At 40.7% G+C, this 72,089-nt stretch overlaps 2 protein-coding genes across 2 annotated transcripts; both read right to left on the bottom strand.

Annotated features, from left to right (window-relative positions):
- Nucleotides 1-37,446: 37,446 nt before the first annotated feature.
- On the bottom strand, nucleotides 37,447-41,511 carry LOC147432826 (pentatricopeptide repeat-containing protein At4g01030, mitochondrial-like). The gene is made up of 2 exons (XM_086492627.1): nucleotides 41,167-41,511; nucleotides 37,447-41,036 (listed from the first exon to the last, which is right to left on the bottom strand). Exon 2 carries the CDS (start codon nucleotides 41,032-41,034, stop codon nucleotides 39,400-39,402), a length of 1,635 nt encoding a protein of 544 aa, XP_086348753.1. The 5' UTR covers nucleotides 41,035-41,036; nucleotides 41,167-41,511; the 3' UTR covers nucleotides 37,447-39,399.
- Nucleotides 41,512-45,254: 3,743 nt separating this feature from the next.
- On the bottom strand, nucleotides 45,255-71,596 carry LOC147432825 (pentatricopeptide repeat-containing protein At4g16470-like). Its single transcript, XM_086491994.1, has 4 exons — nucleotides 71,452-71,596; nucleotides 46,004-46,140; nucleotides 45,912-45,946; nucleotides 45,255-45,810 (listed from the first exon to the last, which is right to left on the bottom strand). Exons 1-4 carry the CDS (start codon nucleotides 71,594-71,596, stop codon nucleotides 45,255-45,257), a joined length of 873 nt encoding a protein of 290 aa, XP_086348120.1.
- Between the last annotated feature and the right edge of the window lie 493 nt (nucleotides 71,597-72,089).

The following is a 72,089-nucleotide window of genomic DNA, read 5'->3' as shown; positions in this document are numbered from 1 at the left end:
TATGACGTTTGAGAAGTCTACGGCTTGGCAGGCAGAGTCCGGTGTCAGTTGTCGGCAATGTTGAGCTGGGTTATTTTGGCATTATTCGAGATGTCGGTATGGACAATAAAAATTCACGATGATATTGTTAGTCAAGGACTGCTGAAGGAAGTTGTACTGCTTGGCATTGCTTGGTCGACATGTATGTTTAATGGGATGCCCTTTAAGGGCCACCAAAAGTCGTGATCAATGGTCACCCAGTTGATATGTATGCTAAATGGGGTGCCCTTTAAGGGCCACCCAGCCAAGTCAAATGAGAGCTATGGCCACCCAACATAGCATATGACCGGCCGCCCACTTGATAAATTAAAAGGGGGCCACCCTATGTTTTTAAAGGGGTGCGAACAAAAGAAAAATACGCATGGCGATGGCAGGCAATGGGTAGAGAGCTGCGCAGGAGAAGAGGGACTCGCGCTCGCCAGCACGATGCTTGGATGAGCTCGACAAAGAGACAAGTTTTGCTCATGCCGGCGGCCTGATGCTCTTTGGCACTAATCCCACCTCATTTGGCATTGTCCACAAAATGCCATGCCATGTCACCTCCTTTGGTTCACTCCTTAGCAATGACGGCACTGTCGTTGCTAAAGGCTTAAAAAAGTGGAGCTATTTTAAGGGAAAAAAAAAGGGCATTAAGGAAGAGAACGACGAGGGCAATAAGGCAAGAACGTAGGCAAAGGCAAGGAGAGCTGGAAAGAAGGCAAGTATTCGGGGCTCTCGTCCGAACTCAAGCTCTCGTTCTGACTATTCTTCGGTAAGCAAAGCAAGCAAAGAAGGAGAGGGAACGGGTATGCAAGAATGGGGAGGAGCAAAGCATGGAGAAGAGGGGAAGGAGTTCAAGGAAAATCTCTCTCTCTCAGCTCGTCATCGGCCTAGCAAAGCATGATGGGAAGATAACCTCTCTTTACCATAATTGGGAATTACAAGGGCATCAAGCAAGGAATTTTACCAAATATGTACATCCTAATCAGCTTCAAATGGCTCTAATGGCGGGCATAAGAGGAAAAATTACAGTCGTGGTCTAATTTGAGAGGATTCAACTCTCCTAACACCATTAGTACCATTAACGGTAAACATATGTAATCAAATTCCACTTCGGCTAATCATTAGCAGCTTAGAACATTTCGGTTGTCAATTTTTAAGCATTTAAGGTGTTTTCAGAGTTTTTTGCTTTGTGTCTTGCATCTAGTCTCTCACACCTCCCACAGCCAGAGGCCCAGTGCCTGCCCGGCTCACGTTTCTAACACATATCCCCCCGACAATGTGTTCGTATTTTAGTGGATGATGGTGCAACTCATAACTTCTTGAACTATAAGCTAGTCAAGAAATTAAAGCTTACACAGACTCCCTGCTCTCACAAGTATGTGGTGAAGCAGATGTTTGGGAATGATAAAGAAGTATGGGGACACGGTAGTTCAAGGGGTTGAGCTTATTGTTCAAGATCATACGATGACCCTTGACTTCCAAGTTATGAATATGGACCGTGCTGATGTAGTTTTAGGACGGGAGTGGCTGCATGGTTTAGGAAACACATCGCACACCACAATAGTTATGAACACAACTCCTTATCCTTTATGGTCAATGGTAAACATGTGCTTTTGCTTGGTGAGAAAAATGTACCATCTGCACCTCTTATATGTACAACCAAGCTTTCTATTTTACAGAAACTAGATTTAATAGATGAATTCTTTTTGTGTTACTGCTTGTCTCTAGTCTTGTGAATTCTCAAGAGCAAAGTGCAGTGAATTCTAGTAATGTTATGCAAAGTGCAATGAACTATAATGATAAACAAAGTGTTAACAAATCTATCGAGAAAAGTGCTCTCAATTTTTATTCTATAGACCAACATGCAACTGTTGTAAAACAAACATTATAAGAATTACAAGATTCTCCATCCGAGCATAACTCTAGTTTACTTTCTCCTTTTGGACGACAAAAGCTGACTTACTTACTCACGGAGTATAGTGATGTGTTCTCAAGTGATTTACAACCCGGTTTACCCCCTACACGTGATGTGCAGCATGGCATAGATGTCTTGCCAGGTACTAAACCGTGAGTAAACCACCTTATCCTATGAGTGCTAAAGAAGCCAAGGAGGTTGAGATTCAATTGGCTAACTACCTTGCCTGTGGTTTTATTAGACCTAGCACTTCAGCTTGGGCATCACCAGTTCTATTGGTAAAAATAAAGATGGTACTATGCGCATGTGCATAGATTATCACGGATTAAACGCCATAACCATCAAGAACAAGTATCCTCTACCAAGAGTAGATGAGTTGTTTGATCAACTCCATGGGGCACGATACTATACAAAGATAGATCTTTGTTCAAGATACCACCAGGTGCGTATCCTTTTACAAGATATCTCCAAAACTGCCCTTAGAACACGGTTCGGGCACTTTGAATTTTTGGTTATGCCTTTTGGTCTAACCATTGCTCCAGCTACATTTATGACACTCATGGATAGTGTCTTACATCCCTATCTTGGAAAATTTGTTGTGGTTTTTCTTGATGACATTCTTATTTATAGTAAGACTGAAGATGAACACATAGAACACGAACGATTAGTGTTCAAACAGCTATGTCTCTTATTCTAGCATTAAGATGGACACTGACAAGGTCGCTGCCATTCTTCGAAGGCCACATCCCAACACGGTTAAGGAGCTTCAAATATTTTTAAGCATGGCTGGATTTTATCAACAGTATATCCGTGACTATGCCAAAATCACTCTTCCTATGACGGATCAACTTAAAGAAAAAGGTAAGGCCTTTTCTTACAAAGAATCCCAAAAATAAGGTTTTGAACAGCTCATGGTAGCTATCGCCATTGCTCCCATCCTAGCAATCGTTGACCCACTTAAGCCGTTTGTGGTAGAGACTGATGCTAGTGATAAAGCAATTGATGCGGTACTTCTCCAGGAGGGAAGACCTATAGCCTTTGAAAGTAAAAAGGTAGATAGAGCTCAACAGAATTATTATGTCTATGAGAGAGAGCTCTATGCCATGATTCACGCTTTACAAAAGTGGCGACACTATTTATATGGTGCCGAGTTTGAAGTAGTTTTTGACCATGAGAGTATCAAATGGTTTACTACTCAAACAGACTTGAAGGGCCGTAAAGCTAGATAGGCAGAAGTCCTTCACGATTATGATTGTAAGCTACAATATCACAAGGGGCGATATAATGTAGTAGCAGATGCACTAAGTCAGATGTCTCAGATTAATTCACTTGCTTTCACGAAACTAAAGAGTGGATTTTTGGAGTCATTACGTGTCATGTGTGCACAAGATCAATCATATGCTAAAGTGTGGAGTGCAATTTTAAAAAGGGATCCCTCACACTCACATGTCTCTGAACAGCCAATTCAACATGTCTCTGCACGCGCAGATAAAAACTCCAACACATAGAGCTCCACCCCTACTCAGGAAGAGCTTAAGTGATGGAAGAATGTTTCCATTGATGATGGCTACTTACTACACAAGGGTAGAGTATGTGTGCCAAAGGACTTAGACACTAGAGGCGCCAAATCTTATTTGAGTGTCATGATAGTCCAAGTGCTGGTCATCCAAGTATTCATAAGACCTATGCCTTAGTTCAATGGTAATTTTATTGGTCGAGCTTACATCATTATGTTCAAGAGTACGTACTAAATTGCCAACAGTGCCAAGTTAATAAGGCAGAGCGCCTCAAGGTAGGTGGCCTTTTACATCCTTTAGAGATTCCACAAGGTAAGTGGGAGAGTATCTCTATGGATTTTGTAGTAGGACTACCTACTACAAATCGTGGCCATGATGCCATATGGGTAATTGTAGACCATCTCACGAAGATGGGTCTATTCATTTCCACTAAGACTATGATTAAGACACTAGAATAGCATGGCTACTTGTAGAGCATATATATAAACTCTACGGTTCTTCCAGCTAGTATCATTAGTGACAAAGATCAAAAAGTTCGATAATCACTTCTAGAGAGTTGTGTTTCAAAAGTTGGAAACTAAACTTAATCTAACTACAACTGATCATCCAGAAATAGATGGTCAAACTAAAAGACTTAATCAAGTGCTAGAGGATATGCTACAAGCGTACGTTAGAAAGAAGCAAACCAATTGGGAAGACTACTTACCTATATTGGAATTTGTTTATAATAGTTCAAAGCATGTGACTACAAGGTTTAGTCCATTTATGATTTTCTATGGATTTCAACCTAGATCACCCATTACGGTGGGATTGGCTAAGGAGAAGATACAACAAGTGAAGGATTTTCTCCAAGACCATTTACATGCTTCGAGTTTCTCGACAGAATGTTAAGCAAGCTCAAGATCGATATAAGAAGTACGCAGATGAGCATCATCGTCTTGCTACTTTCAAAGAAGGAGACAAGGTTTTCCTCAAAGTTCCTGAGCATTTAGAAAGTCTGAAGACAAGGAAGTTGATAAACTTTTACCACACTATTGTGGATCGTTTACCATTCTCAAATGTATAGGTCAAGTGGCATAAATGTTATCTCTTCTAGAGCACTCACGAGTTCATCCTGTTTCTCATGTTAGCCGTTTATAAAAACAGCTAGGACATATGATAATGTCATTGCCCATAGGTGTGTTAGTTGACCTTATTGAACTACCAAGCATCACTCATGAGCCCAAAAAGATTTTGGATTCTCATGAGCTTCGCACCAGACATCATGTCAGAGAACAGGTGTTGGTAAAATGGCTAGATAGACCTGAAGAAGGTTCTACATGGGAGAATGTCTCCACACTTAAGAAATGCTTTCCTACGTTCGTTTTCAAGAACAAAAACGATTCTCCAAAGGGGGGGTAATGTAAGGACATGGGTCCTATGGGCAAGTCCACCAGCACGGCCGGACAGTGTGTATGCTAAGGGTGGCTATAAGATAGCACGATTGGGTTAAGACTAGCACACGCATTACCTATGCCCTTTCACATGACCTAAGATATAAGTTTTTAGCCAAAAAAAGAGTTTTTTTGCGTCGTTTTGAGTACTTGGAAGTCTATATTTTGCGTTTGAATGACAAATTTATGAAAAACAGAAATTGCTAGTAGCAATAGCAAGGTAGCCTACAAACATCAATAGCTTAACTTACAAAAACAATAATATCTCTTTTTTTCATCCAATCAAGAAGTGATTGTACTCTTTTATGATGATACAAAATTATGTTTTTGAATTTGATTATCATGTTGAATTCGTTACACGAGTATGTTCTTTTGGCTATTTTATAGACATTGCAGAAACCAATGTGATATCTACTCTACAAAGTGAAATGGGATATGTGCAAGGTGTCATGATATTGAGATTGTGATTGTGTTGCGATTCGGATGATGATCATTGCTGCCATCCAAAGATTGAGATTGAGATTTTTATCGTGATTGAGAGTGTGATTGAGCTTGTTATCGTGATTGAGAGTGTGATTGTGATTGAGATTAAGATTGATTGAGATTGTGCACAAGAGCTTGAGATTGCGATTGTGATTAAGAATGAGATTGAGATAGCTTGGGGGTGGTCGAGAGGTTATGAAATGATCTATACTCTTCTTATAATCATTATCTTACAGATTTTCCATTTCATCTATTCACTCTACGTGCTCTGTATTTTTCTTGTTCATCAATCTAATTTGCTCTCTTGGGTCACATCACAGGTATCTACTGGTTGTTTGGTAGAGGAAGAGGTCAAGCACAGCTTTATAGCCCAAGAGAGAAGGTGGTGAAGAATCCAGTGCAACAAGCTCCTTTGGATGGTAGTGAAGTCCCTAGGGTGAACATCATTGGTGTGGATAAGCAGGATGACAAAGTTTTGACCAACAAAAGGAAAAGAGTTGAATGAAAAATGAAAATCGAGTAGGAAACTAGAGCCCATAAAGGTAAGGAAAAAGTGTACAAGGGTAGAGAGCAGTCAAAAACTAGCAAGAAGAGAAGGTGTCGCAAGATCAAGCAAGCAGACTTCCTGCAAAGGTGGAGCTATCCCAAATACAATATGGTAAGTGATGTGCGAGAGCGAAAAGGCTAACATAACTTTTGGTCAGTTGTTGTCTTTGAAACCTAAACTTTGGAGATAGTTGTGTACAAGTGTGAGAATGAGGCTATCAAAAGCTAAGGGCAATGCGCATGTAGTGCAAAACATGGCACTCAGGGTGCGTAGCCCACTAGATGATCTTCCTTTGGTGGATGCTGTCATCAAAAAGAGAATGCAGGTTTAAGCCTATATAGATGGTGGAGCACATGTCTATGTCATGATGAAGACTCCAATGAGGTAAACAAGTGTTAAAGAGATAGCCAAGTCAAAGGTGCACATGAGGATGGCTACAATGCTAAGGCTAGGTGTTTGGGCGTGGCTCAAGTTGTAAGGGTAAAAATGATGGGCATTGAGTGCCTAATTGACTTTTTTGTGATGAAAGCAACTAATAACACATACCCTATCATCTTGGGTAGGCCATGGCTATTGGCAATAGGTGTCAAGTAGGATTGGGAGAGCAAGGTGTTCACCTAGCCTGACAAAGAGAGAGGGAGATAGGTGGTGCTAGACCTAAAGAACAAAGACAGTCGTTTCCATCCTATGGTGGCAAGAGAGGAGGATGATACAACAAGCTATGATTATGAGACCAAAATAGCCTACAATGAAGGCTATGCAGATATAAAGAAGGAGGAAGAGAGGAGGATGATACAACAAGCTATGATTATGTGACCGAAACATCCTACGATGAAGGCTATACAGATATAGAGGAGGAGGAAAGTGAGGATGATATGTTAAAGCTTGATGCTGATTCTTTTGGCATCTTTGTGAAGGTGCAACCGTCGCAGGTTCATGGCATAGGTACAGAAAACGTGGTCAATATGCTAAGTGAGGATTTGACCAAGTATGAGAAAGAAAGCTATGTCCAGATGTGTGCCTCCTTTTCAAGTCTGTTTGCAATGGATTATAAGAATTTTCAAGGAGCCAAGGGTGTTGAGCATAAGATAATCCTTAAGGAAGGATAAAAGCCTAAAGCACACAAGATAAGGAGATTGGGTGAAATTCAAAAGGAAGCCCTTTGGCAAGAGGTCAACCAACTGTTGGATGCAGGTTTTATATACCCGTGAAGGAGTCTAAGTGGGTTTCCTTGATGGCTATCACTCCTAAAAATAATGGTAAATAGCGGGTATGTGTCGGCTATAAGCCATTGAATGCAACGACCAAGATAAATCACTACCCATTGCCGTTTCAGAATGAGATCCTAAACCAAGTAGATGGTCCCGAGAGGTACTCAATCATAGATGGGTTTTCAAGGTACTGTAAGATAGGGATTGCTTCTGAAAACCAATTGAAGATGACATTTATCTCTCCAGGGGGATGGTTTTCTTATTGTAGGAGGATGCCATTTGGGTTGGTGAATTCCTATGCCACCTTTTAGGATTGTATGAATAGGGTGTTTGGTCCATACTTGGGTAGGTAAATTGAACCCCAATAAGTGTAAGTTAGCACAACCTCAAGCATCATTATTGGGCCAGGTGGTGTCACAAAATGGAATTGATGCGGATCCAAAAAAGGTTAAGTCTCTATTCTTTATGGAGCCTCCTTTACAGCTCCCAAGGTTTGGCATCATTCGTGCATAGGTTGAAGTATCTATCAAGGTTTTTTTGGATACTATTGTAGTATATATACCCTCTTCAAAATAAGACACAATAGGTGCATGCTTTGAATGGGATGAAGAATCTCAAGAATCTGTTAGTAGGGTGAAGGAAATCTTGTGCCAGTTGCGGATGGTGTGTCCACCCAATCAAGAAGAATATTTTTATGTTTCCATGATGGTAGGTACGGTGGCTCTTGGGGCAATGTTTCTGCAAAAAGTGGGAAGAAGCTATAAACCTATCTATTTTGAAAGCACGGTAATAAGTCTTCAAGAGGTGACCTACACCAAAGCAAAGCAGTGGGTCATGACCTTAGTTTTTGCTTGCAAGAAATTCAAGGTGTATCTCATCGTGCAAAAGTTTTATGTATTGACTACTAATAGCTTGTTGTCAAAAGTGGTGATGCACTTGAAGACAAGGGAAGCGACTCATGAAATGGAAAATAGAGTTACAGGAATTTGAGTTTGAGTTCAAGGTAGAGCATACGAGTTGGTCTCACTTGGTGGATATTTTGGTCAGCAAGGTTGTTGATTTGCCAATCTCTCCCAGAGTGGTACGGGATGAAGCTAAAGAGGAGCAAGATTTAGAGAGGGATTTAACCATGTGGTTTGATGGAGCATATAGGAGGGTGATACAAAAAGGAAGTGAAGGTGTAGTGATACGGCATCCACACAAAAAAAGTGATTTTTTAAAGGGCCTATGACTTGGAAGATGTTCATACCAATAGTGAGGCAAAATAGATCACTTTGCACTTGGGATTGAAACAGTGTGTCAAGTTTGGTATCTCCAAATTAGTGGTGAAAGGAGATGCTTTGATGGGCATCAAGAATTTTCCACGCCAATGGTAGGTGAAATGGAACTTGTTGAAGCATTGTTTCTATGCCATTAAGAAGTTGTTGAAGTTTTTTGAAGAGGTTCAGTTCAAGCATGTTAAAAGGGAGTAGAACCAAGAAACAGATCAGCTTGTAAGCAGCAAAGTTTAAGTGAAGGTTACAGGTATATATGTGGCCCCAGCCACCTATTCTATTCATGAGACTTTAAAGGATATTGAGGACTTTTTAAGCACAGGTCAGTGTCCAAAAAGGTTGTCCAAGCTGCATAAACAAAGGATAGTGTAGAAGTCTTGTGAATCTACATTAATAAGGAAGGATCTTTTGACATATGGATGGGATGAAGTGTTACGGAGGGTGCTTTACAAAGAAGAAATTGGTATGGTGCTACAACAAAATGTCATGAGGAGAGTGGACATCAGGGTATAGACCAGGTTCTTCTTTGAGTTCTAAGAGTAGGCTTTTGGTGGCCTTCAATGTGCACTATTGGTGCAAAACTTGCCATGAATGCAAACCATAGGAGAGAGGAGGTTGATAGCCAAGTCACAGGGGGATTTCATTGCCTAGAATTCTTTTGGAAAATGGGGATTGGATGCCATTGGTTCACTCCAAAAAGAGACAAGTGGGAAGAAGTACATCGTGGTGGCAATTGATTACCTTACAAAGCGGGTCAAAGCCAAAGCTTTGAACGAGATAATGCTCATGTTGTAGCTTAGTTTGTTTTTTATAACATTTGTTGTTGTTTTGGAGTACTCGTGTCAGATAGAGGACAGGGATTTAGAAGAAAACTTATAAAGGCTTTGGTGGACAAAATGGCCATCCATCACCGGTTCTCTTCACCTTATCATCCTCAATGTAAAAGTGTGGTAGAGAGTAAAAATGGTCAAATCATAAAGATGGTGACAAATTATGTTTACAAGTAGGAAACAAAGTGGGAGGTGAATCTCAAGAAGTGCTTATGGGCATACAAGAAGTCCTACAATGTGGCAACCAATTTCACTCCATTCGAGTTGGTCTATGGTAAGCAGGTAGTGTTGCCAGTACATAGTAGTTAGGTGCTTCAAAAGGGATGTTGTTATTCAATGCCACACAAAAGGGGATGCTACAGAATCATATTGTTAGTCTCCAAGATTTGTAGATGATTTGGGAGATAGCATCAAACTATTATGTGGAGCACCGGGAGAAACAAACTGCTTAGTTTAATCAAAGATTGCCTACTGAAAAAAGGCTAGAAGAAGGACATTTGGTGATGAGTACGAGAGATACTTGGATTTTACTTTCCAAAAGAAGTTCAAGAACAAGTGGACGGGTCCGTATAGGATAGAGAAATCTTCTCCAAATGGGACCTATCAAACTGATGAGAGCAAATGGCAAGCTGCTTAGAAACAGGGTGAAGGGGGTGTGGCTTAAGTTGTACTTTGAAAAGAATTTGGTACCTGATGTAAACCAAATTGTAGCTAGGGGGATTGGGCAACCCACCTGAGAAGGCTCAAAGGAAATGGAAATATAGTTTTGTACATGCTATACATAGGGTTAATGTGCTTAAGTGTTCGCAAAGTATTGCAAGTTTCAAGTTCAATAAAACTTCTTTTGTTTGAACATGAATGTTCAACAAGGAGGTGGGAAATGATGGTGCAAGCAAAGTTGGTTTGAGATAAAAGTGGTGCCAAGTAGTGCAAAATATGTCAACAAGTACAAGTCAAAGTGTTAAAGCTAGTATGTAAGGCCTAGGCAGGCAAGGTGCAACTAAAATGCATGTTTAATGTGATCTTTTGATCCTAGAAGGCTTCCAAAAGTTCCAATTGGGGTGGCAAATCCAAGTGTTCAAAATTCTATGTTAGTGTCCAAGGATGTAGTGTTCAAGGTGCTCTAGAAGTATATCCAAACGCTTCCTCAAACGAAGACACACACTGTGAAAGTTATTAAAATTGAAAGTTGGAAGGCTTTGCATATCTCGACGGACAGGGAATGTAGGGGTAGATGGCAAGAGTTAATTCCAATGAATAAGACTAAAGAGATCAAATTGTGGAGCATGCCGGTCTTCTCGGATTGTCAATCAGATCTCCAGAGGGAAAGATATTGCCAGTTGAATGTTTGTTGGGGCCAAGTTATGGGCCAACTTGCCTAAATTAGAAAGTGTGCCAACTGGGTAATTATGGACCTCAACCAAGTTTTGGAATGAAATATACATTTTATGGAGCTAGCCAAAGATTACAGATCATCAATCAGGTGCTTGGACAAGAAGATATGACGGGTTGAAATTCGGTTCAGCTAGCGGTGATGCAATGCCAGTTAATCTTTTTGTTTTTTAGCGGCCTTGGAAGGTGCACCTCGGAAGGTTGATTTGAGCCGTGCTTTGCACACTAAAGTTGAGGGACAAGGTTTTTGGGCACGAGTATACATCTTAGTAGACCGGGCAAGATTATACGTCTCAGTAGCCGGGACCTTGAGAATCATGTAGTAAGGGATCCAAGGCAATGATAAAAAGGGTTTTTGTTGAATTTTTTTGGGAGTTAAGGACCCTCCATGGGGTGGGTTGACTCTATGCTGCCTTGTGGCAAGAGAATGGAGACACATGTGCAATTAGAGGCTCAAATCTCATTGTAAAAGAGCTAGGGCAAACCCCTCCTATAAGCACACAAGGCGGGAGAGAGGGGAGCTCTCTCACCTTGTGACCAAGGTGTCCCTCCTTGGGCACTGCGTGCGCACATATGTGGCATGACTCGGCATTTGGAAGCATTTTAGGCGTGATTGTTTGGCTAAATTCCATTCTTGTGGGCTCAAAAGGAACCAAATTTTTATATATAAGTGAGGAGAAGGTCCCCTTGGGTTCTCACGGCGTCGTGACAACCAAGAGGGTTCATTAGGTGCTTCACATGAAAATGGATGAAGGGTATTGTTGAGCTATCATCAAGCTATCAGATATTCTAAAAGTGAAAGGCTAAGGGCATGTAAAGGAGGCAAAAAAAGGCTGAAGAGGGCTCAGCAAGCTGCATGACATTTTGAAAAAACCCACTTTTTGTTTTTTGATGTAACCCCCCTATAAGAGGGAGAATTGTGAAAGTTTAAGGGGCTTTTTGGATAATGAGTTTTGGAGACTATGTGAGAGTATTTTTTCCTTTGTGTAAGCCATGAACCTATTGTAAGCTCTTGCAAGAATAAATTCATCGCTTCCGTCCTCTTGGTGTTGATTCCGTGCTCCTCTCTCTCTTCCCTTACGCATATACTTTGTGGGTGTCACCGTTTGTGGTGCGGTTGAGTGGAACCCCCAACCGAAGTCCTTGTATGAAAAGTGTGTGTGTGTGTGTGTGTGTGTGTGTGTGTGTGTGTGTGTGTGTGTGTGTGTGTGTGTGTGTGTGTGTGTGTGTGTGTGTAGCTGTTAAATCTTAGATAATAAGACATAATTGAACTTTTACATTCAAAAGACAGCTGGCAATGGAACAAAGAATAGACAAGTACAAAAAAAACTCAGTATTAGAATCATTTAAGTACAATGTTTGTAGGAAAGAGATCCCCTTTCAGTATGCAGATAGTAAAAGAACTTCCCAAATCATAAGTGAGTGTTCCATCCAGTGTAGGACAACTTGCCAAAGTCAAAAAAAACTTCCGAGATAAGGCCATCCAAACAAGACAACAATTCAGTTAGCCTTGGATGTGTTTTATAGGTATTAATGCACTATACCAGTTGTTATCCATGTCCATCTTACAAAACTTTTTACCTTTTACAAGCTAAGTCCAAAGTAAAGTCATTTATATATTTTTTCACAATGTTTCTACTCAAAGAGAACCTTCTTGTATTAATTACCTCTTCTAATCCAAGTATCAGATTTCCCCCCTTTTTTTAACCCCAACTGGTATATTCCTTCAAAAAACAAACTACTTGAGTTGTACTCTGTCGAATTAATGAGGTTTATTAGTAAACAAGCCTAAATTCTTTTTATCGAGTATGGTCTAAGTTTAGAACTGATAATGTTCTTGTTTTTTCTCAAATGGAGTCCAATTCTTCCTTTTTTTTTTAAAAAAATCACCATCTCATAGCTAGCCACAAGGTAGAGGCATAGCCCGACTAACTGTTTTTAGAATCCAAAAGCAACGACTAAAAAGTGAATGCAAATACTGTATTACATTGCCTCGAATAATCCAAAATAATACCGATCAGGTCTATACATAGAATGCCATAGAACCATATTCCCTCCAAGTTTCATTAGAAAAAATAAGCAACTTTACCTTGTGCAAGGGCCAAAAAGTAAATGGTTTTTTAAAAAAGTTCAATACGCCGCCTTACACAGAGGGTTTTAACAGATTGCAGAAGGGACAAACAGCATGATACCCAATTATACCAACGACAGTACCAGTTGTAGGATAAAATACTCATCCAGGGTGTACCCCCTTTCCAAGCCCAAATCGGGTGCTTACTATACCAATATCAAGCCAAGCGGCAGATTTGGGCACCAAGAAAACCCTTTCCTTAAACATTAGTAACCCAGAACGGTGGGTTTTTCCATGCTAACGGCTACAGTAGCCTTGATTCCAAGTAAAAACGATAGTTCCAACTCAGATGCCCAGTATCCCATAGTCCCCAGTGCTTCCGGTGTTAAAACTGTCAAGATCAACCCCATTTTTTTTAGAAAAACCAGCTTGACGGTATGAACCGACACTGTTTGCAAACGGAGAAAACCTGCAGAGGCTAAAAAATTCCAAAGTACCTTGGTAATCTCAAGACCACATACCAATCCTAGGAGTAACTTTGAATCATGTTGCGCACAGCATTAAAAAGAGTGACAATAGAAAAAACCAGTTAACGACAACCATATTTTAGAGGTCGAAAAGACAGTCCTTATACCTCATATGATAACAAGCAGTAGATGCCAGAGGCAAAGTATTTTGAGCAAAGTACATACCGCTACCATGCCATTGTCCGACATTCGTTAATACTTACTTACTGTGCCAACCAATACCAGATGCATGCTCAATGTAAAACCATAGCAAAAGTTCCAACACAGCCAGTAGAAAAGTAAGCATGGGTAGAAAAAACCCTAAGAAACGTGAGTGGTGATCTCCATAGCTCCTTTTTTGAAGAAAGTAGTGGGTTTTTCAAAAAAAACAAGACATAAAAACCTTGGCTAAGTGAGGGGCAGAGATGTGTTCTCACCTATTTATATAGTGGAAGGAGGAGGGACTGCCAGTCCTCTGAGCGGGAGCCATAAGTGAGCCGGGCCACCTTCCTAGAGATTGTGTGTGTGTGTGTGGTAGCTCTGTTTGGTGCGCAGATACCCATGAGTAGGGAGATCCATTGCAAGGATGGAGAGGCCGCCTTCGTGGTGTGATGAAGAGGGACTTCCCGAAATTGAATCACGCTTGGCCACACCAGAGATAGTGATCTTTAATTAGATCCTAAGTTAATTGCAAGGGCTATGTCCCATGGTGTTACTAAGTACTAGTGGCATTTTAAGTAGTAACCCTAGTGTTTCTGTGTGTGTGTGTGTGTGAAAGAGAGAGAGAGAGAGAGAGAGAGAGAGAGAGAGAGAGAGAGAGAGAGAGAGAGAGAGAGAGAGCGAGAGAGAGAGAGAGAGAGAGGTTTTGTGTGACTAGCAGTATGGTATAGAGGCATGGGTTTGTGACAAATGTTGGAGCTTCGGATAAAGTATATATGTGCATGTTGGTCTAGCAAAACAGGTGTGTATATGTGAACTTTTGTGGATTTTGAAGGTAAATCCCAGTGGATTGGGGTGCTATGATTACCCTCGGCTGTAGAGAAGTGCTTGTGTGCTCTACGAGTGTGTACCCCTTTCCTCTTTCCACTGACACCCATGATGAATTCCATACCGAAGCCCTTATTGATACAAAAACCTTCAAAAAAAATTGAGCAGAGAGGATTGACATCTGGTGTTGCATGTATGGCAGCACGAAAGGGAGCCCTCTTGGGTCAAAGGACAGAGTGCAAAAGCAACTCCACTCCACCTTCGTTTTGCTTGAATAGTCCACAAATGTGTGAGAACATATTGGCCATGATGATATCCACAAAACATAACCATATCAATACTTGCAAACCATAACCATCATGCAAATTGCAAAACATAACCGTAATTGAATTCTGAAACCATAACCATAACCTTATGCCTAACCATAAGCATAACCATAGCCATAACCTCAAGCCACATAGCTGAATACTGAAACCATTATCAAAATCTGAAACCACAACCATAAACTTAAACCATATTTCTAACCGAATTTGGAAACCATAACCATAATTGCAAACCATATTTCTAACCAGATTCTGAAACCATAACCATAAACAAATTTTGCAACCATAACCATAAACAAATTTTGCAACCATAACCATAAACGAATTTTGAAACCATAACCATAACCTTGAACCATAACCATAAACAAATTCTGAAACCATAACCATAACCAAATTCCAAAAACATAACCATAAGCATGACTATAACCATAACCATAACCAAAGTTTGAAACCATGACCATAAGCATGACCATAACCTCAAACCATAACCATAAGCAAATTCGAAAACCATAACCATAAGAAAATTTTAAAACCATAACCATAACCAAATTTTGAAACCATAACCATAACGTAATTTTGATAACCAAAACCATAATGGAATTTTGAAACAATAACCATAACTTAAAACCATAACCATAACCAAATTCTGAAACCATCACCATAACTTCAAACCATAACCACAACCAAAATCTGAAACCATAACCATAACCTTAAACATAACCATACAAAATTGACATAACCATAAGCAGATTATGGAACCATAACCATAACCTTCAACAAAACCATAATCAAAACGGACATAGCCATAAAAATAGTAACTACTGTGTAAGTGCATATATGAACCAAAACATAAGTAGCTATACATGAACATAGACAACTAAAAATACATCACACGTCGATACTGATCAAGGTAAGGCCTTCCAATCAACGTCCTCTCCCTCATCCTAAAGCTACAAAAGTAGAGCAGATAGTCCATGCTTCAATCCATATTTCTCCTCTCTAACCGTCGGAGGATGCTTCATGGCAAGCTCCTGTAATATAAACACTTATCCATAAGATAAACAAATGAAAAAAAAATGTATATAACCGTAAGATAAATAATTGAAAAAACTATGTATATACGCTAATTAAATAGTGTATGACACTTACAAACTCATTCGAAAAGTCTCGTAGCCTCCACTCTTAAGATGATAAGATCCTATAAACTCTAGGGATGCTCTGGCTTCATCTCGCTTCTACTAGAACCTATCTGGATTTTGAAGAGGGTGAATGGGAAACACACCTCGCACACAAAAAAATTACCTCTCAATAGCCCAGGGTACTTAGGACATCCCACTCCTCTCTACTTCACCTTCAAACTTGCACAATTTCAACCACAAAAAATTGACATATTCCTACAACACACAAACAAACTCTTGGAGAATCCACAACCACTGTACCAAACCTTCTTTGAATACGCACTCCGCATACAAGAAAAAAATTCTCTCTCACTCTCTCTTTGCACCACAAAAGTCGCGGTTCAGGGAGATCATGGGGACGGGGGAATTGATAATAAGAAGACCAAAAAGGTTGGATTTGTTTTCCTTCTAAGAAAAATTTAGGAATATTGAGAAAAATGCATAAATTTGGGACAATTGTTTCAAAGCTTGCAACCTCCTTTGGGTGTCACAATTTCAACAAGATGAGTTGCAATGTGTGTGCACAATTGGAATGCTATCAACAAGTGTACTTACAATGTTCACAAGCTATTTGCAAATGCAAAAAACATACATGAAAACCGGTTCCATGGCCACAAAAAAATTTGCTACTCGCTTGCAAAAAATAGAAGAGTTGAGAAGGTACTCAAACATTGTTTATCTTATACAAGTCAATAGGACCTGTGTACTCCATTTTTAAACAAAGAAAAAGAGCTTAGATAACTTCTATTAGATTCCATGAGTCATGATCAGGTGAGAAGACGTTATATAGCTAGTCCAACAATATTGGTTCTAGCTACTAGTACATGCTTGGGTATAATGGTGTACACTCCATACAAGAGAAAATAATGATCTTTTCTCTAACTGATTATGCAAGACTCTCGAGGTCAATGGGTGATAAACTATAGCTACCAAAACGACTTTGGAGTCATGAGTACAAGCACTATGGGATTTTGAAGTACAGCGGTTCTAATTGATTTTTGAAGGAGAGCCTCATGATAAGAAACTTGGATATATTGGGGACACTTCAAAAAAAAAACCCTTCTCTTCCCTCTCCGTTGCAAGCACAACCAAAAGAAATGCATCGTAGTAGACTTGAATGCATCAAAACAAACAAGAAAGGACATCTCGATCTCCACAAACAATAGCCTTGTGACCTGAACTAGTGCATTCCCAATATCCTCACCATAGCTTGTGCATGTTTTGCCTCTTTCCTTCTACTCATTTAGCTCCTACCACTATCTGCCAAGTGTCATGTGTATGCCCTAATACTCAATTCTGCATCAATTTCCCTTTGAATTATCATGTCTTCAAGGTGAAGGACTAGGTGTTCGTATCAAGAGAAAGGCCTTTCATTCGCATCTGGTGAAAATAACATCCTACCTATGTCCCTGTGTAGAGAGAGAGACAGGGAGAGAGAGAGAGAGAGAGAGAGTTGTGACTCGCCCGACGCCCACTCATCAAACTGAGGGTGAGAGTCTCCTGCCACTACAAAAATAAAAGTAAATGAAGGAGATTTCAAGAGTGTCTAACCCATGTCATCCGGCCTCGAACTTGAGTTGGAGCTTTTAGATTGAGTTTGGAGCCTCTACCTTTTACAACCAACAAATGTAGCATACAAACGTTAAAACTAACGATGCCTTGAACTTCCGTCAAAGTTTGAAATTTGAATCTGACGTAAGGTTTCATCGCCATGTAGGATTCATAAGGCAGGCTCGCCATAGCCACCTTACTATTCCTTCTTTATGTTAATGGTATGTAGCGAAGAAAATGTAAGGGAGAATCGATGCCTTGTAGCGTGCGCGTACTTGGGAGAGAGAAGGAGAGGCCTGCTAGTGTAAGAAACTAGGCAACTAGGCTCTCCTGGATCCTCCCCCAACCTCCCTTTTATAGGTGGGCTCCTAGCCCCTTGCCCTAGATGGATCTCTTGTCCACACTGCCTAGCCCGGCCCTTGGCCGTAGTCCTTGCCTAGCCTAGTTCTTAGGGTACAGGACCCGTGTCCTGACATTACTTCCCCCTTAAGGAAGAGTTTTAGTCCTCGAAAACACAAGTAGTAACATCTTCTTAAGAATACTGGTGTTCTCTTTATTGACGTCCCATAAGTGAGCCAGTTGTCTGTATGACCGATAATTGGTGCAGTGAGGAGGTTCAATGAAACCAAAATGAATATCTTGATTTTCAACATTGTTGTCCGTTTGCAACCACTTGGGTCTAAATGGTAACTCCATTTATAACTCACTTGAGTGCTGTAAAGGAGTAACCACAACTAAGAGTCACTTGGGTTTAAATGGTAACTCCATTTATAACTCACTTGAGTACTGTAAAGGAGGAACCATAACTAAGAGTCACTAGGTTTAAATGCTAACTCCATTTATAACTCACTTGAGTACTATAAAGAAGGAACCACAACTAAGAGTTGTCCAAAGGCATAACCAGTTTTTCAGATCTTCTGAAGGTACTGGAATAATGCAAGGAAACCTTGGCGTAACTTTCCATGCAGTTGTGAGCCAGATTTCCTACTCGCCTGAGTATCTTGAACAGTCTGTTACATGTTCATCCGTAATGAAGGTTACTTGCCAACATGCTTTGTCAGCACACCTAGTAAGTCCTTGACGTATGAAAGTATTGATACAATCTCCAACCCCACCACAAGAGGTGTTCAAAGTCGAAAATCATACTTAAGAAAATTCTAGAATAGGGAGAAAGTCATCTATTTAGAAATGCGTTGTGTTAACGTATGCTCTTAGCAGATCCTTTAGCACAAGATTACTCTTTGTAATCTGCCTATCCCCTTGGATAACTGACAGTACTGAGGTGTGTTTTCCTCACGGTTTACAGACAGTCGTCCCAGATGACTGGTAAACGGAGAATCGCAGTAGTGTACAACCATCGTGGTTAACTTGAGAAAATCTACAAACGCCCAAACCGAGCCATGACCTCTATTGGTGATTAGTAGACCAAAAAGTTATCTCATACAGATAGTGCACATAGAGTGCAAAATGCTTCATAAGCAGCAATCGTAGGAATATGCATGCCGTTCCAAAGCAACCTTTGCTAAACACTAGGGCCCATAACACCTAGTGTGCATGCATTTAGCAAAAGCTAACCCGAACCTGTATATCCATAATGATCTTTGCCAATACTTATGGCAATTGTGATGCGCCTAGCACGCATTAAAAGGAATGTAAATAGTTCTGAAACAAAACTAAATACTTTTAGTTGCAATCTTTTGCAAGCCTTGCTGAAACGTCTGAATCACAATAGAAGGTGAAACATTGATCACTTCTAGGTACAGACAATGAAACTTTTTCATTAACAACTTATAGCCTTGCTATATGTATAAACAACCATCTGTAATGTTGTTTAGCAGTACCTGTACCTTAACAAGTCATTCTAAGTATCCGACAATTTCTAGCCACGAAATTGCTCCTGATACGTCATGCTAAAAATGGTCTGGAAAACAAATGTGACCAGCACCTAGGGACTTTGTCATGACACATAATTGAAATAATGGCTCCAGTGTCAGTCTAGAGACTCATATTCTCCACATGTGGAATATGTCTCGTATAAGGATGTGTGAAAAGTAACATTTCAAGTACAAGACGTACTTGTGTGTGGAGATAACTACAGACACTCTACGACGGGAGTGAGAGGGACCCTCATTAATTGCTCCACAATGGCTAAACCGAACTCCTTGAGTTCCTAGACCATGTTGTATCCCATGTGATAACATGTGCCAAATAGAACCCTACAAGTAGGTTCGTGACAGAATAAGGCAGAAAGGTAGATTGGACCCTTGGCTCAAAATACTTTGTGCTGACATGCCCTTGGCATGGCTCTGTAGCATTCAAGCGTACTTACCCGTATTCCAAGGAAGAGGAGCACGTCTCCTACATGAAAAAACAAGCAGCATTGCACTGGGAACCGTGGGTGTTTCGTGCGCAATCCAACCCCTTTGGTTAAAATCTACGTAGTCCAACCCTTTGGTAAGACCCTGTGTAGAAACTGCTCAACTAGCAGGTAACGGTAACCAACATAGTTAACCGTGTAGGTTGATTGGAATCAACTTGAAAAGTGTGTTCGTCTGCTACCGCTTGGTAGATTGCGGAATTCTTTCCTTGAAAGTATAACTGGGAGAGATCAGCGGTGATCCTCAATGCATATCAAACTGTGATCCTTAATGCCTATGGGGTGATGTAGCAATTACTCTCTTGGATCCTCCTCCCAAAACCGTATGTCCATAGATACTTCGTAATGCTATAGGAGAGTAGGAGACGCACACGAGTGAACTACCGATCCCTTACAACCATGTTGTCACCCCTGATTGCTGTGTCTATACTCCGTGGTAGAGATCAGCTTATGTAAGTGTAAGAGTTTCAAAAACTCAATTGCACTAGAAACATGTATGGCAAAAATGACACCCGAATCCTCCGAAATAACAAGATTCTTGCTTGTCCATTAATGTCAATAGGTTCGATGTGTACTCCACTGGGCAAATCTGTTCGATCCTAAGAACAATCACCCAAGGAATGTCAATAGTTGGGTCATACCCAAAATCTAACAATGGCTCTTAGCCAGCCTGTATGTGGCTCCTAGCCCTTACGGCAATTAGTGTTCAATCGATAGACTGATGAAAACATGAAACAAACTTCGTAGAAAATTTTCATGTTGTACCTTAGAAAAAGAGGTGAAGAACGAACAGAAGAACATGCTAGGCGGAGGGACTTTCCTTAAATGTTTAGTTTGTGTGTGCCCAGAACGTGTGCACTTAGACATCTTATGCCTAACTGGCAGCTTATCCTATAAGCATGCAACCATCTGACTGTATGATGCTCGCATCGCAAGAGGGAACACAAGTCAGATCTTGACTGTCTATTGTATATGGGTTGTGAATCCAGTTGAAGTTTTGAGGTTGTTTTGTGTGCCTGGATAGCAACCGAAAATTATGGGAAACAATGCATAACTAATAGTGTCCTTGACAGAGTGATTTGTAAGAGCGTACTGTATACCATCTGGGTAGGATGCCTTGCATACAAAAACGAAAGCCCGTGGCTATCGTGATAACCGTTGAAGTCAACATCCTAAGTGCCTTGCACCGGTTAGACTGGTAAGGATTCGATGAGATGATATCCTGAAAAATGTAGGTGCCCCAAACTTGGGTACTATCCAAATTAAATGCAAAGCGTGAGTTGTAGGACACGTGTATCATATACACCCTAATTCAGCGATCTTGCATGCATCTCAGAATGTTTTCAGCAGATCATATAAGCCGAGATGATGTGACTGGTTGTACCAAAAATGACTGTGGCAGAAAACAATTGGGGTTTAATAGTACCCAAGTCAAAAAAATGTACAATACGCTAAAAATTCCATATTGAAGTATGAGAAAATGGCTACGCATAACATATTCAAAAAATCCATATAACTACTATGTCGTGCACCAAAACTGGAGTTTATGTCAAAGCACAAACTCATGCATCATGATGAAGTTTTTCGACATGTGGGCACTGCTTTTTTGGATGTGTTCCTAAGCAAATAAAGCATAATTTTTTACTTTTTTCACGTTGAAATTCGGATGGTGATAGGCGCTTCTTGACCACATTGGTCGTGCCCCCATGTGTTCCGACAACCGAAGTATTGTGGACATATTGGACCTCTTTGGTCATAACTGGTAAATTGGCAACCCCCTGGGTTGCTGGCAAGAGGAGAGCTGATTCTAATAGCATTCTGTAAATTAATTGTGTAAGATTTTCTACTTGTGTAACCAAGATTTGAACCCTGACAGCGAGCTTGCGAAATCGGGCATCAAAAGTTTTCCAGTCCTGTCTAGTGACAAACTCCCTGGCATCTCGCAATTGACTATCATCCTCGAGAATATCCAACACGCTCTGTGGAGGAGGGGTTGACAAACGAGGGGACAGAGATGGATCACCTAGGTTTGCACCATCCATCCCTATTGCCACGAGGGTACTCTCTGTAAGAGTATCTGGCCCCATGACATCCACAGGTGGAGCCCATTCGATATATTCAAAGTCAAACATGTGTTGATCATCAATTTTCGCACTCATTGCGAATCTGTGTTGTGTGGACAAAAGGGAAAACAGTACCTTCTTGGTCTTCGTAAACACGCCGGTGTTGAATCCAACCAAGAGCAGCTTGAAAATAACGAGCAAATCGACAGTCGATGATTCACTCGAAAGCACGGAGCGAAGTCGAGTTGCCAATAATCTGGTTTGCATCGTATGCAATACACTAGTTAGATTTGGCACTGGTTTGGCACTGGTCGACGAAGGTTTCAGCCGTCAAGAAGCTAAATTATGTGAATCAAACTACAGGCTTGTCCGATGCGGTTTGCATCGTATGCAATCACCAAAACGATGAAAAATTAGCCAACTAGTGGCTTGTTGAAACTTCCAAAAACTGTGTGCAGCAAGTTCGAACTTCTAGATTTGCAGTAATCAACATAAATTATGATTGACGGGATCCCCCAATCGAAAAGGAGAGTTGTAGATGCAAGGGAATTCAATTTTGCAGGGCACGGCCCTTGTTGAAGACCCACGAGGGTTGGCCGATGTGAACGGGCAAACCTTAAGGGTTTTTTGTAAAAAAAAATTGAAGGTCTCTGTTGTAGACAGCGCAGCCGCCTGCTCAGGATGTTAGAGAGAGATAGCTCGCGGCTGCACAGGATGTTAGAGAGAGATAGCTCGCGGTGGCGAGCCCTACTGAAGCCGGCGGGAAATGTGTAGCTTCTCCTTGCGCTCCAACTGAGCCCGATCTCGAAGGATTTGAAGTAGGTCGAAAAACGCCCTCGTCCTCGACTAGGGGTTGCTGCACACGCTCGGCCTCGGCTTCTTCTTCCTTCTCCAATTTTAGGTTGCATGCACATGCAAAGCCAAAAACGGCTGGCTCTCCACGCTTGTGTCCTAAAAAAGGAGTGGCTCTGATACCAGTGTAAGAAACTAGGAAACTAGGCTCTCTTGGATCCTCCTCCCAACCTCCCTTTATAGGTGGGATCCTAGCCCCTTTCCCTAGACGGATCCCCTGTCCACACTGCCTAGCCCGGCCTTTGGCCGTAGTCCTTGCCTAGCCTAGTTCTTAGGGTACAGGACCCGTGTCCTGACAGCTACCCTGCAAACGCCAACACAGAATTTTCTACCTTAAAGAACCCACCCCCATAAACAAAAATCGTCTTACTTCCCTCCCTCGTTGAACACGATGCTTTTGCATGCATCTGAGTTTCAACCACCACTAAGTAGCCATGCTTACATGATATTCCTTAACCACAAAAGGCGAGAACAAGGACCCTACTCTGTCATATGCATGTGTCTAGCCTTGGTGGTGACATCAAAATTCCCTTGCCATCTGCCCACTGCAACTCGCTCTGAGTCGCCTCCCTCCCAGTTGCTGCTTGTTGCCCCAGGAAAGAGTGTATGTGCCATAGAAATGCAATGGGGACGTTGCTATGCTGCATGTCATTGACATCATGTTTTCCACCATTGGCATCGATGAGATTGCAGGTCCGATACGTCTCTAAGGAAAGCATAAAAGCAAAAAAAACACATGAATAGAAATTTTAGCAGGCTAAAGGTATAGTAGATTTGATTGAATTAAAGGGGGAAAGCCCTTGCTGTGCCCACAAATGACGCTAAAATCAGAAGTACGCTCCAAAGCCTTCGCCAGTTTATCACTCTTTGGAGAAGAGAGATGGAAAGACGCCAAAGGCTGAGGGATCAAATAATGGCCTTGATTCATTTGCAAGGAGAACTAGACCACTACTCAGCTTCTATGCATGCCTTTGCAGCTGCATTGGTAGATGACGGCCAAGCACACCAATGCCCCCTCAGCAAAGACAAGAAAGGGGAGAGGAGGATGATGATGACGAAATGGACAATGACAAAGCTGTTGGTATGTGTTGTGGCTAGGCTATGGTGGCTTTCAAGCTCTACGAGGCTCATAAGGCAAGCCTGTCATAGATGCAATGATAACAAGCTTAGGGGACAACTTTGAATACCCGCTATTTCTCGGTGGGCGTTGATAGTTCAAGCTAAAAGTAGAGGTAAGGTCTCTAAAAAACAAACTTATTTACCAAAGTTTTAGGAAATTTGATTCCTTATATTCAAGCCAGCTTATGAAATAAGGGTGTAATACGGATCATTCATGACCTTTGAAAAAGATTCAAGGACTTGTGGCTCTAGTTAGTGTCGAGGCTCGAACTTAATTTTGAGCCTTGACACTAATTTAGTGTCTCTAGTAAGTGTCGAGGCTCGAACTTAGTGTCAAGGCTTCATCACCTAATTCAAGTTTGAAACCTATTTATGTATATCTTTGAGACTCTTCTAAGTCTAGGTGGTTGTCAGGCTCCAACTTAAGTTTGAACCTCCACCACCTAGTTAGATCAAGTTTGGATATTGTTTACATACCTATTTAGATAGAAGCGTTGACCCATGACTCTAGTTTACTAAGTTAGTATTAAGGCTCGAACTTAAGTTCAAGCCTTCACCACCTAAATCAAGTCTAGAAACCTATTTATGTATAGCTTTGAGCCTCCTCTAAGTTTAGGTAGTCGTCAAGCTCTCCAACTTAAGTTCAAGCCCCCACCACCTAGATCAAGTTTGGATATTATTTACATACCTTTTAAGATAGAAGTTTTGACCACAACCACATGAAGTTTGGAAACTTAAGTGAATAAGGTTAAGCCTTTCCTCAGGCCTAGTTGAAGAGCATCAAGGGAGTGGACTCCTTAACTTACCTTGAGCTAGAAAAACATAAAATTGTTGTACAAGGATAATAGAAACTCTAAGTTTGAGTCTCTGTTTATGAATTTTGTATACAAAAACCACGCCCTGTATCTCCTAAGGTTTAGGTTTGTTCAAAGCAAAGATTAATTCAATCACTCACGTAAAATAAACTCTCGATCATAAAATGTAATATTTTTGTGACAAAAATTATCACTAAAAGCAGTCCTCGTGACAAAAATTAATGCTAGCACTCACGTCAAATAAACTCTTAGTCATAAAATTTAAATCTATTTTCACTAAAATTGTCACTGAAAGTAGTTTTTGTGACATTGTGAATGTCTCTAGATTTCATGGGATTGGTTTATCAAGTGGGGTCAAGGTAAGAGAAACTCATGTATTCTCTATATAAACACAAAAATAAAAAAGAAATCCTTCAAAATGTGATAATTTCTTTTCGCAATTTGAAAAATGGGACTTGAATAAGTCCCAAAATTCGTAAATGGGTGTTTGAATCTCCTATCTTGATTACAATTGGCACTTCTTCTTCTTCTTCCTCACCCTCTCTCTCCATAAGGGCTCCCCCCCATAGTTGCCAAAAATGGCCCTTTTAGGACATGTGCACCCTCTCCCTATTTTTGGCCACCCATGTCTATTTTTAGCTTTCTTTTGTGTGCTTCTTAGCTTTTTTTGGGTTGGCTTGCACTTTAAGGCATGTGAAAAGTCCCCATTTTAGACGTCACACCACTGTCGTAAGGCTCCATGTGAGCCGCCTCTCAATTAAACGGTTTGTAGCCCTTTGAAGTAACGTGTGAAACACCCATGTTTGGCTTTCATGCTAGCACTATAGAGAAGCCATCGTCCATTGTAGAACCACCAACTATGGAAATGCCACATCATTGCCTGCTTCACAACAAACAATGTTGTCCATAACAGCATAGGACTGCGGCGTAGAGCCACCAGGGCAGCAAAGTCATAGCTCAACGCATGGGGAGCTCCCAAGGGGCCCCCTTGTGTTGACAATGAGGGGAGCTCCACGTTTGATGTATATGGTGATTTTTTGAATCTTAGCACCCCATGTGGGTTATTTCAGAGTCCACATTGCGCTCCAAGGCTTGGCCAACCTCCAAGAGCCTCAAAATGTCCCATAGAAACTTCGAAAATTTTATTTTTTTTACATCCCCATTTCAATGTTCCACCATTTTCTACCTGGTGCTCAAGTTCCTTTAGACCGTGCCAATCACACCACATTGAACCTTCATGGACCTGCAATTTTATGCAAATAAAATCACCAAAATTCATTTGGTACAATCCTATGGGAAATGGTTGCCAACTTCAGACTGAGGTATCTGATTGATCTGGACTCCATTTGCCATGTTGTCACTTCTTGTGGCCTTCACTTTCCGCACACAAATCCTAGTGAAGCTCCAAAAACCTTAGATGGCACATCGATTGAGGCAACCAAGCTGGCATAGAACTAGCCCCTGCCAATGAAACTTCAACTCACAATAACTTGGCAACCGTAACTCCAAATCCAGACCCAAAAAAACCAACATGCTCCATGAGATGAGCACTTTAGGCCGTGAATTCACATCATCTTAGACCATATGTCTTCATCTGTTGTGTCTATCTCAGATTTGCAATGCACTCCAGCTTTGGACTAACATATCTTTCACTCCATAGCTCTGTTTGATAAGAAGTCTGTATCACCTTGTAGACCATACTGAGTGCCACCTATGGCCCTCTCATTTTTTCACTTTCAGCACTCCAACTATGCATATTTGGTAGGCACCATAACATAGAATTTTGGCCTTGAAAACCACATAAAGAATACATAATCGCTGCTCCTTTCTTGCTCTTGATCTTCACAGTTTCTCCATCACTTTGGCATGCCCTTGAGAGCCTATACAATCTTTCTTTGCACTCTTTGTAGCACCGACCATCTTTGGTTGCACCATCATTGCCCAACCCCCTTGTTGAACATTCAATATTCAACCAAAAAGATGACTAAAGAAACTAGGAAACTACAAATTTGATAAACAACGTGAGCAAACCAAAAAACCTACTGTATGTACAGAGTCTTATTCGTGGCAAGTATAAATCCTGTCTAGGTTGGTTGCCTAATCCCTTCTATTAGAACTTCATGCACCACTGGCACCAACTCCCTTTAAAAACAAAGCTTGAGATGCACACCATTCAGTATGTTCGACCGTTCATCCGTATCAAAAAATAAGTACCATTAGGAAAAACCTGGTGGACCTTGTACCCGAGGAGTTCACTAAAGTATATGTAACATATCATGTGCATTCAATAGAAGGGGTTTTAATCTCTTGTAAATTTATAGATTCATGTGTAAAAGAGGGATATAAGGGGTAATTAAAATCCATTTTGGTGAATGCACGTGCTATAAGAAAATTTTAATGAGTGAACACCCCGGGAACTTGTAGGACCCTGCCCACTTCCTCTTAAACTTCTTCTAGAAGATGAAATCTAAATAGCTTTTTCACTTCATCACCAAATCTCCCTTCTCTATCTACTTGTCTGACAAGTGTTGGTTGAACTTTGCCACTCATTTCCCGCTGCTTCACATAGAAATCCATTGTTGCTTCACAATCTATCTTCAAAGATTCAAAATGGTTATCTTATCCTACAAAACATCTTGGTGAGACTTATCTATCTGCCACATACCTTTAACTGCACCTAGCTACGCATGCACATGCAACACTGCCTCCTTGCCATAAACCAAATCATAAGGAGTAAAGCTGGTATCCACTTTGTAAGAGGTCTCGTATGCCCACAAACACTTCTCAAGGTTAGCTTCTCACTCTTCACCATGCTTGTATATATACTTGGTGAGCATATTGACTATTTTCCCATTTGCACTCTCAACCAAAGCGTTGCACTGTGGATGATATGGAGATGAAAACCTGTGTTGAATGCTTAACTTTTCCACTAGTGCACACACCAGCTTACTTTTAAACCCTTGACCTCGATCAGAAATGAGCACTCAAGGCACCCAAAAATGGCAACATATGCAATAAAAAACAAATCGAGAAACTATATGAGCATTTAACTTTTCAAAAATCCTTGAAAACGGTCACTTTTTCATTCAATGCGTGTGTCGTTTTCATGAAGTACACGAATATAGCTTTTGTCATCATTGAAATGAAAAACATCACAAAATTATCAGTTGGTGTTACAATTTAAAGTTTTTGACACCGCCAACTTGTCCAAAATGACCAAAAACCTTAAAAACATCTATCTACTTGCCTCAATCTGACACCTTGAGAGGGAGAAATTATCAAAACACCACTAAAAAGGAGATTTTGCATCAGGTGGCTGGGGGGGGCATATAGAAAATTCTAAATGGATTTCCGGGCACCTTGAGACAAAAAATAAAAAAGTTAGATCACGGCGCACAGAGGGTCATCTAGAATTCTCCAGACGGTCCATCGCGCGCCATGATCCAAAATCCCCTTTTTAGGGGTTTTTTGGTGATTTCTCCCTCTCCGGGTGTCAGATTGAGGCAAGTAGATAGGCGTTTTATAGGCTTTTGGACATTCCGGACGCATTTGAAGTGTCAAAAGCTTCAAATTCCAACACTAGTTGATAGTTTTGTGATTTTTCTAAATTTCAATGATGACGAAAGCCATATTAAATGAGCGTCACCTACCTCATGAAAAAGACATTCTCATTGAATGAAAGGGCGTCCATTTTCAAGGACTACTGATACCTTTTTTATATTTTTCTAAATATCAATCTATTTTTCTACGTAACGTAGGCTCTTCTTTCATTGGAGGAGCATTTTTTGCTCTCTGTTCTAAAAGGCCTTCCAAAAGACCTCCGAAATCTCCTAATGAATACCATGCGGATCTCCTCTTTGTAAAGAGCTCTCCGCAACACTCCGTCCCTTCTGTATGTCATCAAATCTTCTCCCATCATCAGAGTGAACTTCCATAGGCTTTTAAACAATCCTCCTCTTCTACAGCTTTGACAATCCCTCATAACATTGTCCTATACTTAAAAAATCATTAATCTCTTTGAGAGTTTCCCTACCTGCATAAGTAGTCGGTGCTACATGTAAGCTTGATACTTGAGTCTGCACTTGACTCCTAGCCAACAAATCTGCTTCTTGATTCTGCTCTCTTCTTACATGTTTGAACTGCAATTCTTCAAAGAACCTTAACATCTTCTTTATGGGAAAAAACTAATTCTTGAGAGAATCTCTCTTTACCTACCATTGACCTAGAAGCTACTTTATAACTAGGAGAGCATCACCCTAAATTACCAACCTATAAATGCCGAACTCTACACATTGCTTGAGCCCCAAGTGAAGTATCAAGTATTCTGCTTCATTATTCGTGTGAACACTCTCCAAATCATAGGCTTTAGAGAAAATTACCACCTCCTTCTGCACAACTCTTATATAAGCACCATTAAATCACATAGTGAAATATTCCTTTAAGTTTGGCTCCTCTGCAACATCCTCTCTCACCACTCTTGGATAGATGGGCACGTCCGCTTCCTTGTTGACCAGAATATCAGCCAAATGTGACCTTCTCGTGTGATCGTTTTTAAACTCAAACTCAAACTCTTGCAGCTCAAGTACCCATTTTCTTATCCTCCTTCCTGGATTGAGATGAAGCATCACTTCAGGCAACAAATTGTTGAAGGTGAAGAATTCTTTTTTTTTAGTAATCAAATAAACTTTGAACTTGCATCAAGCAAGAACCAATGCCATCACCCACTGTTCAGCCTCCGTATATGATTTTTCCCCTAGGCTAATCACTTTGCTGTCAAAATAGATCGACTTGTAGCACTTACCCACCTTTGGCATCAATACTGCACCCATGGCAACCATACCCACCATCATGGCCACATTAAAAACATTCTCATCGTTAGAGGGGCTTACCGTGGGTAGCTGGCATAAGATCTCTATCACCCTATCAAAAGCTACTTGAGAGTCTTCAGTGCACTGAGATCCATGAGCCTACTTGCTTAACTTTGGATGGGGATACACATATTGTGATAGCATCCAAAAAAACCTGGCCAGATACTTGAGCTTATGCACAAAGGAAGCCAAACCTCTCACACTGGCGGGTGGCTCCATCAAAAACCAAAGCCTTCACTTACTTTGGATCAACTTCAATACCGTTCTGGGAGACCACATGGCCCAAGAGATGAGCTCATGGCTGAGCCAACTTGCACTTCTTTTGGTTCAATTGTCCACCTTCCTTGTCTAGTCTTTATAATTACAACTTTAACTTGGACAAGTGCTCTACTCTGGAACTATAACAACCAATATCATACATGAAAACCTTGATAAACTTACCCAAGTATGGTCCGAACACCTTATTCATCCAGTCTTGGAAGGTCTCATATAGAATCCAAAAGGCATCCAACAATAAGTAAAGCAACCACATGGTGAGATGAAAGTAGTCTTTAACTGATCCTCCAAAGCAATACCAATATGAAAGTAACCCAAAAATTTGTCCATAATAGAATACCGCTCATGACCTACAAACTGGTTCAAAATTTCATTTTGAAATGGCAAGGGATAGTAGTATTTAATGCCTTATAGTCTACACAACACCTCCACTTCCCATTCTTCTTCAGTGTGATAACAATAGGGGAGACCCACTCAGATTCTTTCACGGGATAGATAATACTTGCCTCCAACAATTCGTTGATTTCCTACCATACAGCTTTGTCTTGAATATCTCCCAACCTCCTTGGCTTTTTTGCCTTCACCCTTGAGTAGAATTCGATGTTCCATCCCTTTAGCTCCACGCAAATCTTTGTACTCCATAGAGAATAAATTGGGATATAATGCACATAACTCCACGTAGCTCTCCTTTTCCTACTTGGTTAGATCCTCTCCTAACATATTCTCTACTTCTTTAGCCTCTAGACCAAAAATTAGAGTTTGCATACATTCAATGGTCTTGGTAGAATCCACCGTGACTCATCAACCTGTGTCAAACTTTAGCAAGTCTTCATCACTTCCTTCTTCTTCAACACTCCTTGAACCTTCGTCATAAGTTGATTCCATCTCACACTTGTAGCTAGTATTAGAGCCTTCTCAATTATTTTCAACCCCTGGGTGAAAGTGGCTCTTGCTGGTCTTCAAGTCAAGCACAAGTTTCCCACCATTCTCTTGATTTGGCAAGGTAAAAATCCTAGTTTCCCAATCCCGTTTGGTCCCAATTGCAAACAACCACAGCCTCTGCAAGATGAGGGTTAAGAATATTCCCTTGCTTCATAATAAAGAAGTCAATGAGACACTTAATACCCATAACGTTTACCTTCACATCCTGGGCCACTCCCAAACATCGAACTTTGGCCTGGTTGGCCATCCTCATCTGCACTTTGGACCTAACCACAGATTTGATACCAATATCTTTCATAGCAGACTTTGTTATTACACAAACCTGGGCACCACCATCAATATAGGTTTGCACCTGCTTTTTCCTTTCAACCAAATGTGCTAACATTGGTTGGCCATTGTCTCCTCAATATGGGGTTCAAAGCCAGCAAATATCCAAAGGTGATATTAGCTCTCTAGTTTCTGCGTCCTCTCTCTTTCTCTCTACAACATTGCAACCCTAGACTTATCTTTCTTGCATCATCCTTAGCCTCCCCATGGGCGAGAGGCTACCTTGTGGAGAGCGGTAACACAACCTTGCCCTCCCAACCAACAGCACCTCGCATACACATCTAATCATTCGCACGATTTTGACTTTGTTGAAGCTACCCACAACCCCAACTTTGTCGGACTAGCCAACCCTGGACTCTTTCCTAGATGCCCTCAACTCTTAGACTCGTCTTGTGCACCGACTTTGACTCTATTCGAGCTGCTCGTGACTCTCTAGCAGTGATGCTTTGATCTGAATCATAGACTCGCCGCCATCGAGGTTCGATTCACCATAGTGGAGAACCACAAAAAGGAAGACATGGAACATATGTAAATCAAGCTCAATAACACAAAGGTGGAAGTAGAGACCACCTTCACAAAGGAGGTCAGAACCCAAGTGTAGGATATCATATTTTGTAATGTTGAAGATTGTCTAGTGTCCCAGCTACGTGAACGACAATGCTAAGAGGATATCGCCCTCAATGTTCGCATTGGCAGGCTTCGAAGTGACTCGAAAGGGAAGGGGGACCTCAAGCTCAATATAACACAAAGTTGAAAGTAGATACCACCCTCAGAAAGGAGGTCAAAACCCAAGTGCAAGATACCTTATGGTTGAGGGTAGCAAATATGCACTTCATGTTGCCTCTATGAAACAACATTTTGAAATAAATAATGCATTTACCTTACATCCATTAACTCTCTTGGGAGAATAGGTGAAGATGGAGGCTACTAAAAGTAGAAATGGTGAAGTAGTCTTCTTTGTCGATCATGACCAATGTCAATTCTATAACATTCGCATAACAGCTAAAATCAATGCAAACAAAGACTATCGTGCACATGGTAGAGGAGTCAAGAGCGTACAAGTAACAATCGATTTGGAAGCTAGAGATGTCTCCCATAGTGCCTCTACTGTGGTTGATATCATACATTGCATTGAAGAAAACAAAGGATATTGTTCAAGTTCAAGAGCTGCCTATGCATTATGATGGTTATATATCATTTGAGTTGCCATCTTCTGGTTGTGCCAAGGGAATGGTGAAGATGGAGCAGAGACCTGATAGACATATGTGAACATAATGTGTTACATGTAGTAGCGACAGCTTTCTTGGAGTAGTTATGTTCAATTGATGCTCAAGCCACTTGCATTGTGTAAACATTGAATGTTCTTACTACTTGAGAACAAGATTGTATGATGAGGCTCATTGGAGAGGACGACTTTGAAAGTCTTCCCCAGGAGGCATGGTTACACCTGATTGTGGGATCTTAGCTTGTAATGATTATTCTTAAATGCCAAAATGTGTGGCCACATGTCCTACAATCATTTATTATTGTATGCCAAGCGATAAGCACAAGAACATCAACATCCATGTTTAGAAGGAAGTTGTATATCAAATGAAGAAAAGGTGGACTTGGTGCTACAAAATTGTGCTTCTTTGGAGTCTTTTTCTACAGTTACCAAACGATTGGAATGTATAACTGGTCAAGATTTGATAATGGGAAAGTTTATCATGGAAAATGTTGACGACACCTAATAGTACATTGAGGATGGTGAGTTTGTTAAATTTCTAGACACTATAACACCCTTGTCCAATAAGAAAAGGATTGAAAAAAGCTTAGATTGCACCAAAGGATCAAAGAATATTAAGTGCCCGAGTTTAGAGGTAGTGTTAAGTTTAAAAACAAGAGCAAGATCAGATATCCATACTTACAGGATATTCTCTTTCCTGAGAGAGAGAGAGAGATAGAGAGACAGAGAGATGATGCTATACTATGCTCTACAAAGTAACTATTGAGGACTTGATCTAGTCTTTTTCAATATACGTTGTTGGGCGCATTTCTAACACCCCGTCTTTTGTAAATTTGTACATACGGACACGACACCTGATGTCAAAAGTGTGTGTGGGCTTTGGTTTTGTGAGGTTTTTAGCTTTCTTTAGCAAGCACATGTACATGCACTACAAGTCGCTACTCTAGTGACAGCTGTCGGGCTACTGTAAGTGCCCGTGAGTGAGTTTTTTGAAGTGAGCCTTGTATATAACTAAAACTCATGTACAAACTTAAAGAAGTTCAGCCAAACATCAGAAATTTGCAAGTTTTAGCTCGTTGTGCCTCCTTGGTGCTTTTGGATGCATGTTTTTGCCCCGACTAGCCTTCTCTATGTGTAGTTGTGCTGGGACAGCTTTCTGTTCGCGTCAATTTTGCTCATGGCGGCGTATGGAATCAATTTTGGTCATCTTCATCTTTCTCGCCAGTCATTTTTCAATATTTTTTTCAAGCTTTAAAGTGCCCCAATTGGAGTTGTGCTCTTCAGGTTACGACTAGTTCTCTTCACGGTTATGGCTATGGCAGCATAGTGGCAAATTGTGTGTAGACAGATTCGGAGGGCATTTATCTACGAATTGTGGAATTGATGTTGAAGTTATGGGTTTGTGATATTTGATTGTGAAAGGAGAGGCTCTCGTCTTCATCTGCATTGGTCGGCGTGTGCTGTAAATCCGTGATTTGACAGGGTTTTGCTCCTATGTGACATAGTTTCTTGGGTGGGCGACGGCTAGTAAATTCCCAAGGGTCTACTCCTATTGGACTTGTGGTGTTTCAAAAGGATTTTTCAAATCTTTTGGTGTCTTGTAGTTCTCTTTCAACACTCTTGGGTGACATCGCTATAGAGGTGTTTCAGTTTGCTTGTTTCCCAACAGTGTTTTGGTGCCCACCACTGAGGAATCGCTTCAAGTGATTTTCAATTTACAGGTTTGATTGGCGTGATGGCAGATTTTCCAAAGTTTTATGGTCATGTAGATGAATATGTTAAGGAATTCATGGAGAAATTTGAGTTTGCTTGTTTGATCGCAAATAAGGAAGATCCAATGATTATGCTCAAGATTTTGTTCTTTTGCTTGAAAGAGGATGCAAGGATATGGTATGATGAGTATGATTTTTGGTTAAAATCATCTCAACCTCCATTGGTGATGACTTATGATGCATTAAAGAAGACTTCCTTAAGAGGTTTAAGAAAGTAGAGGACCCAACGGATGTATGGCACTCCATTGAAGGACTTGTGCAATGTGATGGTCAAAGTGTAGATGCCTTTGTCAAGGAGTTCAATTCCTTATGGAAGAGATGGTGTGTTTCTTTGAGCAATGATGCTCCTCCTCTTATGCTTAAAAAGTGTATGTTTATGCAAAGTTTGAGGGCTGATTTGAAGTTAAAGGTTGAGCTTAAAAGGCCACTTACATTTGAGGATGCAGTACGGATTGCAAAGCATAAGGAATGGAAATTCGAGAGAATGCAAGAGCTTGGATTGCAGGGTGATGTGGAGCCAAAGGTTTTGATGTAGGTAAATAAAGTGCCTTTAGTGCAGTATTTTATCATGATGGTTCTCTTGAGGAAAAGAATCAAGCATGTACTAAGGAGAAAGAGGCCAAGAAGAATGCTCAATGTATGCCATCTTTGTTGTTTAAGAGATTTGATGTGAACCTTCATGTCAAAGATGATGATGCTAGTAAGATGGATGTAGGCAAGAAGGCTACCATGGTCATGAATGAGTCTAAAATGCAAGGAGATGATCGTTTTGAATGTCCAAGTCACGTGGCTAATGCTTCTCATATATGTTACAATGAGTATGAGTATGCTTCTGATACGAATGTTATTGCTGTGAGTTCTTCTCTTGTAGATGAGGTAGTCAAAGATCACATGATGGAGGTCAAGGAAGTTAGCAATGAGAAAGATGGTGATGTGTATGATGAGGTTTTTCAAGTACATGTTTTGGGTGATTGTATGCAAAAGGGTGATGAAGCAACTAAGTATACTACTTGTGTTGTTGATTAGGACCCTATCAATGAGAAGATTGATGGCATACATGATGGTGTGGGTGATCCTGCCTTAATTGATGAAGAGAATATTGAGGTTTTAGAGGATATGAAAAATGATGGAGATTCTCTTGTTATGCCTCATGTGAATATGGTTGATGCTACCTTGTTTGATCCTCTTGTTAGGGAGCCTAAGGTATATATGGAAGATGGCTTACCTATCAAGCATGATTTGGTTGAATTGGATAGAGGCTTAATGAAGAGTGGGGAGAATGAAATGGATATGCATGAGGACGTACAAATGGCTGAGGTAGAAATGGAAGGCATTTCGTATGATATATTAAATAATTCCTTGCATTCTATAGCAATGAAAGGGTGTCTCTATGTAGTATTTGTTGAGAGTACTTTATGTGTAACAAGGATTTGGATTCTACACATGGTTTGTGCTTTCATATTGAGAGTGAGAGAATTGATATGGCTGGTGTTTCTTCATGCATTTTGTGCTTATGTTGTATGGCCCTTTGATCCAGGTGGACAATATACTTATGCTACTACTTAGCATGAATGCTCTAGCAGACTGGGGGGTTGGCAAACTATGTTGGGCGCATTTCTAACACCCCGTCTTTTGTAAATTTGTACATACGGACACGACACCATATGTCAAAAGTGTGTGTGGGCTTTGGTTTTGTGAGGTTTTTAGCTTTATTTAGCAAGCACATGTACATGCACTACAAGTCGCTACTCTAGTGACAGTTGTCGGGCTACTGTAAGTGCCCGTGAGTGAGTTTTTTGAAGTGAGCCTTGTATATAACTAAAACTCATGTACAAACTTAAAAAAGTTTGGCCAAACATTAGAAATTTGCAGGTTTTAGCTCGTTGTGCTTCTTTGGTGCTTTTGGATGCATGTTTTTGCCCCTTCTCTACGTGTAGTCGTGCTGGGACAGCTTTCTGTTCATGTCAATTTTGCTCATGGCGGCGTATGGAATCAATTTTGGTCATCTTCAGCTTTCTCGCCGGTCATTTTTCAATCTTTTTTTCAAACTTTAAAGTGCCCCAATTGGAGTTGTGCTCTTCAGGTTACGACTAGTTCTCTGCAGGGTTATGGCTATGGCAGCCTAGTGGCAAATTGTGTGTAGACAGATTCGGAGGACATGTATCTACAAATTGTGGAATTGATGTTGAAGTTATGGGTTTGTGATGTTTGATTGTGAAAGGAGAGGCTCTCGTCTTCATCTGCATTGGTCGGCGTGTGTTGTAAATCCGTGCTTTGACAGGGTTTTTCTCCTATGTGACATAGTCTCTTGGGTGGGCGACGGCTAGTAAATTCCCAAGGGTCTACTCCTATTGGACTTATGGTGTTTCAAAAGGATTTTGCAAATCTTTTGGTGTCTTGTAGTTCTCTTTCAACACTCTTGGGTGACATCGCTATAGAGGTGTTTCAGTTTGCTTGTTTCCCAACAACGTGCGTGCTTGATTTCTTCTCCGCTTGGGATTACTTGCTCGGGGTTTGGGATTCCTCATCTCGAGTTGGTCACCAAGAATATATATATGAACCTATCATGTGGTTTCAACCAAAATATTTTTTTTATTCCAAAAAGTCACAATTTTATTTACATAGCAGTATTATGCAAAGAATTTCAAAAAAGTATTTACAAACTGAATAGGAAAAGAATTTTTCATAAAGTCGAAAAATTCACAAATAAGGAATTTTTGTAATGCTTCTTGAACATGTGTGATATAGTGGTTCTACATACATTGAATGCCTTGTGGGTCTAACGTGATGAAAGCACTCAAGTAGGGTGGGACACTCACACTATGATTTTTGGCATGAGGCTATCACATGGACTAACCACGGATGTGTATGCTTACAAATTATATAGTTTATGTCTGAGGGTTATTTTTTAAGACAACCATAATGTAAATTTAGCATGTATATATGGGTATTAGTAATAATGTTTCATGTGTTAAGCTTTTAGCATGAGTGTCTTATGGTTAAGGTTTTGACACATAGTCCTATTATTTGATTGACTATGTCAATCATCCTAAGCCCAAAGGCACCGTTGTTTGCATACCCATTATTTCTGGTCAAGTTTTAGCACATGGTGGTATTGCTTGCTTGGTTGTATCGCTAGAGAACTTTGTGTGACTTTTTAGCATTCAAACATCAACATACGATTGTACTACAACTACTTTGTCGTTTTTTAATGGATAAGAGGGTTTTTTTTTTTGGTAGTATGTACTTTGCTTTATGTGCTCATAGAATGTGTTGTTGAAAGAGCACATAACACTCTTTCTTTGGCTTATAATTGTAGTTTATCGTTGGAAGAGTGCATGCTTTATATTGTGCTTGCTTTTATAATGTCAATGTTGTCAAATGTGTTTTTCATCTATTTCTAACAACATTGCAGATAGGCAAGGAAAGCCTGCAATCAAAGAAAAAGTTTGTTCCCTATTGTCAAAGCCAACATTATGCACTTTAAGGTTTGGTGGGAGACATGCCAAAGTGTGCCTACATCTGAATATGTTCCAACAAAAAAATGCAGCTAGAGCAATTGAAGCATGTGGAGGAAGAAACCCTTTCTATGTTATTTGGCTTCTCATCAGATTGAACCTGCCTTGAACTACCAATGTAGCTTCGCTAATGTAGAGCACTCGTAACCAAAAAGACAAAAGTATTTTTTGTGAGAACCTTTCTGTAGTAGCTCATAAAATCCATGGGACTCGAAAACCTCTATGCCATGTCTTCACAATAATCTGCATCTACTCTATCACCAAGGTAGGATGCAAACTGTCAGAGAGGCGGGAGGAATCCATTTGTCCTCCACTATGCAAGCCAAGGGAAGGTACCATCACAAGAAGATTTAGAAATTTTGTCATGTAGGAAAAGGGAGCCTTTTTCAATGTTTTTCATACAATGCATAACAGCATGAGATTCAACTCGGGAGGCACAGCATACCTAGCTAGGTATGCCATGCCTCCCTCACAGAAGCTCATGATGTTGAGGTAAGTCATAATGTGGGAATTATTGTGAGAATCTGTCCAAACCTTCTTGTGCACGATGAAGATCTCTCTGACCAAACCAACTAGTCAAGGGCATCACTAATCTGGCTCTCATACAACTAAATCTTCACCGGCATCTACAACTATAGAGTATCAGATAGTCTCCTCCGTCCAAGAGAACTCATGAAGTGCCTGCAATATGAATCTATTCATAGGAGCTATCTCTGGACTAAAAAAGGTGGGCCTCGTCATGAAGAAAGCTGTAAAATGAAACTATCTGGAGGTGAATCAGGAAATCTCCACATACCACAAGCATAGAAATGGGCTGGTGAAGCAAATGCTACTGAATAATTTAACTCCTCAGCTAGACAATGAGACTGATTGTCGTGATATCTCTCAATAGTGCCTATTGTGAGGGGCACCTGTGACTAGATCTCCAAAGAACCAACCAACTGCTGAACTGGCCTCTCATGGGGAACCTCACGCTGATCCCAAATTGCCTCTGATTGTTGATCCTCGGGCATCGCCTGCCTGTCCATCTGCTCTGGATTAACCTCTCAATCCTAATTTGGTAGCCTCTCATCAGGAGGTCTATGAAGAGGTTGTTCTGCTTCTCAATTTTGTCTGTAACAAAGACATGCTTCCCCAGAGCCTGTTTGCCTGTTGTAAGAGACATCTGTGATTGGATCTCCAAAGAATCAACCGAATACTGAATTGAGCATCCACGGTGCAGTCTTAACCCATGGCCATCAAGCAAAAAGTCTGGCTTGACGGACACAGCATGCCTTTTTCTTTCGTCCGGTGGGCGGACATTGTGAGCAATCTGCTCGATGGGCCCGTAGCAACAGTATATTAGCATATCATGTGTTGTCAAGTCACTATTACCTGTAGTTGTTCCCATGGGTAGAGAACCCTCCAGTTCCTTGTTTAGTAGAGAAGATGTTAATTGACCTTGGGGAAGTAACATCTCTTGGTGATCTCAGGACTCTTTTGCTGATCTGTTTCTGAAAGCTCAATTTGCCTGAAACTTTGACAGGGTAGGGAAAGGTCACTAATTGGGGGAAAGGTCACCAAGCGACCTTTCCCCTGTAACACTGGGACTGCATGGCCACCGATTCCAGGAGCCATGTGGGAGCAGTATTGCAGGTAAAGGTACAGGGGGAGGGGGAGCCATCACCACGATACATCGTATGAGTGATCGGGTACAGAAGCAAAGTACGCTGGTTACATGCAGCAGCGTCAGAGCACAGATGCCATAGCAGAGAAAATTCCTCTTGCTGAGTTGGGATGTTCCCATTGGTCGGCAACACAAAGAATCATCTCTGCTCCGCCCTAAACAGAAAGGGACTAGTCCTCTGTCCTTAATAGCATCCCCATGTATGGTAGTTTCGAACAGAACCATGGCGACTTTTGCCTCCAAGCACAGAACTGCGAACTTAATAAGTAAATTGAAGCCTTCTCCAGGCTTTCATACTTAGTATATTCACTCTTCCAGGTAGTCTGCAGCCTCTTGCACCTCAGCACTGCCAGAAATGTTTATATGTGCGCCCAGAACCAACAATATCTTTTTCATCCACAGCCACAACACTGCCATAGCACTGATCTCCAAGCTTAATTTTACTATGAATCCGACAATGAGCTAGCAAGGACCTCCAGGCTTCATTGTCAGGGCAAAATGGCATAGTCCAGAGTAAATCTTCTGCTTCCATTAAGCTTCCTGAGCGGCCCAGCAGGTCAATCATGCAATTAACATGTTCCTGAATGGGCATCAATCCATACTCTGCTGTCATTAGCAGAAAGTGATGACCGCCCTCTTCCACTAAACCTGAGCGGCTGCACGCAGATAGAAGACTTGTAAAAGTTACAAGGTCTGGGTTTACCCCTTCATGACGCATCTTCTGAAAGCAAGCCATAGCAAGTTCATGCTTGCTGTGACGAGCATAACCAAGGATAATCGAATTCCATTCTTCTACACCATGCTCTTGAGCTGTTGCAAAGACTTTGTGGACTTCATGAAGACTTCCACATCTTGTATAAGCTTTTATGACAGATTTCCCTGTTACTACATCCAGCCCGCTGCCATTCTCTGTCATCTGGGCAAGTACCAAGTTCGCATAATTCGTAGCGGCTACACCATAACAAGCTTTTAAAATGCTGATATATGTAAGTTGATCTGGCTCCATGCCGACCTGCTGCATTTGGTGAAATGCCTGAAGGGCCTCTTGCACATCGCCATGCTGAGCAAATCCAGCAATCATACCATTCCATGTTACATTATTCGGTTTTATGCCCACATCTTGCATCTGCTGTAGGACACGAACTGCCTCTTGTCTATAGCCATTTTGTGCACAACCTGAAATTACAGCGTTCCATGTCTCAATATTTGGCTGCAGACCCTTGCACTTCATGTTTTCGACAAGCTTACGAGCAGTCAAAAGATGACCCTGTTGAGCATATGCTGCAATCATTGTATTCCATAACACAACATTCCTAGCCGGCACTCTTTTGAACACATTAAAGGCATCTGTAAGCTTTTCACACTGAACATACATGTTCACAAGACTGCACATCACAAACAAATCTGCTTCAAGCCCACTCTCAGTAATATGCTTGTGAATGCATATTCCCTCACTGAGAGATTGCAAACTTGCACAAGCTTGAAGTGCAGCAACAAAGACTTGTCCATCCATATGCAAGCCCGACTTTTGCAGTGAGTAATAAAGGTTGATTGCCTCCTCACTATTCCCCAGCTTTGCATGCGCAGATATAATTGCACTCCAAGCAAAAACATTCGGGTGTTGTAATTGATAAAACACTTTCTGAGCTTCATGTAAACTTTCACAAAGGGCAAACAAGCGAATTAAATGACTACCTAAATAAGTGCTTGATTGAAGATTTTTCTTTGTGATTAAACTTTGGACTTGCCTTCCTATATAGATGTTTTTTGCGATTATACAGCCCTGCAGTATACAGTACAGCCAATTTGAGGAAACACTGATCCCATTCTTTTCTAGTACCTCTAACAGCCGGTATGCAGTTGCGACTTGCCCTTGTTCACATAACCTTTTCAGACTGTTAAAGATTTTCTGTGCCCCTGAATGATCAGCATTCTTGGCCGTCCCACTTAAGTTCAAAGGCCAAGCAGAGGGCATACCTGCATCACAGTAAAGAGCTAATGCTTAGAACCTGATACGCAGAACCCACTTGTTGGCATTTGTCGATTAACCTTTGAAAGTAGTTACAAAGCAGATGCAATAAACATTACAACTAGTAAGTAAGCTGACCTTGAGTCGTAGGGTAGAGGAGCCAGTTTAGAGACGCCCAAATCTCAACGCATCTAGCAAGAGCTTCGATTAGCCATTGTGAGCACGGAAGGGTGAAACGCGATGCGAAATGAATACGATCCGGTGAAACGCGATGCGAAATGCGATTTCCTGTGTAACAAAAATGGAGGTGAATTGCAAACCCATCAAGCTGCCACTACGATTTCCTGTAGTAGCTTTCCACACTACTACTTTGCCTCCCAAACCATAGTGCATGGGAGTTTCCTTGGCCAGAGATTCACATTTTTGTTTGTGGAATGATCACATTTCCACTTCATTTCTCTTTTCGAGCTTCACATTTTTGTTTGTGGAATGATCACATTTTCACTTCATTTCTCTTTTCTCGCAGGGCCCACTTCCACTCTGCTTTACACGCTACTGCTTTGCCTCCCAAACCATAGTGCGTGGAAGTTTTCTTGGACCGAGCTTCACATTTTTGTTTGTGGGATGATCACATTGCCACTTTATTGCTCTTTTCTTGCAAGGCCCACTTCCACTCTGCATTATCCATGTCACCACAATAGCTCTATTTTCGATTTGAAATTTGGTTGGATACGGCACTTGATTGCTTATTTTTTAGAAATTTCTTTGGGTGAAAGCACGTATTGATGGTCCAAAAAGGGCAGTCTTGGAAACTCCTTTTTCAAGTGAATTTGTGGGGAGGAAACTCATGGAGTCAATTATGATTTTTGGGGCAGAGAAATGACAATGTAATTAAAAAACGATAGGGTTGCTTTTTTGAATGCCCACTCCTTCTTGGACGTGGTCTGCAGACACCGAGCTAGGCTCTCCCTCTCTCTCCCCTTCTCTATTCTTGTGTTTTCCATAGAGCATCCCCTTTCTCTCCTTCTCTACACGCGTTTTCTCTTTTGTGTATCCACATATCCTCTCCATAAATCTCTCTCTCTCTCTCTCTCTCTCTCTCTCTCTCTCTCTTCCTTCTATGCACACAAGATGGAGCCTTCTCTCAAGCTAGGTGTGTGATGATGTTTTGTTGTCTTGATGCATTGAGCTCTTCTTTGTAGTTATTATGGATGCATCTACCTGCCTTAAGCTCTTTCTTTGTAGGTATTCTTGACCTGGCTCTGTGCCAATCAGACACCTGAACAGAGTTTTGTAAGGAGCTCACATGATGGTTATGAGAGTACTCGGCTGCACAAAAAAGGGAACAAAGAGAGAGGCAAATGCACACTCCCAGTACTAAAAAGTGCCAGCTAGATGAAAAGCAGAAAAGGAAGATTATTCGTGCTATGTCAAAGTGCTAGCAAGAGCAGACGCAATGATTGACAAACAAACTCCAAGGACATATATTTGATTATATACTGTAGCAACCAATTTTCTGTAACCTGCAGAACTTGACACATTGTATAGAGAGAGCAATGTTTCCAAACATTTGCAACACCTTGTCAAAAGTCAAGGTCCCGCACTCAGCTACAGAAATAGTTTTTAAAAAGGCAACAAGGATGGCCTTCATTAACTCTAGGGATGAAGTAGATGCAAGGTCCGTCCTCAATAGAGCACTTGCAAAGTCATGAGGCCACATAGAAGAAACATCAGTTTTGCAAATTCACAACTATACTTTGAGGATGAGAGCAGTCCTTTTTTTGTTATAACATCTCAATGGCATGTCATCGTTCAACATGCATCACATAGGACATTAAGGATCTTGTGTTTGGTTTCTGGATAGAAAATACCCGAGTCTCTTCAAATAAGAAAGACATATGCGAGAGGTGTGTCGGCAGAAAGGCTATTGTTCACCATCCATTGCATTTGCTAGACCAACCTCAGGTATTGTGAACCATGCGATAAAACTTTGCTTCCCTGCAAAGTAAGGATAGGCACTAGGTAAAGTGTTGTCAATCACCACTTCAAAGCCACTTTGAATAAAAAGGATAAATGATTTCACCACTTTATGGGGCTATTGTTTGTATAAGCTACTAGAAGCCTGTAAATTACACCTAAAAAGCCACTTTCAAGTAATGTTTTGACCGTTGTGAATCACTTTTTAGGGGTTGGATTTTGAATTTTTTTGAAGGTGCTCCTAAATACTTTGAAGTGCCTTCAAAAGCCTACAAATGGTTTGAATCGGTCTAAGGTGATCTCGAGCACTGTCAGACTATCACAACCACTTGATGGTGGTTTTAACGACCTCAAATACCACCTCAAAGTGTTTTGGTGGTGTTGGAATCACTTTAAAATCAAATGAGGATGCTCTTTTAGGTGGCCGGAAATTAGCCAAGTTCTATCTCCTTCTAACTACCACTTTCAAGTAGTTTGGTTATCGCTTTCAACCACCTTCAAGTGGAACTTGGAATTTTGCAACGTGCTTATATAGGCTCTCACAATTATCAAGTAGTTTGATGACCGCTTTCAACCATCTTCAGGTGGTTGGAAATTTGCCAAGTGCTTTATATATAGGTTCTCACCACTTTCAAGTAGGTTGATAACCACTTTCAACCACCTCCAAGTGGAACTTGGAATTTTTCCAAGTGCTTATATAGGTTCTCACCATTTTCAAGTAGTTTGATGACCGCTTTTAACCATCTTCAGGTGGTTGGAAATTTGTCAAGTGCTTATAAAGGTTTTAACCACTTTCAAGTTGTTTGATGACCACGTTCAACCCTCTTCATGTGGTTGGAAATTTGCCAAGCACTTATATAGATTCTTATCACTTTTAGGTAGTCTGATGACCACTTTAACCACTTTCAGGTGGCTGCCAAGTTCTTTAAGGTTATTCTTATCACTTCCAAGTGGTTTCAAAAGCCAAATGGTGGTTCCAACTACTATGAGGTGGTTAAAACCGCTTGGAAATGGTTAAAAGCCACTTCAATATTCATGAAAAACCACTTTTAAAAGGTGCTAGAAACCTCAAAAGATGTCTTTGAATGAATTTTCTTCCACCACTTTAATCACTTTGAGCTCACTAGAATTTTTCCAAGTGCTAACTATTAAGTTCTTGTTCAGTGCTTTAACAAACCTGAAATTTGGTTGTTACGATATGTAGGTACTAGTTTCAATCAGGTTAAGCACTTTTGGTAGGTTTAACCACTTGCTAATCATTTGGAACCATTTTAAGTTTTTGTACATTGCTATTGATATCTTTAAAATACAACAGTGGTAGCTCACATTATCTCATCATTGCCTCCGTTCTTGCACAGGTAGAATTGTACATACAGTTTCAGGACATGGATCCTTCCGTGCACATCTCTCTTAGATGCTTTGAGAGTATGAAGCCTTTCTTTGTTTAAAAACTGAAAGACCGTTATACATGCTTTTGCGAGTATTATATGCAGGCTGTGTACATCAAAGAGTCTTTCAAACAAATGTGGCAAGGAAGGTATGGACTACATGGAGGTTCTTGCCGATGTAGATGTGAGGTTTTTTACCATGGAGTCAGTGGCACTATATGTGTGGCTACAAATTCCACATTTGAGACCCTCACAATGCTATGGGAGTCCTTACTGTGTCCCAAACCAAAAAATTCCATGTTTCATTTACACAGCTCCTTGATGGGAGAATAAGATCAGTGCGATGGTAAACTACTCAGATGTTGTGCTCTTGAGGAACATAGCAACAAAAACTTCATGGTGATTGCAAAGGTTTTTGTTGATGTGGAGACACACAAACTAGATGAAGATGGTCACTGCCACAAAAGGAAAGATCTTGTTATTTAGTAGATTAGATGCTCCACATTCATTTCCCTGTAACACTGGGACTGCATGGACACTGAATCCAGGAGCCATATGGGAGCAGTATTACAGGTAAAGGTACAGGGGGAGGGGGAGCCAACACCATGATACATCATATGAGTGATCGGGTATAGAAGCGAAGTACGACTAGTTACATGCAACAGCGTCAGAGCACACATGCCATGGTAGATAAAATTCCTCTTGCTGAGTTGGGATGTTCCCAATGGTCGGCAACACAAAGAATCATCTCTGCTCCGCCCTAAGTAGAAAGGGACTAGTTCTCTGTCAATAGCATCCCCATGTATGGTAGTTTTAAAAAGAACCAGGGCGACTTTTGCCTCCAAGCACAAAACTGCGAACTTAGTAAGTAAATTGAAGCCTTCTCCAAGCTTTCATACTTAGTATATTCACTCTTCCAGGTAGTCTGCAGCCATTTTGTGCACAACCTGCAATTACAACGTTCCATGTCTCAATATTTGGTTGTAGACCCTCATGTTTCATGTGTTCGACAAGCTTAGAAGTAGTCAGAAGATGACCCTGTTTAGCATATGTTGCAATCACCGTATTCCATAACACAACATTCATAGCGGGCACTCTTTTGAACACATTAAAAGCATCTATAAGGTTTTCACACTGAACATACATGTCCACACGACTGCACATCACAAACAAATCTACTTCAAGCCCACTCACAGTAATATGCTTGTGAATGCATATTCCCTCACTGAGAGATTGCAAACTTGCACAAGCTTGAAGTGCAACAACAAAGACTTCTCCATCCATATGCAAGCCGGACTTTCGTAGTGAGTAATAAAGTTTGATTGCCTCCTCATTATTCCCCACCTTTGCATGCACAGATATATTGCACTCCAAGCAAAAACATTCGGATGTTGAAATTGATAAAACACTTTTTGAGCTTCATGTAAACTTTCACAAAGAGCAAACAAGCAAATTAAATGACTACCTAAATAAGTGCTTGATTGAAGATTTTTCTTTGTGATTAAATTTTGGACTTGCCTTCCTATATAGATGTTTTTTGCGGATATACAGTCCTGCAGTATACAGTACAGTCAATTTGAGGAAACACTGATCCCATTCTTTTCTAGTACCTCTAACAGCCGGTATGCAGTTGCAACTCGCCCTTGTTCACATAACCTTTTTAGATTGTTAAATATTTTTTGTGGCCCTGAATGATCAGCATTCTTGGCCGTCCCACTTAAGTTGAAAGGCCAAGCAGAAGGAATACCTGCATCATAGTAAAGAGCTAATGCTTAGAACTTGATACGCAGAACCCACTTGTTGGCATTTGTTGATTAACCTTTGAAAGTAGTTACAAAACAGATGCAATAAACATTACAACTAGTAAGCTGACATCCCTAATAATACACCTATGGAGAGGGACATTGAGTCGTAGGGTAGCTTCGATTAGCCATTTTGAGCAGAGAAGGGTGCAAAGGATGCACCATGTAACAAAAACGGGGGTGAGTTGCTAACCCTTCAAAGGGGTAATTAGGTACAAAGCTGCCAACAAGGCTTGAACACACGATCCAACAAAGAAGATTCTCTAAAAGCTATGCTAACCACAAAAGCATTCAAGCTTTCTTATCTTTCATCTGGTGCATTTTGGAGATGCCCAAATCTCAACACATCTAGCAAGAGCTTCGATTAGCCATTTTGAGGAGGGAAGGGTGAAACATGATGCGAAATAGACAGATTTCTGGTAAAACGCGATGCGAAATATGATTCCTGTGTAATAAAAATGGAAGTGAATTATAAACCCATCAAGGGGGTAATTAGGTACAAAGTTGCCAATACGATTTCCTGTGTAACAGAATGGGAGTGAATTGCAAACGCATCAAGGAGGTAGTTAGGTACAGAGCTGCTAGCAAGGATTGAACACATGATCCAACGATGAAGATTCTCTAAAAGCTATGCTAACCACAAAAGTATTCAAGCTTTCTTGTCTACAACTTAATGCATTTTGGTGATATTTTTGGGGGTAGGACCGGACCTAAAGAGGGCCCGAGATATTTTTGAGCATTGGTTTTTCTATTTCCATAAAGAGGGACATTGAGTAGTAGTTCACACACACTCTTTCTTATCCTCTTATGTAGGCCATTATGACTTTTCACCCTTTTTTGGCCTATATAAGGCTCTAGTAAAGCATGGAACTCTTGGGAGAAATTATGGACTTGTCAATAAAGCTAGTCAATTAGTGCCACATGGAATGGCATACCTTTTCTTATAAGAGGTGCATTAACGAAGCATTGTCTCATGTGAGAGATAATTGAAATTCGTTAAAGAGGGACATTAAATAGAGGTCACACACTCTGTTTCTCATCTTGTTATGTAGGCCATTGTGACTATGTTGGAAATATGTCTGCAAGAATGCCCACAAAGATGGAGAAGATGAAGGAGAACTTAATTGGATGTCTTTAGTTTGTTGGCATGAACACTCTTCCTGATATTCTGTTTGTTGCTAGTTATCTTGGATAACATCTTGAACATCCTTCTCTTAAGCATTGGTCTACAACAAAGCGTATATTGAAATACTTAAAAGGCACTACAGATTTTGGTTTGGTCTATCGAAGACAACTCACATCGGATTCTATGCAATCTATTTCTCTTTTGGGTTACACAGATGTAGACTAGGCATGCTCACATTTCTCTATGCGATCTACTAGTGGAAATTTCTTCTTTATAAATGGTTGTCTTGTTTCTTGGACCAGCAAGAAACAACGCTGTGTTGTTGTTTCTACGATTGAGTCAGAATATGTTGCGGCATCGCTTGTAGCTCGTGAGCTGATTTGGATTCAACAAATGCTGGTTGATATTGGTCACTCTCCTCTTTCTAGCACACCCTTGCGGTGTGACAACCAAAGTTCTATTAGTCTTGAAAAAGACTATGTTCAACATCATAAGTCAAAGCACATTGTTGTCCACTATCATTATGTCAGGTATGAAGTACGCGAAGGCACCATAATGGTTGAACACTATCCAAGTGACAAGATGATTACAAACATTCTTGCCAAAGGCCTCAACGAGTCATGTTTCATCCTCTTAGCTCGGTGCTTGGAGTTGCTTTGGCCTCACTCTTTCTAGATTATCTTCTCTGCTATTGTACTAAATTTGTACATATGACATTGTAATCCTATAGGTACCATGCACTATGCACACTCCACATTTGCACATTGTGATCTCTGAGTCAGTTGTATATTTGTACGTAGATACACAGTTCACTTTCACATCATCATCGCTAGTTCATATTTTCACATTGTATAGGGGTTTGGGTTTTTCCCTTGAACTCACCAAGGGTTTTTTCATCCAAATCTAGAGACCTTTGTTTGAGTGGGGGTGTTGGAGCTATATATGGCTCACTCTACTCAACCTGATCTCACCTATATATTTGTATCTTTTCCTTAATATGAATCAGTCTTTGGGAGCATACATATATGGTGTGTCTCTTGTCTCATCTCTCTCTCTCTCTCTCTCTCTCTCTCTCTCTCTCTCTCTCTCTACATGTCAACACATTTGAGTAATGTCAATCTATTACTCAAGTAGAATCGTTTCCAATTGCTAGCATATTATTTTTCAATTGGAATCATTTTCAAATACTACCATATATTATTCAATTGGAATCCTTTCCGATTGCTACTCTATTATCAAATGCTATACTCTTATTTATCTATCCTCAATTGGAAATAAACAATCATTATACCTATTTTATGGTAATTTCTCTACATTACAAAGTAATAAAGGTCTCACAGCTCGATTACAAAATTAATTTTCTTGATTGCATGCAAAACTCTTCATCAATGTAACCTAGATGCTTGCATAAATTAGCTAATCATATTCAAGAATTTGTTTTGACTAAAATGATGTATTGCAAGTAGATATAAGTGATTAATCATGTGATTAGTGTATGGTTCATAATGCATGTTCATCATAAGATTATGTTAGGATTAAGCAAGCATATGTTTTTATTGGATGTGTAAAACAAACATATATGTTCTAGAATTCAAACACTTATAATCATTTACCCTACCTCCATTGGATTCTTATACTTTAGCTTACAACTTCTCAAGTTAAGTTATCTAGTAGTGGGGATGGCACCCAAGAGAACTCGCTATGGTGGATCACACAATCATGAAGCCACAAGTAGTGATGGTAAATGCAAAGGAAAGGCCCTCACGAATGAGGATATGCCACTTATCCCACAAATTGACGTTATTTCTCAAGAATAGGTAGGAATTAAGTTCCTTTTTTGTTCCTTGCATCATGAGTAAATAGGAGAAGGATCAAAATTACCTAAACATTGTGAGTCATTCCCAATTCAAAACCGCATCAATTGAACTTGTCAATTTTCTTAAGTTGTAATAATAGGGAAAAATTGTTTGGAAAGTAGTCTATTTGCTCATAGAAAAGAAATCTCAAATCTTCTTCATTCAAAAATCCTATATTGATATAGGAGTTTTGATATCTAGGGAGAAGATCTTAGCAGAGTGAACGCTAAAGTAGTGCATATGGTTGCACACATCTTGCGGGTTGGTGCATTGAATGCAAGATAATACTTGTGGGTTGGTTCCCAGGTTGCAATTTAGTCACTATGAGTTTGTACTCAGGTTGCAGGACAATTTAGTTATATGGGAAACTAAAGACACCGGGAGAAATAAACCTCTCCAAGATGAGTGAACTCTTCGGGTTTGGATATTTCAATGAAGAAGAGTCCTATGTTGTTTTTCTTCTAGGAGAGATTATCTTGGTGCCAATTTGATCATGGATGAAGGGCTATCTTAACGAACTTGTGATGGAAACCATGAAAAGGAACTTTGTGTATGAACAATCATGTTGTAGTAATTAAACAAGCAAAAGCAAAGTGTGAGTGTGGGGGTGAAAAGTGGGGACTAGCTCAGGCTGCTAATGAAGGATAGGTGATCACGATTAGTCAAGAATCTCTCTGCTCCTCATTGATAGAAGAAGTGAAACTAGAGACTCGTTGTGTCAAGAGACAAGAAGTCCCAATTGAACGTGCCTCTCAAAATTATGGGAAAAAAGGAATTTGGGATTTATCTCATTTGGAAGGTGTGAAATAGGAACGTTAGATTATTGTGTTAGTTCTTGCTTTCCCTGCAAGACAGGGCTAGGAAACCTTTTCAATGGCTCGGACACAAATTAGTTGATGTTGAGAGTCTTTCCATTAGAAATCTTGTCTATCTTGACTATGCTTTTCTCAATTGATTAGGGCCTAGCCACCTGCCAAGTACCCTCCTATTTCCAAATGGATATGTTATACGGGAGGGGACCTCACACGTGGTATCAGAGCCTAGGTTAGGAAAGTGGAAAAATTGTTATTGTTTGAAAATTTGAAAAAATGAATTGAAGACTTAATTTCGAGAACCTACCATGATTGATGTTTCAAGAAGATGTTGAAGTTGAGTATCGCAAGTTTAAGACCTTTGAGATAATGTATCTTGAGACTTGTCACTCTTCAAATTTTACTTTTTGATGCAACATGATGAAGATTTTGATGAAGGCTTTCTCTCCTCCATCAACAAGAATCCGAAGGGGATGGAAACTTGCATGGGACTTCAAAGGTGGCATCTACATGAATGTGAGGAAGCTTGGATGGCTCGCCTCTAATATAAAGAAGCTTCGGTGGGAGAAGAGCTACGAGTTATCCAACTTTCCTACTTCCTTGGAACTACTAGGGATGATTACACTGTTATCTTTGAAGATGGCCTTGACATGACCTTAAATGAATGGATTTTCAATCAAGTGGTGTAAGTGATCCCTACTTTTAAGATCAGACCCATTTCTTTCCCTAATATCTTTCCTCAGAATAAGAGTCTTGTATTCTATGAACTCCGCAAAGATATGTATAAAAGCTACTACTCAAATGAAATAGTGGACTGTAAAAAATTATCAACAAATACCTATCAACTGTACCACTATGTCCCTAAAAATCCGACTCTAAGAATCATATAACTTTTTAGAAAAGCAAACCTTTGTATATATTTTGATAGAATAAAAAGACACTCATCCATGAATCTCAGCTTTGTACATATCTTGATATAAATAAAGTTACAACATCTTGAATTTAATAAAGTTAGCTGCTTTCAAAATTTTGTCTTGGGTTGTGGAAGATTAAAGTACATGATATTGCACTAGGATTTAAATCAAACTATCAACAAGCATGTTATTGTTTAGGTATCGTCAAATGCCTTATACACTGCCATACACAAGAAAAACCTCCATACCAAGCATGATGATGAAGCCTGGATTGAGGCAATGGAAGACTATTTTGAAGCTGCAGGAACCCAACCTGTAAACTAAATTATGCTTGCAATTTTTCATCTTGCTAGCAATGCAAAAATATGGTAGAAACTACATTGCAAGCACTTGGGTGTTTCAAGATCTTCCTAGTCTTGGGAGGATATTAAAGGAGCAATTACAACACAATATCTTCTACCCAATCATTGAGACGCCAAAATGAATGAGTTCTTTTCTCTACAACACATATCCTTATTGGTCGCAAAGTACTACTCCAAATTCATAACCTTGCAAAGATATGCCCAAAAAATGTCCATTGAGAAATAGGTAGCATGGTTCAGTCAAGGATTGAATCAACCCTTGGATACCCTTCTTGAAGCAATGAGACCCACACCACTTCAGGATGTTGTTTTAAGGGAAACACCTCTGGCTAAAAAGACGGCTAGGAATCGAGGAAGAGGAAACTTTAGAAACCAAAGGGCAATGCCAAACAATTGGAGCCCTAGACCTACAAATCAAGATTATCAACCTCAGCCTGTAGTAGTAGCAACTACAATAACTCAACCACAACATCCAAATGTTCATTGGTTTGAGTGTAATGAGCGTCATTACATGAGTCAATGTCCTAGAAGAAATGTAGCAACAACCAAAAATACCATTCTTGTAGGACCAAATGTTAGAGGCCAATCGTGTTTATCGTGGATGAAGGAACAGAGGAAGAGTTTGTGGAATAGGAGTGATGGCTCAAACTCATACCATTATTATAAAAGAGAAAGATGAAGAGAGGGAAACTTTACATGCCACTATTGACAAGACTACTAATGCTGGCTAGCAATATGCAGTCATTCAAGCAACAGGATCTTGCCAAGGTGAGCAAATCAAATTCTTAATTGATTGTGGAAGCACACACTCGTTTCTCTCTCTTAAATTCATGAGGAAACTAAAACTAAACCAGTATCCTACTAAAAGGCTATATATAGAACTAACAATCAAAAAGGAAGTCCTAACTCAGCATACATTAGGACATGTAAGATTTGAACTAGGGGGATACTCTATTTCTGTTAACTTTTGCACTTTACCTATAGGGATGTACAATGGGATATTGGGGATGGACTGGTTGAGGAAACACCAAGCTCATATTTAATATGCACAAGTTAGTTTTACCTTTACATACAAACTAGGGAATGAAGTTCTAGGTCAAGGAAAGACGGAAAACCTAGAGCTCACTTAGTCAAGGCTAGTAGACTTCTTAAGGGTTTACGAAAGGGTCAACAACTCTATGTAGTTAAACTCAACAAGGTAGAAGACACAGATTCAAACTTTCAACCTGATTTGTTGAGAGAGTATTCAAATGTGTTCCACTACCTAGAGAAGTTGATCACAAAATCGCGACTATCCCTGGTTGTGAACCCATTTCAAAGAGACCATACAAAATGTCACTCCTTGAAGCAATTGAACTCAAAGAGAAACTTAGGCAACTAATTGAGCAATATTTATCTGACCAAGTACTTCTCCTTGGGGTGCTCCAGTCCTTTTTGAAAAGAAGAAGGATGGTTCTTCATGACTTTTCATAGACTACCACGGGCTTAATCAAGTTACAGTTAAGAGTAGGTACCCCATTCCTATGATTGATGAACTACTGGATAGGCTTCACGGGGCTAAGATCTTCACAAAGATTGATCTTTGATCTGGGTATTATCAGATAAGGAGCAAAGAATCAGACATTCCAAGGACAACTTTCAATACTAGGTATGGATATTATGAGCTCACAATAGTGCCATTTGGTCTTAATAATGCTCTTGAAAACTTCAATCAACTAATTCAAGATGTTTTCAAGCCCTACCTAGATGATTTTGTCTTTGTTTTCTTTGATGATATCTTGATCTATTATAAAGATGAGGCAATCATGAAAAGCATGTTCGTAAATTATTAGAGCTCTTACAACAGCATCGGCTTTATGCTAAGAAGAGTAAATGTACCTTTTGTTCTTCCCAAGTCAGCTACCTTGGATTTATTATATCTTCAAAAGGTATCTCAATCGACCCAGCTAAAGTTAAGGACATTGTAGAATGGACTCAACCCTCTTTCATCCTCTTTCATCAATGAAATAAGGGGATTTATTGGAATCAAATAATGGTATAGGATATTTGTCAAGGATTATGCTCTCATTGCAGTACCTTGAACTTTATTAATCAAGAAATGAATGAGAATCAAATGTAGAGCAAAAAACGAGGCTAGTTTTGCAAAGTTAAAAGGTTACCTAGTATCAGCTCTTAATCTTAAGCCTCTTGATTTCAACAAGGAGTTTGAAGTTATAGTAGATGCTAGCAAGCTATCTTTAGGAATAGTCCTTCCAAAGAAGGTAGGCCAATAGCCTATACTTCCCAAAAGCTCAGAGATCATGAGAATAATTACCCAACCCATGACTTGGAACTCTTAGAAATTGAAAGGCCATAGGGAAGATAGACATGTCGATAACCACCCAACCATACCTATATATAGGCCCTTGGCCCTCTAGCTCTTAGCTATATATAGCCCCTGTACCGCATGTGTATCCATTGGCCCTTGGCTAGGGCCGTCCCCTCCTATAGTCCTACCCTTGGCATGACATTACTCCCCCCTTGGAGAAGCATTTTTGTCCGCAAAAACAGAAGTGGTAGGATCTTCATAAGAACACTAATGGTTTCCACATTGGTATCCCTCATGGATCCATCTGTTTGTTTTGTCAAAACACGGTTCAGTAGGAGGTCCAATGAAATCAAGAATAGAATCTTGATTTTGTACATTGTTGTCTATCTACAACCATCTTCTGTTAGCAGCTCCAATCCAATCAGAGTGTGTAGACTCCATTTAGAATGCACATGAGCATGCTAAACGAGTTATCACAACAAAGATGTGCCCGAAACAATACCTCTTTTCACTTTCCATGAAAATAACTTGTTGACATAACTCATCAGCCAAGTGTATATCCTTGACTTGTTCTCCAATTTCATCAGTAAACAACCCCACCATAACTAGCGTTCAAGGTTGAGAACCTGGCTTATACATGAAGAGACTAAACCTAGTTGCAAACATGCTTTAACTGATGGCAAGAAAACTCCAAGTAGAGCAATAAATGCTTACTAATTGGTTTTCTTCGTACATGTCTAAAAAGAAAGTTTCGCTTTTTGCTTTTGATTTTTCTCCTAATTGAAAACGATTTTGCAAAAACGGCCCGTGTGAGCCATTGCAAACGATGTGGTCTACAACTTGGCAGAAGAAACTTTCTCTAAACTCTGCAACGATTTTGGATTATCGTTCTCAGACTGCGTACATGTTTGAAAAGAAAGTTTCACTTTTTGCTTTTGATTTTTCTCCTAATTGAAAAGGATTTTGCACAAACGGTCCGTATGAGCCACCGGAATCGATGTGGTCTACAACTTTACAGAAGAAACTTTCTCTAAACTCTGTAGATTTTGAATTTTCGTTCTTAGATTGCATACATATATCAAATGTCTATAGACCTGTTCATGGATTCTGTCATGAATATCGTTCCGATTCAATCGAGCCGTTGATGATCGTCCAAATTTTGTCAAGCTACTGATGGTATATGATCTTTTGCTATATGATATATTTGCTCATTGATTTTGGTATAATTATTCTTCTAGAGATATAGTTTACCTCGTTTTACTGATAATCTCTCGTTGATACCATAGTGTTTTTGATGGTACCATGATGATGTGTTGTTAGTACTTTGGTCATGGTGATTTTCGTTGATACCATGATAATATTTGGTTGATACCATGGTTATTCTCGGTGATACCATGATATTGTTTCATTGATACCATGGTTATTCTCAGTGATACCATGATGTTGTTTCGTTGATACCATGGTTATTCTCGGTGATACCATGATGTTGTTTCGTTGATACCATGGTTATTCTCGGTGATGCCATGATGTTGTTTCGTTGTTATTCTCGGTGATACCATGATGTTGTTTCGTTGATACAATGGTTATTCTCGGTGATACCATGATGCTTTTCATTGATACCATAATGATTTATTTATTTTTATTGATACAATGATGATGTTTTGTTAATACTTTGATGATATTCATTGACATCACTACGTTGATAAATGTCATTTTATGTAGTGTATACACATGTCATTTTGCATCACGTAATCATGCATCTTGTACTTTTACGTTCATACCTTATGTACACATATATTGTCTTGCGTATATATGTTGTCAAAAGAGTGGCATCGCGAACCATCTCTTATTGGCATTGTGAATGTAATTATTTCACTAACGACGCTAAAAAAAATCATGACTATGCTTTTTTTTTTGAGTCTATTATCTATGTAGGATTGATCAAAGAATTGATTTCATGAAGACAAACTTGGTGACAATAAAAGATTTATAAAGACATGTTTGGTGATGCCATATTGATGATAAGCTACACAGCAGATTCATGGAGACACTTCTGATCACGAGCTAATCGATAGACTTTACACCTCTTTATTGAACCTTTGTATTTACTATTGTATTTGATAGGATAGAAGTAATGTAACTCCTCATAAAACATTCATCGTAAAAGGAAGGATGTAGCTCCTCATAAAATATTCATTGTAAAAGGAGTGATTAGCTCCTCATGAATGCTTGTACATTCAATGATTTTTATAATATAACGGTGGGTGTATATAGAGCTGTGGGTTTTTCCCTTGATCCCCCAAGGGTTTTTTCATCCACAATTAGGGACCCTTATTTGAGCGGGGGTGTTGAGCTTATATGTGAAGCTACTCAATATATTGCTTCTCTTTATATAGCACCCAGGTCCCCTCTATATATACATCATCTCACATGTGTATTCTACACACTTTGGGGTTCTATTTTCGTGCTCTCTCTCTGTCTCTCAACAGCGGGGAGATTATCCCACATGAGAAGAGGAAAAGGGAAAGTGGGGGGTATACAAGGCACATTGGGTGCCCACTATAGGTGTATCAAAGGGAGAGGAACTCTCTCAAGGCTTGGCTATGGGGGCTCGTGGGCTCATGGGGAGAGAGATGGTGCATTTTGGGAGTTCACAAAGCCTGGAAAGGTGCTTGGCCACTTATTTCGGTCCCAAGCGACTTGCCCCCCAATCCGTTCTCTGGTCAAAGGGTCATCGACAACTCATTTTTTTCCCAAAAAAGGCGTAAAAGGAGCCAGATGCCCGAGGAGAGAACCTTGTTGGCTAAGAAGAGAGAGAAAAATCTTGGGGATAAAAGACAAGAAATACCCCATTTTAATAGTTGCAACACCTGCACAACCTCTAGAGAGCTCATTTTTTAGCAAGAGAGAGAACACCCCCGGCTTCGGGCCGCTTCGGGCCGGCCATCACTTCTTCATCTTTTAACTTTTTTTTGCCTATGGATATTCTATGGACATCTCCACAAGACAAGATTTGTCATGATGACCTCGGTTTTTTTTAATGTCACATGTGTCTCATGATTGGAGGGTTTCTCATAAATTCCCATAGGTGGTTACCACAGGTGTTTTCGATCGTGCAATAGTTCTTCCTTCCGATGGTGTGGCTCGTGCAAGGCTATAGGGGCATTCATTTTCCTTCTCCTTTACACGCTTAAACAGTGTAGTTGTACGCTTATAGGATAAGCTAAGACATAGACATGGTTTTCATTTGATCATATGCAAGGGGAATACAACACATTCGAATAAGAGGTTTTCCTCCGCCAACATTCTCTCCCTCTCTCTCTTTCCAACTTCTATGCGGGAAAGGTGCAAGTAGGCATGATTTTATTGAAATCTTTCTATGTCAATACAATAACAAGAAGAACTATGAGCCAATAGGAAGGGTTAAGAGCCATCTATTACCACCTATTTTGGCATGGCTAAGAGCCATCTGTTTGTAGTCCATCCGTGATTAATTTCAAGATCAAACAATCCTGTCCAGTTAAGTACCCATCGATTATAATGGACAAGTAAGATTCTTGCCATTAGTGATTTTCAGGGCATTATTTTAGCACTACACACTTTAAGTGTGAAAGTCAAGTTGAGTTTTTAAACGTCCTAAACTCGTAAGGGCATATCTCTACCAAGGTGTATGGATGAAGCCAGCATTTCAACAGCACGGTTGTTCACAAAAACCAAAGATTATGGATTTTTGGGTCTAGAAAAGATTCAATTGTGAATACGACTCCAACTTCAGCAAAGCTCCTATTTTCACTAAGAGTGCCTATATGTGTACAATTTTTGGGATAAGACCGTGAATTCTTGGAACCTTCACACTTGCATTTTCAAGGCAATAAGTCCATAGACTGCCAAGGGGTAGTGGAGAAATTTCAACTTTCAAAGAAATGTTATGCCACGGGCAAACCCCAAGGGGGGTCACGGACATAGGCCAAGGGCAGGCTTTTAGTTGAGAAGTTTCCCTGCAAAGTTTAACCAAGGGGTTTGAAAATGTTGATTTTAACCAAGGGGTCTGGATTGCAAAGGCAACACCCAAGGTTACATGTGCAATATTACTTGCATTTCACTAATTTTCAATTAGTGTTTCGCCTTTACAGATGGTAAATTAGGGTAGGTGTCTTTCATTACGAATTAGTGAACACTATGTTCAACCTTCAGGTACTGTTTCTTTTTGTTTTCTTTTTACACGTTGGATGCACAAACTATGTCGTCATCCATTTTTTCTCTTAAGAGAAATGCCGAGGTCAAGTAAGAGAGAGCCAAGAAATTTGGGATGTAGTGTCCAAAATAAACTTTTGCATTACGGATTTATGGACCCACTTGTAGGGTTTTATTTGGCACATGTTGTCACATGGGACACAACATGGTCTAGGAACTCAAGGATTCCGGTTTAGCCTGTGTGAAGCAATGCTAATGAGGGTCCCTATCACTCGCGTCGTACAACGTTTGCAGTTATCTCCATGCACAAGTAGATCTTGTACTTGAAGGATGTTCTTTTTTCAGACATTCTTACATGAGACATATTCCACATGTGGAGAATATGAGTCTCTGGGACAGACAGTGGCACCCACTATTTCAAGTATGTGCCATGACAAAGTACATGGTGCAGATTCAAAGGATATGAGTTATTTTCTTGTAGCAAGTTGCATGGCTCAAGGTTTTGGTTTCTAGATTTATGCTAAGTCATAAGAGTTTTTGGTTATGCGATCAATAAGCTTACATGGCTAGCTTCCAACTGACTTCTTTGGACAATTGATGAAGTATCTTCACATCTTTTGAGTTGGTTCTGCTACCAAAAATTAAAGTAAAGGACTTGACGGCCATTTCGTGTACAGACAGAGTAAGGCATACTTGAGCTTGATAGGTTTCCCTAACGAGAGCTGGATGGTCAAGCCGTATGCATCATTAACTGGAGCACTCAAGCCTGGCGGGGCTCACTAAACAGGTTTTCCATAATTGAATGCTTTAGGGATGCAGATACAACAGATACAATTTCCCTAGAGAGAGCTTGATGGTCAAGCCATATGCATCATCAACTGGAGCACTTGAGTCTGGCGGGGTTCACTAAACAGGTCTTTCGAGATATGGTTCAAAGATTTCTGATGGGAAACTACCTAATGATTAAGCTAGAACATTGATGATAGGGTATAAGCCTTATTTTATTTTTCATATGTTTACTAGTTACATGAGTCTGATGATGGAAAAGATCTTCAGGTACCAATATGAGATGCAGATTGAACAAAAATTAGCACAGACCGGAGGCTCTGCAGGTTTAGAGGGGATGGATGTTGTGCAGCTTCGCTTGCATGCTAAGAAAGATACCAAGAAGATGCACATAAAGCTTAATTGAAGCTTACCTGATGAATGATCTGTGTTCAAGGCTTGCTAACAAGCTGGTTTTATGAGTATTGTATATCAGATGCGGCTTAAAAGGGCCAATAGATTCCTTAATGATCCTAAAAACAAGTATGCTTAAAGTGAGCACGGATGGGAGTTTATGATATAGAACTAAAATGCTTGAAGTGCTCTACTGGCTTGTCTTTATGGCTTGTGGATTGGAGCTACGATGAATGTTATGGCAGCTTGAAGTTTGAGTCAATTGCAGATCCGTACCAGATTGGGCAACTGTAGCTGAGGGCACAAAATGAAGTGAATGCATGGACCTGAAGTGCTCACTTTGTGGAGTGCGTTGATCTTTTCAGATCAACAATCGAAGATCTGGTCGCCAAGTTATTACCAGTTTAAGTTTCCGTGATGGGGCCAGTTCTATGCCAGGTCAGTCACCTTGGTCTGTGTGCCATCTGGGAATTTTAATGCCTCAGGAGGGTTAGTATGCATTCTATGCAACTTGAGAAGTCTATAGGAATTTATAGCTTGTCAATCAAAGTTTGGAGCTGTAAGACATTAATGCTTGAATCCAATGACAATGACTAACGTTGGTGAGGATTGTTCAGAATGTCATCTTATGCAGAACAATGATTGCAAGATCTACCCAGCCTGGTTGCAGAAAGGAAATTAACTGAATTCAAAGGGAAGGCCATTCCTCAAATGCAATCACTTATACTTGCATCATGAAGTCAAGTAACACTATTTGACAAATTGACATGTGTAACAAAATTTACGATGATATTGCTGCAAATAAATGCGTTGAGAGGCAATGTTTTATTAGTGTGCAATGCCTTAGCCAATATGTATGCCAAATGTGGTTATTTACAAAAGCACAAAAAGTTATTGATGAGCTCTTAGTCCGAAATGTTGTCTCCTAGAGCGTGTTGATTGAGAGAAAAACTAATGAGATTGCTCGGCAGGGGATACTGGGGAATGATGACGTGCGAGGTGGTGCCTTGCCCAATATGTATACCAAATATGGTGCCCAATGTGGCCGCCCAAAGTAAGGAGCAAATGGCCGCCCAAGGGGTTTGGGGTAATGGCCACCCTAGATTGGGAGGGGTGTGAACCAAAGAGTGTGAAGGGAAAGAAAAAAAAAGATGGCAATGGCGTGCAGGCTACAAGGGGTGCAGGGGAGAGAGAGAGAACTGCTCGCGCAGGCTTGGGGAGGTGTTTGTTGATTCCAACCAAGAAACGGGATTTGCTCAGGAGGCTGGGGTGAAAATGTTTAGCGCAAGTTTTGCCACGTTTGGCATTGTTGCGAAATCCGCAGCCACATCATCAAGGGACATTTTCTATGCTCCCTAGCATCGAGGATGCGGTATTGTGAAAAAGGGAAATGAACATAGGGGAGGGAACAGTATTGTGGTGATTGAAGAGGTAAGAAGAGGAAACGAGCTCTCGTGCTTGAAGAAGAAAGATGATTCATGTTGCATGAGCAAGGGGGAGAAGCTCTCGCTCTCTCATTCTTGAGTAAGGAAAAGAACACTCGATCTTTATCATTCTCGACAAGCAAGGGGGATAAGCTCACGCTCTCTCGTGCTTAAGCAAGGAAGAAGGGAATATATTGAGAAGACGAGGGAGAAGGTTAGGTAAGGAGGAGAGTTGAAGGCTCTCGAGGGGGAGAGCTCAAACGAGGAGGGCATGCACGAAGGGAGTTGGACATAAGGAAAAAGATTCTCTTTCTCTCTCTCTCTCTCTCTCTCGTGGAGAAGCAAAGAAGCAAGAGGCTATCTCTTCCTCTCGCTTTTGGATCTAAGAAAAGAAGGAGTGAAGAAGAAATCAGGGGAGACTCTATCTCTCGATCTCAAAGATAAGCAAGGATACCCTCTTTCTCTCTCTTGAACTGGGAAAGAGAAAGCACCAAGGACATATAAATCACGACTACAATCAAAGCAAAACAATTAGATAAGAAGGTCAAAGATTATTTTTGGAAATTAAGGTAGTGTAAAGCACACAGAGTAGGAAGCTACAAAACAATTGACAATAATTGAAGCATGAAGATTGAGGTAGTGAGAAGAATTAAAATTTGCAGAATCCAAGGGGCAGTTTAAGCAGGTAAAGTGACAAGCAAAAAATTTCATCACCGTCATCAGTTGAAATATTGATTAATCATCTTATTACGCCTCAGTGTCATTAACGAACCGATTAATCTTGTAAAAACGGGAGCTTAAACTCCTAGTTATCAATTAATCCAAGTGACGACGCTTGTTGGACGGATACACCGCGACGGCGTCAGCACAACGAGAACTCACCTAACATATAATGTTAGCTAAGGACGAAGCTCGACCCGCAGGCGCGTGGAAGCAAGCATAAGGTGTCAACCTACACTCGACCGACTCCTATCTAATTCCTATAGAGGTCTCTACCAATTGTCTAAGTCACAGCCTTCAAGAGTGCATAAGAGGAAACTTCCTACAATGCTTTCTAGAGCCGAACACCCATCAAACAATCTCGAAACACCATAGAACTTGAAGGAGACCCTACTAACACCAATAGGTCACTCTCCCTAAGGTCTATGAACCAAAATCCCAACCCAAAACACCCGGTGCAAAATTACGTAGGATGTCTGGCCGAAATTTGCAGGTCTTCGTTTCCGAAATCTAAAGTGCCTAATGTGTAGCTCTACTCAATGTGAACGCGTGGATATGCTACAATGCAAAATCGGACAACGTATGCTCACCCAATCACCAGATGAAGCTCGTAGAAGGAGCTCGCAAAACCCGACCGTACACGCGCAATGTAGGTATCGACGCGTAGCTCTCATCGGGGGCAACACGTTGCACTTCTCTGCACTCGATTCCGACCATCGGTGCACACGTAGCGTCAAGATGAAGCTCACACTCTCTCTCGTACACAGTACGGTCACTCACAGACTTCAAAACTTGTTTTTTTAAAATGAGAAAAGGTTTTTCATTAAGGTCAAAAAGTGGTATATATACCTTACAATTCTCAAACCCTAAAGTTCCAAAATCAACCAACTACTCCATCTATCTAGCAAAACTGGGATACAATCTCGAAACTTCTGTAAGTCCCAATATTTACAAGGTGAAAAATCAGGTTTCCTCAATAAATGAATAATTACAAAAAAATGATAATCCTCCGAGTAGTTAGTCTCCGTGGGGTGTGTCCAGCTTCTAACAATCCCCCCCTCCTTGCTCATGTCGTCCCCGACATGGCCGCTGATCCGCTTCTTCATCATATGGTTTCACGCATCTTGATCAGTGATTCGTATCTTGCATGCAGGTTCATCATTGTTGGGCCGAAAATATTAGTGTTTATTGTGAAGAAGCCTATGTAGAACGCTTCTTCAAAGGCCTGGAGGGATAGGATGGTAGAAACATTATCCTTTGATACAGCGCATGTATCACCTCCTTGGAAGGCTGACCAGACAGATCATAAGCGCATTTGTAAGTATCTTGGAAGAAAAAGATACTGTCTGTCACCTGGCCTGGTTTGAAAGTCTCAATTACTGCCAAAAGTGTTTTGCAGATTTTCTTCATCATGATGCATGTAAGGTCCGGTGAGCCAGTGAACAATTTGATGGCTCCCGTTAGGGTTTTCACCATGTATTGGACACTTATTCTCTCACCTGCCTTCAAGCTCGGCAGCTTAGGGTAATTCAGCCAAGTGGGTTGGCTCCTTTGCAAGATCTCCTGGGCTTTCCACGTCCTGATCCTTGGTAGAGGACAAAAGATGAGGTTGTCTCTGATGTTTTTTGGTGCCTCTACCTAGTGGATTAGATATTGTGGGTACTTTGTGAGCGAGACCTTCCTCCATTTTGGCTGAGAGTCAACAATTAGCCTGACCCCTTCTGGTTGGGAGGTATCTGCGTTGTAGAGTGGTACGGTCGGCTCTTCTCTTATCCGCTTATTGATGGTGGCTGCTTCATATTTCAACAATGGATATGGGAGAGAGGGTTGAAGCCATTCACGCCTGAGACTATATTAGAGGCTATTTTCTAATGAATCATTACACTTTGAGCATTATCATTGTGTCTATACTCTCTCTCTCTCTCTCTCTCTCTCTCTCTCTCTCTCTCTCTCTCTCTCTCTCTCTCTCTCTCTCTCCATAACCTATCCCTAATTTCCATCTCTTTAACCCTAAACCTAACACCATGGCAAAGCTAAGGCTTCACCCACCATAGCCTAATGCTAACCATTGGCGATTAGAGAAAGCGCTTCCCAAAAGTGGTATCAGAGCCGATGGTATCACACCTAGGCCAATCAACCTTTTTATTTGACTGTCATTAGTAGCTTAATTAATCTCTTGAATTATTAATAAATTCCACTCCCTAATCATCACTTGGGATACCAGCATGCTCCACGACCCATGATGATTAGGTGAGAGGGCGTTAATTTCGCATGTCCTTTGCATATTTTTCAATTAGTCTTTGCATCTCCTCGCATAATAAGTAGACTTATTGACTCCTCATATTGGGCAAATTGGAGTTCATAATTTGTGTGTGGATGTAGCTCTCACCAAGAGCTTTCCACAACACTTCTTTGAGCTTAAATTAGCCAAGGATTTCCATTTGGATTGATCAATTAAGTTGACATCCTTTGAAGCTCATTGGTTTTTTCAGATCCAAAGTAGTGTGTGTGTGTGTGTGTGTGTGTGTGTGTGTGTGTGTGTGTGTGTGTGTGTGTGTGTGTGTGTGTGTGTGTGTGTGTGTTCATTAATGCTCATCATCCTATTTGCACACTACCACTTTCCTTATTTGTGAGACCCACGATGTGGGAACCTAGCAAAAGCAAGTCAAAGCCCTTTAAAGGGGATGTCCACTCACAAGTGGAAAAAGAGGCACTCAAGCCTATTTGATGAAGAGCTTCAGGTCCGTGAACAAGCTGTGAGCATTGTTTGACGACAACATTCAAAAGGTAATAACTCTCGAAGCTCTGAAGCAGTGAAGCATCACCATTGACACGTGCTAAAGGTAGCATGCGGCCATGTACCAACCCTTCTTGTCTGTTGCGCTATCTACACAAGTCTCGCCATCATCATTGAGCTTGTCACTTGTGGCAGCGTGCTCCAACACTCCAAGCCTTTGTAACTCTGTTGCAAACTAGTCTCCACTGCTCAATTTTACTGCTCACGATTTGCAACTAGTCTTTAAAGCTACACTTGCCCTATAGATATGTCTCCCTTGTCTATCTGCACTCCTACCTGCTACAGTCCAGAACACCGTCGATTGCATTTTTTGCTCCTTAGAGTGGCCCCACAGGTCAGTGTTAGGTTTAATGGCCATGTTGCCGACCTCCCATCACTAACTGCCGCTAACCCTAAGTGTACAGCTATACACTTGTGTGAGCCACTAACACTAAGTACAATGTGTATTGTGCCTTAGTGCATAAGATAAGAGAAGAAAGAAAGGGGGCATACAGTACGTTGGCTCTCCCCCTTCAACCTGTGTGTAGCTATGGCGGTGTGTGTGTGTGAGTGTGTGCGTGCGTATTCTTCTTCCGTTGTGCTCCCAGCTCCTCCCCATCATCTGGTATCAGAGCGGTTTCATTCCCGAAATCGTTTCCGCACGCGCACGCACTTTCAAGAGTGCAAACAGGATTCTAATTTTGCCATTGGCAAGTTCAGCTTCCCGAGAGAGTTTCCACCAGGTGTCCTAGTGTTTTACCCCCCTTTTGGAGCCATTCGAGCCATCAGAAACCCCATTCGAGCTACGGTGGAGCTACGGTTCAGGAGCTGAAATTTTCAGCCCTCTTGTGGTAATTTGTGCTGCAGTGCTTCCATAGCCAGTTACAGATACCTTTGTTGCGGTCTCTTCCATCTACGAGAGCCCACGGCTCTTTCGGAGTGGCCTCATACACACACATAGAGTGGGAGCTTGACAGCATTGTCTTCTTCGACTACAGGTATAGGTACAGGCTACAAGTTTCAGTGCTTGCCATATTATGGTTCCAGTGGGAGTAGTTGTTTATGCGTACATGCATATGTTGACACTTTTGACAGTGTTGGAGCTCTTTTGAGAGCGGATTGACTCCCCGCAGGGATGTTTAGTTGCAGGCACATGCTTTTGACGCATGTTTGAGCGTCTTGACAGAGTTGTACGTCTTTGTGGATACTGCCATTATACGCTTTTGTGGAGCCATCTTTTGGCTAGTACGGCATTCTCGGCCATTTCTGAGACTTGGTCCGAAAGATAGCCATTTATGAGACTTGGCTATACGTTTTTTGCTGCATAACCTACGTTTTTGAGGGTCGATAGCGTGAGGTTTTCATTGAGCTGGGGTATTCTCAAATGTGGAGATACCTTCGGTGATACAGGTAGCTGGAGCATCCCTTACGAGGCCTCGCCATAGGACATGTATAGAGTGGTATAGGTGCTTTTGACGCCGAGTTGGCGGTCTATGGTCAGTTTGACAGTTTATGCACCTTAGTTTGTCTCTATACAGTGTGCTTTTGAGAGGCATTGCTCTCTTTTATGCTTTGTGAGTGACATACTTGGTCATTTTGTCTCGTATTTTGGTTGACATAGTCCCAAATACAAAAGAGACTCTGCTGAAATTTTCCCAGAATCTTTTGGTAGTTTTGTCACCATGTCTACTAGCAAAGACCGTGACATTTATGGCATAAAGAAGTTTGATGGCACTAATTTTCAGCTTTGGAAGAACCAAATGCATGATGTGCTTGTCCAAAAGAAGCAAAAGTTGCCTATTACATATGCGGCTAGAACTGAAGATATGCACATGACTCAGTTTCAGTGGGAGGAGCTTGATGAGCTATGCAGGTCTACGATTAGACTGCACCTTGGAGAGTCGGTGTAGTTTTCAGTGTTAGAATGCGAGACTGTTCATGATTTATGGCAGAAATTATGCGACACCTATGAAAGGGATACGGCTAGCAATAAGGTTTTTCTGATGCAAAAACTTTTCAACCTTCGTATGAAGGAGTCAGCTAGCGTTGCCAGCCATATCAATGATTGTGATTCTCTTTTTGCCCAGATTCGTGCACAGCGCATGACCATTGATGATGAGATGAAAGCAATCTTTTTGCTTTGTTCGTTGCCACCCTCTTGGGATATCTTTTGCACAGCTGTTAGTAACTCTGCTCCTAATGGTACGCTAAAGTACGATGATGTTATTAGTGCACTTTTGTCAGAGGAGATGCGTCCAAAGACCATGATTAGCTCATATCATGGCGAAGCTCATTATGTGCAAAGGGATGATAAGCAACGTAAGGGCCATTCTTCGCAATGTGAGTCCAAGAAAGAGGGCAATAGAGATGCATCAAAGGATAGATCAAAGCCGCAATGTTCAATGCCATTATTGTGATAAGTTTGGTCACATAAAGAAGGATCGTTATGCTTGGAAGCGTGACAAAGAGAAGGACAAAGGTAAAGGCAAAGATTATGATGATAAAGAGGAGAAACCAAAGAGTTCGGTTAAGATTGAAGAATTGAACATAGTGCAAGATGATTGTGATGCACAAGACATCAATATGTTGACTGAAAATAATGAGCGTCATGTTCTAGCTTTGACACGAAATTTGATTTCGGTTGGACGTCTTGATGACTTGGGTTACAAAGTCACTTTTCATCAGCAGTCTTGGCGTATTGCGAAAGGTCATCTTATTTTAGCCCATGGTTCCAAAGTTGGTACACATTATCCTCTTTATGTATCTGACAAGAACAGTGTTCTTTCGGTGACCGAGCTGCCAACTGTTGCTTTGTGGCATAGACGGTTAGGACATATGTCAAAGAAGGAAATGGAGACACTCTCTCGTTTGGGCTACTTACCGTCTTTGTCATTTTCAGATTTTCCCTTTTGTGAGCACTGTCAATATGGTAAGCAAACACGAGCACATCGTACACAGTCTTTTGACAAAGAAAGAAAACCCTTAGAGCTTGTGCATAGTGATTTATGTGGGCCTATGCCTTCTAAATCCCATGGTGGTGCGTCCTATTATGCTACATTCATTGATGATGCAACACGGCATGTTTGGGTCTATGCCATGAAGTCTAAAGATGAGACCTTTTCTTGCTTCAATAAGTTCTTATCGAGTGTTGAAACTCAGTCTGAACATAAGTTGAAAGCTTTACGCTCAGACAATGGTGGAGAATATGTCTCCAAAGAGTTTGCAGACTTCTGTTCAAGTAGGGGAATTAAGCGTGAGTTTACAGCTCCTTATACCCCTGCACAAAATGGTGTTGCCGAACGAATGAATAGGACCATCCAAGAGAGGATTATGTCTATGCTATCACAGTCTAATTTACCGCAAGTGTTTTGGGCTGAAGCATTATACACAGCCGTATATTTGATCAATAGATCGCCACATGCTTCATTACAGTTTTGTGTACCTTTGGAGTTATGATCAGGACATAAGTTGTCTTATGGAAAACTCTGTACATTTGGCTGCGAAGCTTATGCACATGTACCCAAGGAGTTGCGTGCTAAGCTTGACCCTAAGTCCAGGAAATGTATCTTTATTGGCTATGGTGTAGATGGTCAATTTGGCTATCGTTTATGGGATCCGGAAAGTCGATCAATAATCCGTAGTAGTGATGTTGTCTTCAATGAGACCAAGATGCATAGGCAGTCAATGAAAGAGGTTAAATTTCGGAAAGTGACGTTTTCCTATGTATCACCTCCTGCACAGATAGCTCCAGAGCCAATTACTACACACGCTAGTACAAGCTCTGATCAGCCGAGGAGATCTCAAAGAGTCTCACATCCGCCACAACGGTTTGTTCCATGCGTGGACTTTGTGTTACTGACAAATAGTGGTGAGCCTTCTTGTTACAAAGAGGCTATGCTAGCCAATGATAAGGTTCAGTGGGAACACGCTATGAAGAGGGAGCTATCCAATATTGCAAAGAACAAAACATGGGAACTTGTTCCATTGCCAAAAGGTAGGAAAGCTTTGCCTTGTAAATGGGTTTACAAGAAGAAGATTGCATCCAATGTTGAGAATTACAAAGCTCGTTTAGTGGCTAAGGGTTTCAAGCAAGAATATGGTGTAGATTTCCAGGAAATCTTTTCTCCGAGGGTCAAGATGACGGCACTAATAATGTTGCTTGCTTTGGTTGCCACTGAAGATATGGAGCTTGATCAAATGGATGTCATTACAGTTTTCTTACATGGTGATCTCGAGGAAGAGATTTATATGCAGCAACCTGAAGGGTTTGTGCTAAAGGGCAAGGAACATTTTGTCTGTAAGCTTCTGAAAAGTCTCTATAGCTTGAAGCAATTATCCAGACAATGGTATCAAAAGTTTGATGCATTTATGCGTTCCCTAGGCTATAAGCGCAGTAATGAGGATCCATGTCTTTACATGAAAAGACAACCAAATGGACAGCTTATTATGCTTATCCTTTATGTAGATGACATGCTTATTGATGATCATTCTAAGAAGGACATTGCTGACTTGAAAACCAAGCTGAAAAGTCAATTCGACATGAAAGATTTGGGTGAAGCCAATCACATTTTGGGTATGCGCATTACTCGTGATCGTAAGAAGAGGTTGTTGTACCTTTCTCAAAAAGAGTATGTGCACAAGGTTCTTGATCGTTTCAACATGTAGAAGGGGAAGGCCTTGAGTACTCCATTGCCTGCATATTTGAAACTTAGCAAGAACGATTGTCCCAAATCTGCTGAGGAAAAAGCTGCGATGGCTAAAATTCCTTATGCTTCAGCTTGTGGTAGTCTCATGTATGCCATGGTGGCTACAAGACCTGACATTGCACATGCAGTGGGAGTTGTCAGCAGATTTATGTCTAACCCTGGTAAAAATCATTGGGATACTGTCAAGTCGATTCTCAGATACTTGAGTGGCACTACAAATAGACAGTTATGCTATGGTCGTGGAGAGTCATCCATTCCGGGATTTGTAGACAGTGACTATGCAGGCTGTGTTGACAGTCGTAAATCAACAACAGGTTGGATTTACACATTTGCTGGTTTTGCTATTTCTTGGAGATCTGTTCTTCAAGATTGTACATCCATTTCTATCACAGAGGCAGAGTATGTTGCATTGAGTGAAGCATGCAAAGAAGCTATTTGGCTTGCACGCCTAGTGAAAGATCTTGGATTGGAGCAGTGTACACCAGTTCTTCATTGTGACAGTCAAAGTGCTATTGCCTTGGCTAACAATCCAGTGTTTCATTCCATAACAAAACACATTGATGTGCCCTATCACTTCACTCGTGAATGCCTGGCAAACAAGAGCCTTGATTTAGTGAAGACTCCTACGTCAGAGAACACAGCGGATGCACTCACTAAGAGTCTCTCTAGCCATCAATTTCAACACTGTTGTGAGTTGATGGGCATTGGGTGAAGCGTGGTGCTCTTCCATTTTTATAGTCTCCCACATTGGCCATCAAGTGGGAGAATGATAGGTTTAATGGCCATGTGGCCGACCGCCCATCACTAACTGCCGCTAACCCTAAGTGTACAGCTATACACTTGTGTGAGCCACTAACACTAAGTACAATGTGTATTGTGCCTTAGTGCATAAGATAAGAGAAGAAAGAAAGGGGGCATACAATACGTTGGCTCTCCCCCTTCAACCTGTGTGTAGCTATGGTGGTGTGTGTGTGAGTGTGTGCGTGCGTATTCTTCTTCCATTGTGCTCCCAGCTCCTCCCCATCAGTCAGTTACCTGCCTCAACTCACTCGGTGACCTTGATGCTCACGACAATCAACTGCCATTATCAAAATAAACAAAAAGGATTATATTTTGTAATCAAGCTCATCAAAGGAACCATTTCCACACATGCTTGATCAAAAGTTGGTTCAAGCGAGAAGATACCACAGCAAAGCCTAATATTTTCTTTTGGATTTGCATTCTTGTAAACCTTTGGGTAGACACTGCCATTAAATTGGTAAGACCCCCAAATTATTGCGTTAACTCTTGCATAAACCTGTTTAAGTTCTGCTCAATAAAGATGAGCACACACTACGATATGTATGTGTGTTCTCCACTATTGGAGATGGAGCCTGCATCCTCGACAAACCTGACCAATGAAGTAGACCAATATGACTACATGATGATGAAGATGACAACAACGACATCACGACACCAAGAAAAAGATGGTGAAGGTGGCGACTATGACGACCCTACTTCGTTTATGAATTAAATTTTTTTTATGACATGAATATGATTTTGTATTACCATAGGTCTGCCTTGTGAGCCTAGGATGAGTACTATTGAACCATGGATGATGAATTTGTTATGAGAACCGCCATGATGAATCATGTACTATGCCTAGATGTATTGGTAGAACCTAGGAGTATCCTATGACATGAAGATTATGACATCTTTGTATTTTTTCCCAAGCATAATTGGCTTAAGGGGGTGATTGTTAGGGTAAGCCCACACTAGTGGCACCACATGGGAAAGGTCCCTTGTCTACTAGGATGGATGAAATGATGACATGTTCCAATAGCAAGAGGGTGCAATCTCTCTAGCCAATGATTCTAAACCACTAAGCTTATATTAGAGGCTATTTTCTAACGAATCATTGCACTTTGAGAATTATCATTCTGTCTATTCTCTCTCTCTCTCTCTCTCTCTCTCTCTCTCTCTCTCTCTCTCTCTATCTATCTATCTATCTATGTGTGTGTGTGTGCGCTCTTACTCTTGACATAACCTAACCCTAATTTCCATCTCTCCAACCCCAAACCTATTACCATGGCAAAGCTAAGGCTTCACCCACCATAGCCTAATGCTAACCATTGGTGATCAGGGAACGCGCTTCCCAACAATAGTGGCCACAAATTATTTGACCAAATGGGTAGAAGCCAAGGTGACACAAAAGAACAATGCCAAAACGATGAAGCAATACTTGTCTGAGAACATTTTCATTAGATATGGCCTTCAATTGACATAGTGAATGATTGACAAACTCATTTCATCAATGGTATAGTTGATTGTCTATTGCATGAGTTTATGGTGCTTTATTCAAAATCAGTGCCATACCACCCTCAAGCAAATGGGCAAGCCGAGAGCACAAATAAAATTCTATGCACAGTGCTCACAAAATATGTCAATGAGTCAAGGGCCAATTGGGATCTAAAATTACACTCAGCTTTATGGGAATATATGGTAGCATATAGACTTTCGTCTTTTCTAGTTTTTGATTGTCTCTCATAATGATTGCGACCACGGTCCATCCACTTCAGGAATTGGTGGCATCTCATAATACTTGGCCTCATCCGTTTTGTTTGTAGCAACCCTTGTATCCAATGGTCCTTCTTTTTCTACTATGGTTCTTTTGCTCGTATTGTTTTCCTTGAGTGTGATTGCGTTTTCCTTTTTTTTCACATGTACTACTTGCTCAAGTATTTTCAATGTTTCCGGAATCATTAGAGCTTGAGCCCTCTCTATGAGCCTTTTGCACATTTCCATTCATTTGGTTTCTATTTTAGAATGCGAATAGGTCAACAAATTTTGTTCCAATTTTTTATTTCTCTTCAACCTTGCCTTGTAGGCTTGTAACATACCATCTAGATGCTCGTTCACCTTTTCAACCAAGACTGATCCACCTGATACAGTCCTCGACTCTTCCGCTCCTTTAGCGTTTTCCTTATTCTCTTGCTCACGTTTGAGATGTTCCTTTGTTTGGTTTAGTTTCATCTCTAAAGCCATATTTTCCCTTGGCCTCTTTGCTTTCATTCTATTTCTTTTTAATTTCCAAGATTTTTGTTGAGTTCTCACCGACCCACTATCAAACTTGGTTTGTTCTCGAAGTATCAACTCGTCTGCCCCACTGGCTTATTTTTGGCTGCTTCTTGAGCTTAAGCTCTGATGCATGGTTTTTAGGACCCCTTCTGAAGATGCAATAAAGGGACAGTCAGTTGTTGGGGAGATGAGGATACTCTAGTCCAAGGGATCTCGAAAGTGAAGAAAAATCTACTTCACAAGCACCAAAGAGTAAAAAGTGCCATGGACAGAAGATACGTGGGAACGAGCTCTTATGCATGCCTACAACCTATAGCTTACAGAATAGCCCATTCTAGGTGTGAATTTCTAGTGAAATTTACACGAGGATGTTCGTGTGGACTCACAGCACAGCATACTCCGTTTTCACTTTTTTACAGACAGTAAATATTTTTTACCTACAGTAAATATTTTTCTCCTA

The sequence above is a fragment of the Adiantum capillus-veneris genome, chromosome 20 (assembly GCF_014529385.1).
Source record: "Adiantum capillus-veneris isolate H3 chromosome 20, ASM1452938v2, whole genome shotgun sequence".
Taxonomy (NCBI): Eukaryota; Viridiplantae; Streptophyta; class Polypodiopsida; order Polypodiales; family Pteridaceae; genus Adiantum; species Adiantum capillus-veneris.
The sequence above is the reverse complement of the archived record's forward strand: the minus strand, read 5'-3'. Positions and strand labels throughout refer to the sequence as shown.

Bases quoted from the DNA above. Each gene is read 5' to 3' on its own strand.
- LOC147432826 (XM_086492627.1), bottom strand. From the start codon at position 41,034: ATGCCCTCTGCTTGGCCTTTGAACTTAAGTGGGACGGCCAAGAATGCT.
- LOC147432825 (XM_086491994.1), bottom strand. From the start codon at position 71,596: ATGGCTTTAGAGATGAAACTAAACCAAACAAAGGAACATCTCAAACGT. The intron at 46,141-71,451 runs GTATGTTACAAG...ACTATGATGCAG, and splicing joins GGTGAACGAGCATCTAGATG to GTATTCCTTCTGCTTGGCCT. The intron at 45,947-46,003 runs GTACTAGAAAAG...TGTATACTGCAG, and splicing joins CTGCATACCGGCTGTTAGAG to GACTGTATATCCGCAAAAAA.